Source organism: Salvelinus namaycush, chromosome 35 (genome assembly GCF_016432855.1).
Source record: "Salvelinus namaycush isolate Seneca chromosome 35, SaNama_1.0, whole genome shotgun sequence".
Lineage (NCBI taxonomy): Eukaryota > Metazoa > Chordata > Actinopteri > Salmoniformes > Salmonidae > Salvelinus > Salvelinus namaycush.
The window spans coordinates 17,079,563-17,151,651 of NC_052341.1; the positions used below are offsets into that span (position 1 = coordinate 17,079,563).

At 40.9% G+C, this 72,089-nt stretch overlaps 1 protein-coding gene across 1 annotated transcript; it reads left to right on the forward strand.

The window, feature by feature from the left end:
* Nucleotides 1–1,834: 1,834 nt before the first annotated feature.
* Nucleotides 1,835–28,343, forward strand: rgs17 (regulator of G protein signaling 17). Its single transcript, XM_038974527.1, has 4 exons — nucleotides 1,835–1,941; nucleotides 24,984–25,055; nucleotides 27,600–27,831; nucleotides 28,155–28,343. Exons 1-4 carry the CDS (start codon nucleotides 1,835–1,837, stop codon nucleotides 28,341–28,343), a joined length of 600 nt encoding a protein of 199 aa, XP_038830455.1.
* The last annotated feature ends 43,746 nt before the right edge of the window (nucleotides 28,344–72,089 follow it).

Here is a 72,089-nt window from a genome sequence, read left to right on the forward strand (position 1 = left end):
TTGGAAAAGTCCAGAAAATGATGTCATGGCTTTAGAAGCTTCTGATAGGCTAATTGACATCATTTGAGTCAATCGGAGGTGTACCTGTTGATGTATTTCAAGGCTTACCTTCAAACTCATTGCCTCTTTGCTTGACATCATGGGAAAATGAAAAGAAATCAGCCAAGACCTCAGAAAAAGAATTGTAGACCTCCACAAGTCTGGTTCATCATTGGGAGCAATTTCCAAACACCTGAAGGTACCACGTTCATCTGTGCAAACAATAGTACGCAAGTATAAACACCATGGGACCACGCAGCCGTCATACCGCTCAGGAAGGAGACGCGTTCTGTCTCCTAGAGATGAACGTACTTTGGTGCGAAAAGTGCAAATCAATCCCAGAATAACAGCAAAGGGCCTTGTGAAGGTGCTGGAGGAAACGGTTATTAAAGTTTCCACAGTAAAACGAGTCCTATATCGACATAACCTGAAAGGCCGCTCAGCAAGGAAGAAGCCACTGCTCCAAAACCGCCATAAAAAAGCCAGACTACGGTTTGCAACTGCACATGGGGACATTTTGGAGAAATGTCCTCTGGTCTGATTAAACAAAAATAGAATTGTTTGGCCATAATGACCATTGTTATGTTTGGAGGAAAAAGATGGAGGCTTTCAAGCTGAAGGACACCATCCCAACCGTGAAGCACGGGGTGGCAGCATCATGTTGTGGGGGTGCTTTGCTGCAGGAGGGACTGGTGCACTTCACAAAATAGATGGCATCATGAGGAGGAAAATTATGTGGATATATTGAAGCAACATCTCAAGACATCAGTCAGGAAGTTAAAGCTTGGTCACAAATGGGTCTTCCAAATGGACAATGACCCCAAGCATACTTCCAAAGTTGTCGCAAAATGGCTTAAGGACAACAAAGTCAAGGTATTGGAGTGGCCATCACAAAGCCCTGACCTCAATCCTATAGACAATTTGTGGGCAGAACTGAAAAAGTGTGTGGCACTCACAGCAGACCCATAATGTAGCACAGACTGAGCATCTTCTGCTCATGTGTAAGGACATGTGAGACCTCACACATCTTCCTCCCTCAGTGTTTACTGTATGTGTACGGTCTGTGTGTACAGTCTGTGTGTACGGTGTGTGTGTGTGTGTGTGTGTGTGTGTGTGTGTGTGTGTGTGTGTGTGTGTGTGTGTGTGTGTGTGTGTGTGTGTGTACCAATCTCTTGCTCACACAGCAGAGCAGATTTGTCACGGTGCCAAGCAAGGCCAGCTCCAGGAGGGAATCCTCTGTCTCATTCTTTCACCACCTCTTTCTATCATTCTATCTATTTTTCTCTCTCCATCCTCGTCCTCTATCTTTCTCTCTTTCTCTTTGGGCTTGTGCAGCTGAAAATGTTCTATGTTAGCCTCTGAGTTTGAATATCAATATTGTTGAATTTGATTCATTTTGGGTAACAGACATATACAACAAAATGTACAATGTGGACCCAGAGGATATCACTTGAAAGTATTAATTAAATGTATTGTTTCCAAAGTGGTCCTTGATGGTTGTTGACATGGTTTGACTGTGATTGCCACACACACAATACCTTGTTTTAAAATTTTATTTTGTTGAAGTTATAAAAAGTTGACCGCAAGAATGAGTGGCAAAGATAAAAGGGGCAAATTTAGAAAACAACCAGTAAAAGAAATACCTTTTCACATCTCTATTGATTTCTGTATGAAATTCACCTGGTTCATGTTCTCTCAATGTTGTGATATTCATACATCTATGAGGAAGATGGCATAGTCCTTAACCAATGTGTTTGGATTTTGTCCACAGCCCCGAAGTTTAAGCGGAGTTGATATGAGAAAACGGCAGCAGCCACACATTGAAGGACCTCCCCAGGCGCCTGGCCATCCAAGACCCAACAACTGCTGCATGTGCTGGTGTGGTTGTTGTAAATGCCTCTGGTACGTCAATCCTCGCTTTCTGTTTACTTACCCCATGTCTCCCCATATTCAAAGGGCTATGGCTGTCTAAATGCCCTTTAAAATTATGAGAAATTGTGTTTAGATTTTCCTGAAATATAGACAGAAAAAAGCACCTGGTCGTATTACCTTCAAGACCACATCCCTTTCAATGTTTTTATATTAGTGGGGGAAAGTATTATAGACTGTAGTTATCAGCACTTTAGGCCAAAATAACCAATACTCGTACATTTGTAATTATTGTCGTTATTCACCCAATGTTTAGGCCGATCACATTGTTTAGAGATTAAAGTAATGAATGCTGAAAGACTGTAGGTCTGCAGGTAAAACATGACTCGATGCTTGAAGTCTTTTTCCCCTCATAGTTTTCAGTTCTATGGGTGCATAAACATTGTTTATCAGACCAATTATCTGATGCCTGGGAAAAGGGTGAGTTTAGGAAAAGAGACTCCCATATACAACTATATGATTACTACTTTTCACGTTTCCGTGGAGAAAACGGCAGGGGCGCATTAGCTTTTAATAATCAGCATTTTCACAATTCTGACCATCAAAAAAATCTGCATTTTAACCATTTCACCGGCATTTTATATTGAAAGTCAGTGTTTGTGTTTGTTTGCTTCAATAGAGTCATCAGGGGCGTGCAACTATAGTTTTTCTTCACACTAAATAAATTAATGCAACACATTTGGTAGAAAATAGCATGGTTTTCATCAGATGACTATAAAAGTGCAACACTATTTGGCTAGCAGCCACACATAAGTAAATTAGCTTACAATGAAAAAGTATGGTATTTTTTGCAGTTCAACGTCTAGTTTTGATTTATATTTCGTTGAGTTGTCAACTAACATCAATCCAATGTGAAATCAAGAAAGAAATGCAGCATGTCATTGGGTTTTGGTTAAAAGTTGGTAAATAAAGGCGAAATGCCCTTACATGTTGACCACACCACTCGCGTGCGTCGCAGGCGCATGTTATTCAATCATTTCACCCACACTGATGGTGTGTGTCAACGTGAGTCTGTGTAACCAGGCACTAAAATAGAACTTGGTTCTATGTGTGATGCTTGATGCGCTGCCAGTCCCGTCTCTCCCATCTCCTCATTAGTTTTAAGGAGCATATACTCACGTGGGTGATTGAAAGATGAGGTCCACACTCCAGTCCAGTTGGTAGTGGTAATGCACCTTAAAGTTGGTTGCCAATCGCCATGTAAAGTCCAAAGAAGAAGAAGCCTGAAGGAGGAGAGATTACTAGAAACAAACTTTTATCTGTGGATTAATTTTTGGAGTAGAGGACCTTTCAGGTAAAATAACAACCCAATGTTTATATCCCAGGACAAATTAGCTAGCAACAGCAAGCTAGCTAGCTAAATTGCCATACATTTGTTATGCTTTTCGACCTGTTCCCAAGTTAATATAGTTGGTTCAGAGTTTGTTTTGATATTTCAACCTGCGTGTTCTGATCGCGTCTGGTGTGGGTGGACAAAATCAACATGCGCGGTCTGGTCCGCATGTTACATTGATGACTTTTTGCAAATCCAATCAGTCCACCAGTGCTCTGATGTACTTTCTTCCGTGTAGTTTTTCTCCGGGAGCAAGTTAAAATGCAATATGAACTTGAAGTAAACCATTAGGAAATGTAGCTGGCTACATTATTTCTATGATAAACATGAGAAATCTGATGCCCCACCCCCTGGACAAAAACTGGTTGAATCAATGATGTTTCCACATTTCATTGTGAGGATGTTGAATCTAAACCTCATTGTGAGGATGTTGAATCTAAACTTTTTTTTTCTAAAAAAAAAGAAACGTCCCTTTTTCAGGACCCTGTCTTTCAAAGATAATTCATTAAACTCCAAATAACTTCACAGATCTTCATTGTAATGATTTTAAACACTGTTTCCCATGCTTGTTCAATGAACCATAAACAATTAATGAACATGCACTTGTGGAATGGTCGTTAAGACACTAACAGCTTAGGCAATTAAGGTCACAGTTATGAAAACTTAGGACATTGAAGAGGCCTTTCTACTGACTCTGAAAAACACCAAAAGAAAGATGCCCAGGGTCCCTGCTCATCTGCGTGAACGTGCCTTAGGCATGCTGCAAGGAGGCATGAGGACTGCAGATGTAGCCAGGGCAATAAATTGCAATGTCCGTACTGTGAGACGCCTAAGACGGCGCTACAAGGAGACAGGACGGACAGCTGATCATTCTCGCAGTGGCAGAACACGTGTAACAACACCTGCACAGGATCGGTACATCCGAACATCACACCTGCGGGACAGGTACAGGATGGCAACAACAACTGCCCAAGTTACACCTGGAATGCACAATCCCTCCATCAATGCTCAGACTGTCCGCAATATGCTGAGAGAGGCTGGACTGAGGGCTTGTAGGCCTGTTGTAACGTAGGTCCTCACCAGACATCACCGGCAACAACGTCGCCTATGGGCACAAACCCACCGTCACTGGCCCAGACAGGACTGGCAGAAAGTGCTCTTCACTGACGAGCTGTGGTTTTGGAGGGCTGGAGCTGTTGGATCGGAGGGTGAGGGCTACGGCCATTCCCCCCAGAAATGTCCGGGAACTTACAGGTACCTTGGTGGAAGAGTGGGGTAACATCTCACAGCAAGAACTGGCAAATCTGGTGCAGTCCATGAGGAGGAGATGTACTGCAGTACTTAATGCAGCTGGTGGTCACACCAGATACTGGCTGTTACTTTTGATTTTGACACCCCCCCCCCCCCCCCCCCCTCCCTTTGTTCAGGGACACATTATTCAATTTCTGTTAGTCACATGTCTGTGGAACTTGTTCAGTTTATGTCTCAGTTGTTGAATATTGTTATGTTCATACAAATATTTACACATGTTAAGTTTGCTGAAAATAAACGCAGTTGACAGTGAGGACGTTTCTTTTTTACGTGGAAAGTTTACGTGGAAACAATGTTGATTCAACCAGTTTTTGCCCAGTGAGATTTGTCATGGTTGTCATAGAAAGAATGTACCCTGCTACATTTCCTAATATTTAGTAAGATATTTTTTTTTGCTTACATTTTAACTTGCTACCAGAGAGAAACTATACCAGAGAAAGTAAAAAATAGTTAGGTAGTACTTTAAAGTATTTTTACATAAGTACTTTTGACCACTGACCAAATGTCTTCACACCAGTACATTAGCATACTTTCTATACTGTTACACACGCACATATCACATAGTATTCCATACATAAGTTAAGGCCATGCAACCTGAGTTGAAACCTGAGTGAGGTGCACATGTACAGTACATAAACAGATGCATGCGCCATATATTCATGTGGTGGACACTTGATACGGTCACATGGTATTGTTGTGGTATGTCACGAAATCATGTTACGACCACATATCAATATTCATGATATAAATCAATATTTTGCTATGTGGATGGTCTCTACAGAAGGTGTAAACGGTACAGCCAAATGGTTACTTGCATAGTAGCAATATCAGTAATAGTGTCAAAATAGTATACAGTATGTACAAGAACAATATTAATAACGATATCAGTGATAGACGAGGTAGTTATATGCATACAATCAGGGGTAAAGTGGCTGAGCAGCAGGATAAAAAAATTATAGTAGCAGCAACGTATGGCGTGTGTGTTAGGAGAGAGTCATGTGAATAGAGGCACTGCAGATAGTGCTGATGACTGGTCCGTCCAAACCACGCATGAACAAGGGAATCTATATTCGGAGAGCCCGTTTCTGTCATGCCCTTGACTTTAGTGCAGGGCTTGTGATGTCCATAGCCTCTTCGTCACAAAACTCCCTGATCTTCTCAAAAATATACGTTTGTCTAGCTGTGTCCAGTCCAGGTGGTGCTTTTACAGGCAGACCATCTATGGGAGGAAGGATGTCAGCGTTGCTCAGCAGCTGAAACCTGGTCCCGACAGACCGAACGCTCCTTGGCGACAACACCACCAGGCTCCAGAGCATCGAAGCTGTAAAACAGGGAATAACAAAAAATCTGAAGACATTACAACCCTGAAGAAAACATCAATTCACCTCCCAAGTTTAGATAAGAATAACCTCATACAATGAAAATAGTTTTTTTACCTCAAGTGCTGGTACTGCTTGATCTGTGGCAGCGGCCTGAAGTACGGAGTCAGGTGTTGTTGCCAGCCATAGCTTTCCATCAGCACCGTACCATCCTCCAGTCCAACCAGCTGTGGGATGTTGACCCGTCACAGTTCTGGTCTTCACAACACCAGCAATCTCAGACAAAGTGTTCACTCTGGTCTTTCTTAAGCACTGCTTGATGAGGCCGAACCACCAGTCTTGGGCAAACTTGTTGTGGCCTGTGATCAGGAAGTGAAGGTCCAGATTGTGGTGGAGCTTATGCATGGTCCACCAGGCACAATACCAGAGCACAAACTTGTTCTTGTTTTGGCCACTACAGTTATCACAATTCAGGTCCACACGTGTTTTCCCAACTCTGTAGTTGGTGAAGAAAGGGTGCAAGTAGTTGATGACTGCGCTGCTGCCTTTGCTTGCTTGGGCCAGCTCTCTTTTTGATGACTGTATGACTGGTGGATTAGAGTCAGGCGTGTTCTACTGATTGATGCTGAAAGACAAATTCCAGATACAAATATTTTAGCATTATTATACAATAGATGCAAAGTGGCATTCTGAGATATCACTACACACCGTTCATACAGGGAATGTTAGCTACTGTAGCTAGCCAGCCATCTAACATCAGCTGGCTAGCTAACAGCAAGCTTTAACTAGCAATACAAACCGATTGTCATAGATAGCTAAAGTTAACCAATAGGTTCAATGTTAGCTAGTTAACATTAGGCTAAACTAGCAATGCGAAATGGCATTCTGAGAAAATACACTAACGTTACACGCACAAGTTCATGTTAGCTATCCAGCCACCTAACCTCAGCTGACAGCAAGCTTTAACTTGGGGTCTTTTGTTTAGACATATTACGTTAACGTTAGCTAGCTAGCTAGCATATGATATATAATCCCAATCCATAGAGTAACGTTACTAGCATTACAAACCAATTGTCATAGCAAGCTAAAGTTAACCAAATAACATTAGGTTCATTGTTAGTTAGCAAGCCAGCCACCAAACTCCAGCTGGCTAGCTAACAGCAAGCTTTAGCTTGCAATGAAAACAACTTTCTGATAAAATTAGAAACGTATAATATCTAAATCTGTAGCTAGATTCTTACCTGTATACATGGATGAAAGCTTCACGGCAGACTGCAACCCCTTTTATCAGACATTCTGTGTTGTTTCAGTTTAGTTTGCACAGCCTGTTTGGCCCGTTGTGTTCCACTGATTTCAAAACGGGTTATTTTCAGAGTGAGAGAGTCAGCATTGCATGGCACGATCGTCGTCCAGAAAGTAGTCTGACAACTTTTCCCCACTGACCTTTGTTGATAGCGCCTGATAAATTCAGGGCAGCAATGTTATTGAGAGCAGTAGCAACATATTTGCAGTTCTCCATGGCTAAAGTTATATATTTCGAAAAAACTGCAGTAGACGACTATCTACGCATTACAAGCAGCTCATTTTATAGACACAAGATGCAACACCGCAGACCAATCCAAACTCATCTCTCGGCATGTCCAGCCCACTCATTATCTCAGCGAATCATGGCTAGCGGGAAGGTTGCTGGCTTTCTCTGTGGCTAAACCAACTAGGTATGTAATTGAACAGTTTTATTCGTATTTACAGATGACATACAAGTTTGATATTAAGGCACATGAAAGTTCACATGTTCGAGAAGGTATTTCTTCCAAAAAACGCATTTAGATAAAAAAACATTTTTACGTTCAAAAGGCTCTCCTGTGAAGTTGTGACTTGCGACATACGCCTAGTTTCCTGAATCAGGTCACATATAATAAAATGTCATCTTTTAGAGCTCAGAATATGTCTGTTCTCATAAGTGTTAGCATGGAATGGTACATCCATACAGTTCCATGATCTACAGATGTAGGATGATCATTTGAGCCAGTTTGTATTTATATTTAATGGACATTTTTGCAGTGGTTGATACATTTTTTCTAAGTGGAAATTACAAACTTCAGAAGTTTTTTTAAAACTTCAAATACACTACACGTTTTAAATGTCCTGCACTGCAGGAAGGTTATCCTGCAACAGAGTGATACAATTAAAACCCTACATCTGCATTGTGATAAGTGATGACTGTGGAGGTTTGAGAAACTCTCATGTCCTTGATGTAGAGTAAATATGTCATAAAAATCAAATACGGTATTAACACCACTAACAAACATTCATAATGTAGGGTAAAAACAAACTAAATTGGCCAGGCCTTTATTTAATTTGGAAGCTCCCTTAACATACTTTAGTGGACTTCCATCAGTCCTGGAAGAAAGAATCCTACTTAAGACACATCAGATAATACAGTGTCCCATTAAGTGGAATGGACACCTTCTAAAGTAAACAATCCCAGAGCCCCTTTCCGGTAATCTTATCATTTTAACTTGTTGTTTAACAAATCTAGGACCTTCAAAAAAGTTGAAGGTCCTAGAGGTCCTAATATCCAATACTAATGCATTCACTGCAATCCACTATAAACACCTGTCACTGTTCCACAGAATGGAAACAGATTATCGTTTTAAATGGTATCACCTTCTTGCTGAAATTCACTGGTGTTACCCAAACTATAAAATTGAGTAATAATAATTATAAATTGTCAAAGAACATCTCCCAGTCAACTATTCATACTTCTACTCCAAATTTCCCACATACATCCCTTACAGCCTGATATAGCCCAGCGAGCACGACTCGGTTTCACCCGCAGACAATAACACGGCATTATTAGAGTCTATCCAAAAACCACTAATAACATATTTCCATTCACATTATTAAAGGCATTGTTTTCATTTTAGTCTACCCAAACAATATTACAATAGAGGTTGGTATTTTTAATACCAATCTCTATTGGATATTCTCTTTCTGCTTCACACTATATAAAATCCAAGACGGCGTAGTAGTCAGACGTCTTTGTCTTGTCTCGTCCCATGTATATATCTTTTTATATCTTTTTCTTCGCATTATTTTTAATATTTTGCCTAAACCTCAACTTCAAAATACTCTCCTGCAACCCGCCTCACCCAATGTGGTGTGGATCTGTTTTTTTTCTAAAGTATTTCTATTTACCTCCGAACTGAAATACCTCAGCTAGTTACCTAGTTAGCTTCAGTTATCTTTTCATCTGGATCATCGCAGCTAGCTAACCGCAACCCAGGTTGACTACTCCTGGCTAACGTTTCCGTCCCGGATCTAGCACCAACTAGCCTGGAGCTAGCCCATGCTAGACCCATCTCCTGTCTAGGGCTCCTGGGCTACTCCTGAAGACCACTCCTCGGCTACAATATCCGGACCCCTTCTACTGCCGGTACGGGGCACGGAACCCCGCCGATCCTTCACGACTGGAATACTGACATAATCTGCCCGAGGATCCCAACAGGCCCCTCAGGCGCGACGTCCCCTGAACACCCATTCTGCTAACCGCGGCCTGCTAGCTATCTAGAGCATATTGGAGTGTTAGCTGATCCATTGGCCAGTTTCAATTTTGCCAATTGGACTTGGACCCCTCTGCTACTTGGAACCCTACTAATTCCACGACTGGTCTATCGACTTCACCGCACGAGGAGGCAAAAACAGACTTTCCCCCATCGCGACGTCCATCTAAGGCCCTTATGCTAGCTTGCTAGCCCCGGCCTGCTAACTGCTAGCTTACTAGCCTGCTAACTGTCTGAATTGCCGTGTCCCCAGCCAGCCCAACCACTCACTGGACCCATACGATCACTTGGCTACGCATGCCTCTCCCTAATATCAACATGCCTTGTCCATTACTGTCCTGGTTAGTGATTACTGTCTTATTTCACTGTAGAGCCTCTAGCCCTGCTCAATATGCCTTAACCAACCATGTTGTTCCACCACCCGCATATGCGATGACAACCTGGTTTAAACGTCTCTAGAGACTATATCTGTCTCATCATTACTCAATGCCTAGGTTTACCTCCAAAGTACTCTCTTCCTACCATACCTTTGTCTGTACATTATGCCTTGAATCTATGCTATCGTGCCCAGAAACCTGCTCCCTTTACTCTCTGTTCCGAACGTGCTAGACGGCCAGTTCTTATAGCCTTTAGCCATACCCTTATTCTACTTCTCCTCTGTTCCTCTGGTGATATAGAGGTTAATCCAGGACCTGCAGTGCCTAGCTCCACTCCTACTCCCCAGGTGCTCTCATTTGTTGACTTCTGTAACCGCAAAAGCCTTGGTTTCATGCATGTTAACATTAGAAGCCTACTCCCTAAGTTTGCTTTTTTCACTGCTTTAGCACATTCTGCCATCCCGGATGTCTTAGCCGTGTCTGAATCCTGGCTTAGGAAATACACCAAAACCCCTGAAATTTCCATCCCTAACTATAACAATTTCCGCCAAGATAGAACTGCTAAAGGAGGCGGTGTTGCAATCTACTGCAGAGATAGCCTGCAGAGTTCTATCTTACTATCCAGGTCTGTACCAAAACAATTCGAGCTTCTACTTCTAAAAATTCACCTTTCCAGAAACAAGTCTCTCACCGTTGCCGCTTGCTATAGACCACACTCTGCCCCAAGCTGTGCCCTGGACACCATATGTGAATTGTTTGCCCACTATCTATCTTCTGAGCTCGTGCTGCTAGTTGACCTAAACTAGGACATGCTTAACTCCCTGGCCATCCTACAATCTAAGCTTGATGCCCTCAATCTCACACAAATTATCTATGAACCTACCAGGTACAACCCCAAATCCGTAAACACGGGCACCCTCATAGATATCATCCTAACTAACTCGCCCTCCAAATACACCAGCGATCACTGCCTCATTGTCTGCATCCGTAATGGGTCTGCGGTCAAACGACCACCCCTCATCACTGTCAAACGCTCCCTAAAACACTTCAGCGAACAGGCCTTTCTAATCGACCTGGCCGGGGTATCCTGGAATGACATTGACCTCATCCCGCAGGTAGAGGATGCCTAGTTATTCTTTAAAAGTGCCTTCCTCACCATCTTAAATAAGCATGCTCCGTTCAAAAAATGTAGAAACAGGAATAGATATAGCCCTTGGTTCACTCCAGACCTGTCTGCCCTTGACCAGCACAAAAACATCCTGTGGCGTTCTGCATTAGCATCAAATAGCCTCCGTGATATGCAACTTTTCAGGGAAGTTAGGAACAAATATACACAGGCAGTTAGGAAAGCTAAGGCTAGCTTTTTCAAACAGAAATTTGCATCTTGTAGAACAAACTCAAAAAAGTTCTGGGACACTGTAAAGTCCATGGAGAATAAGAGCACCTCTGCCCACTGCACTGAGGCTAGGAAACACTGTCACCACTGATAAATCCACAATAATTGAGATTTTCAATAAGCATTTTTCTATGGCTGGCCATGCTTTCCACCTGGCTACCCCTACCCCGGTCAACAGCCCTGCGCTCCCCACAGCAACTCGCCCAAACCTCCCCCACTTCTCCTTCACCCAAATCCAGATAGCTGATGTTCTGAAAGAGCTGCAAAATCTGGACCCCTACAAATCAGCCGGGCTAGACAATCTGGATCCTCTCTTTCTAAAATTATCTGCCGAAATTGTTGCAACCCCTATTACTAGCCTGTTCAACCTCTCTTTCGTGTCGTCTGAGATTCCCATAGATTGGAAAGCTGCCGCGGTCATCCCCCTCTTCAAAGGGGGAGACACTCTAGACCCAAACTGCTACAGACCTATATCTATTCTACCCTGCCTTTCTAAGGTCTTTGAAAGCCAAGTTAACAAACAGATTACCGACCATTTCGAATCTTACCGTACCTTCTTCACTATGCAATCTGGTTTCAGAGCTGGTCATGGGTGCACCTCATCCACGCTCAAGGTCCTAAACGATATCATAACCGCCATCGATAAGAGACATTACTGTGCAGCCGTATTCATCAACCTGGCTAAGGCTTTCGACTCTGTCAATCACAACATTCTTATTGGCAGACTCAACAGCCTTGGTTTCTCAAATGATTGCCTCGCTTGGTTCACCAACTACTTCTCTGATAGAGTTCAGTATGTCAAATCGGAGGGCCTGTTGTCCGGACCACTGGCAGTCTCTATGGGGGTGCCACAGGTTTGAATTCTCGGGCCGACTCTCTTCTCTGTATACATCAATGATGTCGCTCTCGCTGCTGGTGATTCTTTGATCCACCTCTACGCAGACGACACCATTCTGTATACTTCTGGCCCTTCGTTGGACACTGTGTTAACTAACCTCCAGATGAGCTTCAATGCCATACAACTCTCCTTCCGTGGCCTCCAACTGCTCTTAAATGCAAGTAAAACTAAATGCATGCTCTTCAACCGATCGCTGCTGGCACCTGCCCGACCGTCCAGCATCACTACTCTGAACGGTTCTGACTTAGAATATGTGGACAACTAGAAATACCTAGGTGTCTGGTTAGACTGTAAACTCTCCTTCCAGACTCACATTAAACATCTCCAATTCAAAATTAAATCTAGAATCGGCTTTCTATTTCAGAACAAAGCATCCTTCACTCATGCTGCCAAACATACCCTTGTAAAACTGACCATCCTACCGATCCTCGACTTCGGCGATGTCATTTACAAAACTGCTTCCAACACTCTACTCAACAAAGTGGATGCAGTCTATCACATTGCCATCCGTTTTGTCACCAAAGCCCCATATACTACCCACCACTGCGACCTGTATGCTCTCGTTGACTGGCCCTCACTTCATACTCGTCGCCAAAGCCACTGGCTCCAGGTCATCTACAAGTCTCTGCTAGGTAAAGCCCCACTTTATCTCAGCTCACTGGTCACCATAGCAGCACCCACCCGTAGCACGCGCTCCAGCAGGTATATCTCACTGGTCACCCCCAAAGCCAATTCTTCTTTTGGCTGGCTCTCCTTCCAGTTCTCTGCTGCCAATGACGGGAACGAACTGCAAAAATCTCTGACGCTGGAGACTCTTACCTCTTTCACTAGCTTTAAGCACCAGCTGTCAGAGCAGCTCATAGATTACTGCACCTGTACATAGATCATCTGTAAATAGCCCATCCAATCTACCTCATCCCCATACTGTATTTATTTATTTATCTTGCTCCTTTGCACCCCAGTATCTCAACTTGCACATTCATCGTCTGCACATCCTACCATCCCAGTGTTTAATTGCTATATTGTAATTACTTTGCTACCATGGCCTATTTATTGCCTTTACCTCTCTTATCCTACCTCATTTGCACATGCTGTATATAGATTTTCCTACTGTATTATTGATTGTATGTTTGTTTATTCCATGTGTATCTCTGTGTTGTTATATGTGTCGAACTGCTTTGCTTTATCTTGGCCAGGTCGCAGTTGCAAATGAGAACTTGTTCTCAACTAGCCTACCTGGTTAAATAAAGGTGATTTTTTTTGATATATAAAATACATCAGCCAGTTCCTAAGGGAAAATATACATTTCAGTTCCCAATACTACAGTTCCCAATACTAGAGCCTCTTTCTGCCCACAACTTGAATCCATTGCAGTTGTAGCCTTGTTTTATCATGATTATGGTCACAGCTCTATCGCAATTGCTGATCAGCTGTTATTAGAATGCATTAGATTTAGGTAACAGTCCGTAGGATTAGGCTACAGGTAATAAAACACACTGGCTGTTGTTGACAAGGATATGTTAAGTTCATATTATTCATATTTAAATCAGTGATTGAAATTACGACATTTTCAGTACCCTATTCTACCAGGCTATTAGGCAACACAAAGTATTTAAACTAAGCAAGCTGCCAAATCATTCAGTTTAGATGCTTAAACAAACACTGGCTGCTGTATCTAGCTAAGAAAAGCATGGCAATAGTTAAATTACAAACACAGATTTTAGTCAGTAACATAGACACAATGCTATTGAAATGACAAGTAAATCCCGCAAATAACCCAATTATAATGGTTTGTAGTCTTAACATCTGCACATAATAATGACACAATTACCAGAAAATAGCCTTAATGTTCGTCCAAGTGTTTCTTTGCAAAGATTTCACATGCGCAAAGGGGATTTAGCAGTTAACGAGAGGAACTGACATTCATTGATTTGGAAACAGATCTGGTGAGTTTAATATAAACAGAGGATCTTTTCCCTTGCAATATAATAAAATTCCTTTATTACATCACATTTTCTCCATAGTGAATATTATTTTGATGGAAGCCTCTTTTTTTTAACGTCGTTACAAGTCTACATTCCGTGTTAATTCACCCTAACTTTATGGGAAAAGGGTTTATTCGGTAAATATAGCAACTCTTCTCTTGCTGCGGGAAAAAAATGAATTTTCAGGCCTTATGGACAGTTATTTTTTTTAATGTATTACCCAGATGGAGAAAATCCCCTAAGCGTTCATAGTTTTATCCATATTTTTATCATAAGTGGATATGCGCCAATCTTTTTCTGAGACTATTTCCCAGACTCTGTAGACAGTCATACAATGCTTTAACCTTATCTCTATCAAATGATCCATAAAGGGACAAATTCAGAATACTTTTTTCACCCCTTACATACGTCTATGTTTTGGTGTGCAAGTTTGTATATTCGTATTATTTCCATTATTACTTCATCAAATCTCCAGTAATCAATTATACACACATATAATTGCAAAAAAAATTCGCCCATATTTTCACAGAATCCCCATATAGCGTTATTAATCTTAGGTACTCACATGAACCATTCCATGTGTTTTCAACGACTCTCCATCGACACAAAGCAGCTCTGCAAACATTCTCCCAGCGGAACGCACAAATGTTGGTTTCCCGGATGCTGCCCGGCTGGTCATGGGAATAATGCTCCACATGTATCCTCAACGGCTCTCTAGCCTCTCAGAAACCTATAGACTTGCCGCTACTTCCTATACATATAAAATAAACATCCCGTGCTCAATAACACGCCGTGATATTCTATGATGGGCAGTGATGGACGGAACCCCAAGATAACCATTCTATTGCAACCTATTATCCAAATTTCAATCAGTTTATTATGCAACTCTTATTATCCAAATTTCAAATTCTTTCATATCCCATTCATACAGTACTGTTCCCAACACACACTAATCAATTAGTTTTTTCTACAATATTTTTTATAACCTGCAGGAATATTTCCTCATTTCTATCTCAGGGTTAGTTTCTGGGGTAACGCAACTCATACATTTACATCTTACAATATTAACACATGGCATTGCAATACATCACGGCTATACCATGTAGGACTCCGAATCATTTCTTACTTCAGGACAGTATGAGCAAGGGATGCACGATATATCGGGGTACATATCGGAATCGGCCGATATTAGCTAAAAATGCCAACATCGGTATCGGCCCGATGTTTAGTTTAACGCCGATCTTAAAAACCGATGTCAAAGCTGCCATGCATACCTATATAATGTAGGTACACAACGTAATAATGCCACGTAGTCATTTGAAAGAGTACAACATTTTCAGCAAGACATCTCAAAGGTGAATTCCATTAAAGCCATGATAATGGAATTCATTGCCCTTGACAATCAACTCTTCTCTGTCATGGGTGATGTTGGCTTACGCCAACTGGTCGAGCACCGGTACACACTACCAAGTGCGCTATATTTCAGATGTTGCCCTACCGGAGTTACACAGTAATAGCGCCACTGCTATTAGCTTCACGACAGACATACTATGGAACGCCGTTTGGGTCTTTGCGTGTCAAAAAAGATACAGTAGCACTGTCAAAGCTGTACAAAAAAGTCTGCAAACACCGGCCATGAACGATATGTATACAATACCGCGTTGGTAATAAAACATAATTTGTTCGGCCGCAACTTCTAGGGTAGCTAGCTTTAGCTTGGTACCTAGCTAGCACCAATACAACCAGACTGAAAACAATGACCAATAGAAACTGCAGTCATTTTCATTATTCTTAGCAATGATTTAGGAATCCTTGTGAGTAAGTATTAGCTAGGTTGCCACTTGTTGTTCGCCTATTGAAATTGAACTTCAGTTCATGAAAATAAATAGCTAGCCAGCTACTTAACCCTGTTGCCCAAAGCTAATGTTATAAGCAGCCAGCTAGCTTCATCTGGCTAGTGAGGCTCGACCGGACCGGGTTATGTGTTGTAAAGCTAGCCACAATAAGGATTAGGCACAATAGTGGAATTCATAGAAATCCGGGTTGAGAATGAAACGACTGAAGAAATGAACAACGAAACAGCACAGCAAGTAAGTGAAAGAAATAGGTTTTGATTATGTTTTACTGGTAGTGGGGACATACGTAGATGCCAACAAAATACTTGTTTGGTGTGTGTGTGTGTGTGTAACCTTTTTAACTAGGCAAGTCAGTTAAGAACAAATTATTATTAACACTGATGGCCTACCCCGGACCACGCTGGGCCAATTGTGAGCCGCCCTATGGGACTCCCAATCACGGATGTGATAGAGCCTGGATTCGAACCAGGGACTGTATTGACGCCTCTTGCACTGAGATGCAGTGCCTTAGACCGCTGCGTCCATGTGTGTGTGTGTTAACTATTTAACTGTACTGGAATGCTTAAATGTTGTTTTTCAGTCGGTTTTTTTGGCAAGGAAAATATCATATCGGTATCGGCCAAAATTGTATATTGGTGCATGTTTGAGCACGACTTCCTATTTATTATGACAATACCATCAGGATCTCATAACCTTAAAACGCAGTCCCATCAGGACTTCCAATCTCTTATTTCAGATTAACACTTATTTCCACACTCAAACAACTCCCATATCATTGTAATGCATTCTCTAAACTTCAATAGCGCTTTTGAGTCCACACAGGTCTCTAGCCCACACAGGGTTTTTGCTTTAAATTCTTAACTAGTCCACATAGGTTCTAGTTTCCATCCGGTCCACTCAGGTTTGGATGTTAACTCCATTTTCATAACAAAAAAAACATTGTTTCCAAGAAATGTCAGTCTCATCCTATTTATCTGTCTCTGTTCGAAATGACATCCATTCCACTAACGCTCCCAGCCAGGCGGGGATCCGATCTGCTCCGTCTAGTGGAGTATGGCTTCCCCGGCTGTGTCTAATGCAACTCCCGTGCACGGTTAACCTGGATTTCCCAGGAACAATCAGCAAAATTATGATTTATCATCCCTTCCTTGCCGCCAAATATTGTGGTGGAAATTCTAACCAAGTGAGAGAGACTTTGTTATTTCTTCAAACAATCAATCTTTATTATTGAGTAAGAATTGCAATAATGAAGCTTGTCAACAACCACCCATCTGGAATCCCAGAGCTGACAAGGTACAAATCTGTCGTTCTGCCCCTGAACAGGCAGTTAACCCACTGTTCCTAGTCCGTCATTGAAAATAAGAATTTGTTCTTAACTGACTTGCCTAGTTAAATAAAGGTAAAATAAAAATCGTTGAGAGCCCAATGAGCAGATTTGGGTTACAGCTCTTTATAGCAAAGTACATCCTCCTGAATGTTCATGACAAACAACAGATGCCTGGAATGGGTCAAAAGGTTAGGATCTGTATGTGAGAAAGGAGTAACCCCCAGTCAGATAGCATTTGCTGTGAAGACTGTTCCAATTGTATAGAAATCAGCGTTTGGCACCTAAGACAAGGTTCCTCCCATCAGTCGTCCACACTAGAGACATCTCCTCCCTTGTACCTAATAATACACAAACACCAACTCATTCTATGGAATGAGGTTCTATCACCAAGCCATCATAATTCAATTGCCAGCGCCAAGCCCCAGAGGCCCAACTCAGTCCCACAGACACAGATGTGAGAGTACTAAGAAATGTTATTCGATGCATAAACAGTATTATAACTTCATCTTGTAAGTTTTCTACCATATTACTCCACAATACTAACCTAATTGACAGAGTGAAAAAAAGGAAGCCTGTATAGAATAAAAATATTCCAAAACACATATCCTTTTTGCAACAAGGCACTAAAGTAATACTGCAAAAAAATGTGTCAAAGCAATTCACCTTTTGTACTGAGTACAAAGTGTTATGTTTGGGGCAAATACAATAGAAAACATTGCTGAGTACCACTCTCCATCTTTTCAAGAATAGTGGTGGCTGCATCATGTTATGGGTATGCTTGTAATCATTAACAAACAAAACAAAAAAACGTATGGAGCTAAGCACAGGCAAAATCCTAAAGGAAAACCTGGTTCAGTCTGCTTTCCACCAGACATTGGGAGATTAATTCACCTTTCAGCAGGACAATAACCTAAAACACAAGGCCAATTTTACACTGGAGTTGGTTACCAAGAAGACAGTGAATGTTCCTGAGTGGCCGAGTTACAGTTTTGACTTAAATCTACTTGAAAATCTATGGCAATGATCAACAACCAATTTGACATAGCTTTTAGAATTTCTAAAAGAATAATGGGCAAATGTTGCACAATCCAGGTGTGGAAAACTCTTAGAGACTTACCCAGAAAGACTCACAGCCGTAATCGCTGCCAAAGGTGAGTCTAACATGTTTTGATTCAGGGGGTTAAATACGTATCTAATCAAGATAAATTTGTGTTTTTTGTGGGGGGTTTTTAACCAATGTTAGAATTTTTCTTCCACTTTGACATTAGAGTATTTTGTGTAAATTGTTGACAATTTTTTAAATCCATTTTAATCCCACTTTGTAACACAACAAAATTAGGTAAAAGTCTAGGGCTGTGAATTCTTTCTGAAGGCACTGTACATGGTATCGGTCTCTAAAACTACCATGTAAGTAAATAGTTTTAGCACCACAGCCAAGTCTGTCTTGGACAGTGAACCCACAATATAGGCCTACAAAACAATGGCTTGAAATAATGAAAACATTGAAGAAAGCATAATTGTAAGACCCGTTTCTAAAATACGGCCTCCACAACCCTTCTCAATTATATAGTGACCTTATCTTCTCTATAAACAGCCAGCCTATTTCCATCTTCACATCACATGCAAAATAGCTGTGAAGAACATGTTTTATATTTAGAGTCATCTCAGGAGGTGTAGAGCCTGTGGCGAGCCAGCTCAATTATGTCAGCACAAAGGATACTTTGATGAAGATACTAAGAGGAAGCTAATATTCACCACTGTGCGACTCCCAGTATATGACATATAATATATGTAGGAAGAGACATGCCATGTATGGGTACAGATGAAGATTAGGAGGGGTTTTCTGAATCCTTAGCGCTCATTCTGGAAGCTAGCGGCATGAAGGGCTCAATTCAATTGGAGTACTTTTTTGTGCGTTAGCAAAAATAAATAAAGGGGGAGCGGGATTCCTGTCGTAAACTCCGTCACAGGTAGATGCTTCCTGCTTTCAGAAAAATATAGGTCCACAAAGTACACAGGCGGTAGTTTGTAAACAAAGATACTACATATAGCCTAATTTTATTAGGTTTGATTGGATACGGTAGCCCCATGGCTTAAGAACACTCCCTCAAGTGCTTTTATAACCCAAAGACAAATAGAGCTTTGAGATAAAGAAGAGGACCTTATCATCTCAAGCTCTTCGAGAGACGCTGCTGTGTCAAGAGGCTGTGCCCCTAGGCAGAAGCACATTATAGCAGCACCTACTAGCACAACACTAGGAATCTGCTGTCAGAGATGCACAAGTAAATCCAATCTGGTTGTGGCGGTGCTCTGTGTCTGTAGCTAGGTTTTCCTTCCAATTGGCGACAGATTTCCATATGTGACTCGTTTTTAAATCAAAATGTGTTTTTTTTTGGGCAGAAATGCCTTCTGGAACGTGTGAACTTTCATGTGCCTTAATAACAAACTTGTATGCCATCAGTAAATACAAATACAATTGTTAAATTATGAGTCTAGTTGGTTTAGCCACAGAAAAAGCCTGCAACCTTCCCGCTAGCCATGATTGGCTGAGATAATGATTGCACTGGACATGCCGAGAGATGAGTTCGGATTGGTCTGCCATGTAGCACGCTTCTGTCTATTTTAGCTGGTCAGTATGTGTAGGTAATCCTGTTTTAATGCTGCTTTAAAAATATATATATTGCGTAGTAGAACTGCATAAGTGCTGATCTCCTCTTTCTGGAGGACTGAGATTTGAAATCAGTGGAATTAGAATATGATAGCTAACGAGATGTAGAAAACTCTTGTCTCTGGATTACATCTTCAAACTAAGGGCAACCATGGCATCTGTGTGACAGAGAGGGAGAAGCGTCAATGCATGTATACGGGTAAAATAGTCTAGCTAGCTACATTTTCAGATATTACACATTTCTAATTTAGTCAGTCATTTTAATTTCATGGCTGGCTCGCTAGCTAACGTTACGTTTATGCTCTGTGTAGTAATATTCTTTGTATCTCAGAGCCATTTGCTTTACTAGTTATAGCCTAATGTTAGCTAGCTAACATTGAATCTGGTTGGTTAGCTACCTGCAAATTCATGCAGGGTAGTAACGTCATGAGTTGGGATTATGGTTCATTGTTTAGCTAGCTAGCTACATGTCTTAACAAAAGACTCCACTATGCAAGTAAGCTTTTCAATAGAATGTTAATGGTGTCACTGTGACAACTGTTGATAGACGTAGCTGGTAAATTTGATCTGGCTATCTACTCTGATTTCAGAGCACTCTCTTCTGAGTTTGCCAGAGTGCAGAATAACTGACGAATTTACGAACGCTCAACACCCGTCAGTAAACGTTGGCAAAAAAGCGTAAATTGTTGCCAGCATCACAGTTGCAGTCGCCAACGCTCTGGATAACAGACTGACCAGCTCTGCTAGGGCGTGTAAAATTGTCAGTGAGCTGTTCTCTCATTTGTGTTTGGATGTAGCTAGCAAGCTAGCCAACGTTAGCCAGTTAGCTTGGGTGCTTGACTGCTGCTGTTAGGACAGAACGCTCAGATCAACCTTAAAGAGATGGGTGGGGCTAAAGCTTATGAGGGTGTGAACGATGCTGAATGGGTGTAGACAAAGAAGAGCTCTGCAGTAGGTGTACCAAAACATTCAAAGGCCATTTTCTCAAAAGTGAGGTTCCAAGTTTATCATATTTCGAAGCAGAATTACTTTCCCATTGTTCCTCAACTGTAGTGTATGATATACCATTTTCTAGCTCGGAGTCTCTACTTTTTTCCAAAAATTACAATTTCAAATTTTGCTACATAAGACCGAATCGAGCCGGTCGGTCATATATTCTAAAGTCTGCATAGAGAAAATATGTGAATTTTCCCACTAGAAGTGTTTTTTTCCCAGCTTTACTTTTTAGCAGATAGAATGCTGTGTGTGATGACGTAGTGCACATAAAATCACATTTGTTTTAGTTTTCAAGTACTGAATAATAAAACAGAAGTTTGTGTTTCCATTGCAATTTCAACTCTACGGATGGTTTTGTCACAAAAACTGTTGCCATAAATAGCATACTTGCCCAATTTGGTTTTGCCTCATGCTCTATTGACAACAGTTCGCTGATGAATTGGACAGTGTAGATTATAAAATGAGATATGCATAAAATGTTTTAATTGGCAGCCATGCACCGATCAAGCACCGATCATCATGTGACCATCATCATCCAAATGAAAGTTACAAGCTTGGCACACCTGTATTTGGGGAGTTTCTCCCATCCTTCTCTGCAGATCCTCTCAAGCTCTGTCAGGTTGGATGGGGAGCGTCGCTGCACAGCTATTTTCAGGTCTCTCCAGAGATGTTCGATCGAGTTCAAGTCCGGGCTCTGGCTCAAGGACATTTGAAGACTTCTCCCGAAGCCACTCCTGAGTTGTCTTGGCTGTATGCTTAGGATCGTTGTCCTGAAGTTGAACCTTCGCCACAGTCTGAGGTCCTGAGTGCTCTAGTGCAGGTTTTCATCAAGGATCTCTCTGTACTTATCTCTCTGTACTTTGCGCCATTCATCTTTCCCTTGATCCTGACTAGTCTCCCAGTCCCTGCTGCTGAAAAACATCCCCACAGCATGATGCTGCCACCACATGCTTCACCGTTGGGATGGTGCCAGGTTTCCTCCAGACGTGATGCTTGGCATTCAGGCCAAAGAGTTCAATCTTGGTTTCTTCAGACCAGAGATTCTTGTTTCTCATGGTTTGAGAGTCCTTTAGATGCCTTTTGGGGAAACCCCAAGTGGGCTGTCATGTACCTTTTACTGAGGAGTGGCTTCCATCTGGCCACTCTATCATAAAGGCCTGATTGTTGGAGTGCTGCAGAGATGGTTGTATTTCTGGAAGGTTCTCCCATGTCTACAGAAAAACTGTGGACCTCTGTCAGAGTGACCATCGTGTTCTTAGTCAACTCCCTGACCAAGGCACTTCTCCACCGATTGCTCAGTTTGCCCGGGTGGCCAGCTCTAGGAAGAGTCTTGGTGGTTCCAAACTTCTTCCATTTAAGAATGATGGAGGACACTGTTCTCGGGGACCTTCAATGCTGCAGACATTTTTTGGTACCCTTCCCCAGATCTGTGCCATGACACAATCCTGTCTGTGAGCTCTACGGACAATTCCTTCGACCTCATGGCTTGGTTTTTTTCTCTGACATGCACTGTCAACTGTGGGACCTTATATAGACAAAGGGAAGGGGTCTGAATACTTTCCGAATGCATTGTACATCCCCCAACAGCTTTGTTGGGGGAAAGCTAAATCCTAGTTGGTATGAAACCAACTGAGTGTTGTGATGGCTAAATGAGGCTAAACACTGAATGTTTAGATTTTTAGGCTACATTAGTATTGACTGTCGATGATGATTGACAACCATTATCGATGGTGATGACATTGTGATGTGACAAATGGTGGTTTAGCCTATTTGAACTTAACTGGCGCTGCGCAGTAAAGAACACACAAATGACATTCAGAGTGATTTGCCTATTCCTTTTTGCTTTAGCCTATTTCAATATATATACAGAACGCAAGAGAGGAATGTAGGCTAGACAGAGTGGAGAATTCCACCAAAGCAGTCCAGTCAGAAAATATTGTTTCTCTCTCTCTCTCTCGGATGCATGGGCCTTATAGCCTAAACCTATTCATTTTTTCTATATTAATAGTTCACTCAAATTACAAAATGACATATTGGTTTCATTACCCTGTAAGCAGTCTATGGACAAGGTAGAGCTGGGCGATTATAAACAAAAATCCATATAACGATAACAAATGATGATAAAAACATTTTGGGGGGGAGGTGCTAGAGCTGGGCGTTATGAACAAAAAGTAATATTGCAATAAATTTTACTTTTTTTTCTCGTTAAAACAATTAGAACGCTACATATTTTGTTTTTTGAACAGTTACTTTACATTAGCTGCAGGGCTCTAGACACATTTTCCCAGTGCCAAGTAAGACAATTAAAATGGTAGCCTATGATTCAAAAAGTAAGCTGTTTCATCTAACATATCCAGGAAATGCATTATTGATATTTTAATAGGATCCAGAATGATCAGATTTATATTTTGATCCTCAGAGAATTTTCTCACAGCTTTGTGCATATTGGCCTAAAGGCTATATTATTGTTATTAGGAAGTGGGAACTCAAAACACTTAGCTAGATTGCTAACTCTGATATTGTTGCTATAATGCCATGTTGGCTAATTGATTAATCAATCAGTAAATCTAGGCTAATGTCCTAAAAGAAAATCCCGTGCTAGGCCTAGACTACTTGATGTAGACCTATTCACTGCAAATGGCGCGCTCCGGCTCAAATCCTCAGGCGCATCAAAACCATACTACACAGATTACTCTGGTTGTAAATTGGTGCCATGAACTCAATATTAAGAGGTAAGAAATATATTATATACTCACAGAAAGCTGTGAATCTCCTTTCTATCTAGAACAACAGTAGTTGCTTTGAAAACTGTATTTTTCCCCAGTAGCATTTTGAGCAATAGTCATATGCTTGTGCTTCTCAGAATGCATCTCTCCCTCCTCTGTGCGAACAGTGGGGAGAGGGAGTAAGAGTCAGCAGCTGACAGTGAAACAGGGACAGGCAAATACTTTCGTAGCAGGAATAAACATAATGCATATATTACTGTTGACCAAAGAATTGTTTTAGAAAAATCTACAGGTACGTTATGTAGCAAAATCACCTAGAATTACTGACAAGCAAAATGCTTCGATAAGAGGAAGGCAATGTCGGTGTCTAGTTTTTGGTTTATCGTCCCAGCTCTAGGACAAGGTATGACAGCAACCCATGCTTTGGTTTAGTTTCCGTGGCACTGTTTGCACATGCTAACGTTTTAGCATTTGCGGCACAAATCACATTCAAGTCATGGGACCGATATTAGCATTTTTCGCACATCGCGTTCAAATCATCTATATTGGACTTTGTTGAGCTTCACAATCAATTTGAGATACTTTGATTGTATATGTAGGTGATTGTATATGTAGGTGTTTAGTGTGAAAGTAATGATCGTATGACACAGGCTGAACCAATAGGCCTAAACTAGGCTACATCCAAGCGCAATTCAGTCAAATCTGCATAGCAGTATTTACACAGTGGCATATAAACGTGCCGTTTCTCCAATACATCCCTACTTGAAATTTCACACAGAATTAACACATTCCGTTTGCATGGCAGTTGAAATTTCTTGATAACCTCTTTCCAATACATTTGTAATGTATTTAGGAACAAAACATGCACCTCAAACTAGCTTTTCAGGTGTTTGTGAAAGGACACAATGTTGGAATGTTGTATTGTTAATGTGTTACAATTCAATTTGTGTTACAATATAATTTGTTATTGTGTAATTATTGTGTATACAACACGTGTTTAACATGTACATTTCCGGTATAGCGATTTTGTAAAGGTTTTGTGTACTGTAAATAGCAGGGAGTCTCACTCCACTCACAGGTTGTTTCCACTTTTAGTTTTCACTGGTTTTCAGAAGAATACCTGTTCTCAGGCAGTAGTTCAACAAAGATACTACATGAACATCCAACCTTGAGACTGCCATATGAATAAGTATGTTTGAATATGGAATATGTTTGAAAACAATAGTAATGTTTGATCTCCCTCTGCTTCTCCTTTTCCAGGAATGAGGACCGCATGGAGCGTTCCGAACGGGCATGCACTAAAATGGATAGTATTGAAGCCACAGAGGAGCAGTAAGTTGCCAGCTATGCCTTTTTCCATAGGTTGTCTCTGAGAAAATACCAAACTGTTTTGATATCATGTCACATTTTGGTAATTTAGCAGATGCTCTTACCCAGAGCAACTTACAGTAGATAAGATAACCACATATGACAGTCATAGTAAAACGTTCCTCAACAAAGCAGCTATTAGCGAAATCAGTCTTAGTAAGAAAAGTCAAGTGCAAGTGTTAGTGCAAGAAAGGGAAGTACAACAGCGAGGTGTTATTTTTGTTTTCATGTTGTCAGATAAGCTGATGGCCTTTGGTCACGTCTGTTCATCCCTGTCTTTTGAAGGCATTATACAGTACATAAACATTATACAGTACATAGACATTATACAGTACATAGACATTATACAGTACATAGACATTATACAGTACATAGACATTATACATTAGGACTGTCTACCTCAAGAAAGGATGCCAGAAAATATGCCAGAAAATGTAATTATTGCATGCAAGAAATTAGCCAGAATGCATGCCAGAATTTTGCAGTCTTAATTGTTTTGCCTGTTTTGTTTTACTGCTTTGTCCCATTCATTTTCTCTCCTTACATTGCTGCTGTGTCAATATCTATTCCTGTGTGTTGCTCACTCATTTGCTGTATTAGCCAATTAGAGCATGAGTTTTATTTTCTCTCCACCTCTCTCACAATTTCAGTTATTTGACTGAAACATATCTTAACTGAGGACACACAAGGACATAATTTTCATCCAACCCAAAGGAGCAGGTCCATTATAGAGTATAGGGCTCAGCTCTACGGTATATTGTGTGCTTATTATTTGCATGATATGTAATATTGTCAGATTTCAGCATTCAGCTGCATTTACACGATGTAGCCTGTCTGGCTGCCCAAACAATTGTGAGCCCAATACTGTTCTCACATGGCTGTGGCCATGACACCGGGTTCAACCTGAGGCTCTACCTTGGAACACTCATTCTTCATGTTGTTGTTGTAATAAGTGAGATGGATTTTTCTCCTTATCACCCAGTCCTAATTGTAATAATGGTAACACTTTAGCATGTGACATGCTTAGCATGTTTTGTCGATTGAGACATGAAAATAGCAGGAAGGCCCGCACACTGAATGCTCCTAATTACCACCTTTTAATGACAACATTTCAATCAGTCCCTGTAGCCATGACTCTTAGGCCTCAGACACACCAATAGCGTTTACTGGCCGAGATTACTTAGCACCTGTGAACGAATCAAGTGGAAAATGTTGGCAGTCAGACGTTTACAGTGGGTGGTTCCTAAACACAGCGCGCTGAATGATCGGCAGATGAACGCTAGATCCACATTCGGTGCGATGTGTGCAAACCTTTAGGTCAAAAAGGCTCTTAGGGAGATGCTCTGGTTCAAAGTGTTGTCATTGAATGTGGTGATTAGGATCATACCAAAGTGTTCCACTAGTATATGCACAAGTCAGCCAAATGGAATGGTTGGTTGGTTACAGTGGCTAACCAAGGTATGGATTGCAGTCTCTTCATGTCTGCTTAGACTGCTTCGGGGTAAGCAGTCTACATTATAATGTGGGTCAACTATCGCTTTAAAAATAAGGCTTGGATAAAATAGTTTTCCATAAGGGCCACACCCCTGATCTATGTTTCCCAAGTGCTAGCTGTTTGAAAATGTTCATGCTATAACAATTACTTTCTCCAAATCACTCTACCTGGCTATAAATCTTCAAGTGGTTGAGGCTGACTACTTGCACAAATGTGTCATCATATAACAGTATATAGGCAAGATCTTTGTCGTTGAGTCTCCCTACCATATCTGCCTATAGCAGCTTGTGCACAATACTGAAATGACATCTCTCTAAAATGACAAAACAGGATATTTGAGGTATGGGGCATTTCAATATAACCTATTCTCGTTTTTATGACTTATAATCAACACTGTCCTTGACATAGTATCTATATGAATGCCTACAAAAATGCATAGCCTCATTTCATTTATTTTCAAAGACACAAGTAGGTAAATCAGATTTCAAATAAGTAATTACACTGACAAAATTGTGAAGAAGTTAAATAATAAAATAAGTATGGGGAATAATAGTAGTGTTCTGACAAGCACATTAATTACCTGCGTACCCTTTTCCCTTTCTTATTGTGCCATCTTCAACCAAATGTGTGCCTGTCAAGTTACCAGGTTGTTACCACCTAGTAATTACTAGGCTAGTTAGCGCCCCAGCGCCTATCAAATGTGTCCTACGATTTAAAAAAACTAAACAAACATATCTCCGGTAATATGAATCATAAATGGAACCGTGAGGCTTAGGGAACGCTGGCATACAGTGTGCAGGCCTTTGTTCTTTTCATGTTTATCATTAGCCCAGGACCTACGTTTTTCAAGGATGTGTGTATGACATATGACCGCTACTATTTCTATTGCTAATTGAAACAGCCTGTGGAAACCATGTTATTGCATCTCTAGAGAAAAAATAATGAATCTGTTTGTCTTGTGTATTGTGAGAGTCCAGACTGCTAACACTGGGTTCCTGGTATCCTGTGTTTAGGCAACCCACTCTAGACGAGGTGGTTGCCTGGGCCCGTAGCTTCGAGCTGGTGATGCGCTCCTCAGAAGGCAGGGAGATTTTCCGAGAATTTCTGCGCTCTGAGTACAGCGAAGAGAACCTGTTGTTCTGGCTGGCCTGTGAGGAGCTGAAGAAAGAGACGGACCCGACTGCGATCGATGAGAAAGCCAGGATCATCTACGAGGACTATGTCTCCATTCTATCGCCGAAAGAGGTAGGAGGCATCACGTTGGAAGCAGGAGTTTGACTGGCACCTAGTATCACTCGGCTGATATTTACTTTGCTTTCAGGACTATTCCATTGGTTCCATTGTGGAAAATTAAAGCACGTACAGCTGAAGTATTTGACAGTGTTTGGAATACATGTATTTGACCCAGGTCTGATTCCAAGACATATTGAAACCCCAATCTCAAAGTGGTTGAAGAGGAGGAGGTGGGAAGTGACCTTATCTCCATTGATAACATGACCTCCCTCCATTTCCACTGTGGCTCTGTGTGATAGCAATGTCACTGTTCTCTCCCGCTCCTCTGCCTCCAGGTGAGCCTGGATTCGCGGGTGAGGGAAGGCATCAACCTGAGCCTGACGGAGCCCAGCAACGTGATGTACGAGGAGGCCCAGCTGCAGATCTACACCCTGATGCACAGAGACTCCTACCCCCGTTTCCTCAACTCCTCCGTTTACAGAGACCTTCTGGACAGCAAGAGAAGCTCCTGCCTAGACACCTAAAGTAACCCCCACCCCCCCAAAAAACAAGAAGACAATAAGGTGCCAGAACTGGGTTTGATATTTTCCTTTTTTGAAAAAGAATCAAGAAAATAATGAATAGTTTAAGCAATTTCAAGTGTCTGCTCGCAGGCAGCCCTGAGGTTTAGTTCCTGGTTTAACTGCAGATAAGAGCTCCTCGGGCTACTGTGACAAAGCGAAACAAAAGGAAGGACAGACCCATTGTTTCTGTACTTTTGAGAGTTCTCCTCCTTTCGCTCCCTCTTTCTCTATCTTGCTCTGTATTTTTCTCTCTCAAATTCTGTCCCATGCCTCAGCCATTTTTACAGTCCAAAAACAATGTATTTTTTACGATGGCTGTAGAGCTTGACCGTGGTGAGCAGGCAAATCAGACTTGGCATGTAACAAGGTAATGGAATTTGCTCTACAGTAGCTTGGTATTTTAGCAGTGGACTGCAAAGGTTCTTGAATATGAGATGTATTTTCTTCTGTTCTAGGGATATACCCTGTCAAGCTCTTGATGTGTTATGTGAAGGGAATATTGATATTTGCCAATTAGCTTGCAGTTGTTGATTTTGAGAAGGTTGAAAGTTTTACAGCAGTGTTAATATCCAAGCACTTGCCTTCTTTACAACTCTAAAACTGTGAGAAGGGCTAGAATTGTGGTTGGGCAGCTAAATGTCTTATGAACATTACTTTCCACGGGAAATCACAATGCCTTTATGTGAAAAAGGCAGCACAAGAGCTGCTTGTTATGGCAACAACCACAGTTTAGTAAACACAGAGTCCTTTCTATCCTTCCCACACCATCCCACCCTGAGAGAAGCACAGGTTATGTCAGAGGTTGGAATCATTGTTGGAGAAAATAAGAAGTCAAACATTCAATTCAATCGTTTCATACAATAAATCATGAACACTTTACAGCTCTCGAGAATGAAAGAGAACCATTTACTTTTTAGTTTTTCTACTGCCTATAATATAAATAGTAGTAATCACGATGCCTTGGTTTGGAAGGTCAATTATAAGATAGTGGTATGTCTAATGCATCACCATGAGGTCTAAGAGTGGTATGCATTGCTGACACATGGAATTATGAAGTAGTCCTTTATGGCTTCTGGTTTTAAAGCTGTAGCTAGTCCGTGACTGAAGGGGGTCAGTACCAGCTAAGTAACAGCCCAGTCGGGGGCAGAAGAGGCCAGGTGGAATCAGACGTATTTATATATTGGTTGTTTGGAGGTTTGCAGTCCTGTTCACCAGATGTGCGTCTGTCTTTAAGACTGGTTAGTGAGGCTCTAGTAAGGTTCTTGGATCTCCGGTGAGCCCCATGCCTTTAACAGTCTCTCTGCTTTACAGAGTTGGGCAGGGGAGGTGAATAGATATTTTGGAGACGGGTCGTTGTTTTTTTTCCTAAAATTGCCAGCACGCATTATTGTGTGTACCTGCCGTCCAGATACATACTCATCAAAACATTTTAAAGAGTTAACGTCCCATGAACATATAGGCCTAAAATATATGTTCAATGATTTTTTGTTGTTGTTGCAAGTGTGACATTTAAACATGGAGAAATTATTGCAGGCCTTCGTCACCTGTTGATGTGTAGAGGTCAGTGCATGAGTAAAGTATATTGTGAGAAGGAGAGTTGTGTGTATTATCACCACTGGTGGGTAATGATATTCAAGTGTCATTGAAGCAGTGCCACTCTTCTGTTTGAACATACTACCTGAAGTTCATGTGCCAAGGCCAGTGATTATTTAATTAAATTAAGGGTTTTAATAAAGCCCATATACTGTAGGTTATTGAAGTGCAATTGGATCAGATGTAGTCTTTCCGTTTGTATTCATTCACAAAAAATTAACATATAGCATAGCCTAATGATATCAGCCATTTTGAACATCCAACAATATTCTAACGTTCCTTATATTTCGTTCACATTCAGCCACTTTGATAGATAGTTTCAGTCGCAATAGTGTTTGCATACTCTTTTTTAAATGAAGCGTGATACAGTAAAAGCGATACAGTATGCATGCACCACAGTGGTTAGGTAGAGGATACCTTTTTATGTAGCTCTATTAATGACAACTCGCATTGAAATAATAAAAAAATTAATGACTTGCTCATTTTAGATATTATTTCAGCTGTAACTTCTGAATGTTTGACCAACCAGACAGTGAAATTATGGTTCAATCAAACCAAGTTTACATTCATGCGGTGAGCAATCCTCCTGGAAACGCAAGAGAAGCCAATTGCAAAAAAATGTAGGTAGGAAAATGGTTCTGAATGATTTACAATTAGCATTTTACACTGGGTGAAGAGTTGTATTGCAGGTTTGTACGACGTGTTCTCTGGTATCTCGGAGTAATTGATTATTTTCACTCCATGGAAAGAAATGGTTGTTCATTTTACTGACATTTCAACAAGGATTTAGCAATTAATGACATGAGGTGGTATCATAGGCATAGTGTCATGTTCAAATGTTGACTTTCAATTCAGAATGAATGGCTTTGAAAGGTGGCAGAGGTTTGTTGGCAGAATAAGATTTTTATCTAAAGTGTCAGAATTGATGTGATTAGAGAAGCATTGGCCTTATCTACTGTGTTTCTCCTTTAACTTTCATTAGGGATTTCACTACCTCTCATATTGGTTAATTTATTTCACATCTAGTTGTCAATGTACACTTTGTTTTTAGATCTACTTGAAGCCTAACACTGTAAACAAAATGTGCACAGAAAATATATGTATTAAGCGTTAAAGGACGATTAGCCTAGTTAACTTTTTTTGTTTGTTTAATTGTGTTCAACTGGAAAAAGATTTTTAGATATATAAATAATTCAGGAAATACACTGTTTAAAGGGCTAATCTCATTTTGCCTATGCAAATATGTTACTGTTGAAATATGGGAAAGGATAGGTTAAGTTTGATGGAACATGGTTTACATTGCCCTTTGCTGATATTCATATCTTATTCAGCAAAAATGTACCCTTAGGTTTGTTTCTATATAAATATATAACAAGTAATATACAGAGAAAATAGTATATGCCTTCGTGATGGAAAAAAACAACACTTGATAAATACAAATAAATATGTGTGTTGTCTGACCTGTGGCTGTGTTATGACATCTTGGTGAGATGACAGTTCACTGCAAAATACACCTGTTGACTGATCGACTAGTCCGAGACTCCTTCATCCATAGAGGCTTTATTATCCATTCACAGTGTTTTCTTTCAGGCCAATGACCATCTCTTTATCCAAGGAGCTATTCAATGTCATTATTGCTGTACGTAACCCATATTGTCATTTGCAATCCTACCATTTCGAATTTCAAAACATTTCTACTGTACAATCAAGGGACAGTCTCGTTTCTTGTTGTTTCCAAGGGTGCTTCGTAGTCACATTCACAAAGGTTGAAGGGCTATTTTAGTCACTTAAACAAAGATGTTAAATCCACAAGAACAGAAACATCTACCTCTTGGTTGCTTTCCCAATCCTCCAAACCTGTAGGCTACTTCGGTACTTGGCCTTTTTTGTCAGACCACCGGAATGTAATTAGACTGAAATAGCTGTACAAGAGCCAGGATGTCGTGGTAAAATTCTGTAGATATAAGGGTGCAAGTTTTTCTTCGACTGCACACAACACATTAAAACCCATGAATAACACAATAACTCATTAATAACAATACATTGAGCTAATAACTAATACTACTACTGACTGGCTGAATTAACATTTTAAATAAGTACGTTCGCTAATAACAAGACAACTGAAATGTGATGTCAATGTTCCCTTTTAAGATTTAATGTGGTACTACATTATTATGTCCAAGCGGGGTATAATGGTCACTAGACCCATAAGTATTTTTCTGTATATCTAATCATGCCCCTTGAGCTGTCTGTGTCTTCCTGACTGGTGGCTCTTTTTAAAATAAAATAAATATGCTTCTCTGCTAAAATCTGGGTAAAAGATTGAAAGGAATGAGAATCTTAATCAGTACATTTAGTTATTGCTTGCTTTTCTAAAGTCTACCAACCTTGCCAGCAGGCATGCCAGCTAAGATAGATAGACAAGCTAGCTACTATTGATAGCCTGAAATGGCTTCTTGGTAGCTAGTTATGAGGTTGGGAGATATGTTTCCAATCTGGGCAAGCTAAAGACAACTTCATAAAATTGCAAGGTGGCTAGTAGTATTACAGAGAAAATAATATATATATATATATATATATACTACCGTTCAAAAGTTTGGGGTCACTTAGAAATGTTCTTGATTTTGAAAGAAAAGCTCCTTTTTTTGTCCATTAAAATAACATCAAATTGATCAGAAATATTGTGTAGACATTGTTAATGTTGAAAATGACTATTGTAGCTGGAAACGGCAGATTTTTTTTATTTTTATGGAATATCTAGATAGGAGTACAGAGGCCCATTAGCAGCAACATCACTCCTGTGTTCCAATGGCATGTTGTGTTAGCTAATCCAAGTTGATCATTTGAAACGGCTAATTGATCATTAGAAAACCCTTTTGCAATTATGTTACCACAGCTGAAAATTGTTGTTCTGATTAAAGAAGCAATAAAACTGGTCTTCTTTAGACTAGGTGAGTATCTGGAGCGTCAGCATTTGTGGGTCCGATTACAGGCTCAAATTGGCCAGAAACAAAGAACTTCCTCCCGAAACTCGTGTATTCTTGTTCTGAGAAATGAAGGCTATTCCATGCAAGAATTTGCCTAGAAACTTAAGATCTCGTACAACGCTGGGTACTACTCCCTTCACGGAACAGCGCAAACTGTCTCTAACCAGAATAGAAAGAGTAGTGAGTAACCAGAATAGAAAGAGTAGAGGCCCCGGTGCACAACTGAGCAAGAGGACAAGTACATTAGAGTGTCTAGTTTGAGTCCTCAACTGTCTCACAAGTGTCTCACAAGTCCTCAACTGGCAGCTTCATTAAATAGTACCCGCAAAACACCAGTCTCAACGTCAACAGTGAAGAGGCAACTCCGGGATGTTGGCCTTCTAGGCAGAGTTGCAAAGAAAAAGCCTTATCTCAGACTGGCCAATAAAAGTAAAAAATTAAGATGGGCAAAAGAACACAGACACTGGACAGAGGAACTCTGTCTAGAAGGCCAGCATCCCGGAGTGTGCTTTTCTTTCAAAAACAAGGACATTTGTAAGTGACCCCAAACTTTTGAATGGTAGTGTATATATATTTTTTACACAAGACAAATCTGAGGGGCCACGTGCCCCTTTGCCCCCTATGGGCATGCCGCCTCTGGTCCGATGTAAAAAAAAATGTTGTCCACTGGGTTAGCTTTATGTTCAGATACTGAGAGAGCTTGGGTACTTGCTTTCAAAGGGTCATGCCTATAAACACCTGTCTTATTCGTTTGTTCAGTTGTTGTTGTTTTTTCTCTAAGCGCTAAACATGTTTTAATTATTCTCTTTCCTCTAACTCCATTAGAAACCATTTGTAATGTCCACGAAGGGACATTAGTGGTGACTCACTGTCACCCTGCCACACAAACATTGATTGAAATAATGCTATAATAATACATATTATGAGTGAACTTGTCTTGCTGGGTTTTGTCTAATAGTATACATTACATATATTTTTTGTAATATAAATTGTAGAATGATTTTGGGAATTGGCAATACCAGATCGTTTTCTGTCACAGGTACCTTATATATGCGTCCATATTTGAGAATGGGGAAGTATAGCTGTGCAAACAAAGATACTGGCTTTTCATGAAATTACATACAATTGACTTACTTCACCTTTGGGTTTCTAGAGAGACTGTCACCTACCATGCCTTCAGAAATGCTGCCTCCAATGCATTGTCCACAACAATTAAAAACAATTAAGAATTCTTATCTAAAACTGTCACAAGACCAAAACATTACAGTGTAATCAAGTTGACAATATGATATTGAAAGAATGTGGGGAACAGCATTAGATTCCACCTGTTTTGTCTGTTGACCAAACGGATTTTGTCCTCTATTAAGTGTCATCCATACCTTACTCCCATCTCATCTCTCAACTGATTTCCAATGTCCAGTCATCTACAAAGATACAGTACATTGATGAGGCTTTTCAGGAATTACCAAAGAAAGAAGCCACAAAATATTATTAGTCAATATTACCACCACAGGTGTCCGTCAGTGATTCAGGCCATGATCTCAAGAGCACTAACTGCTAGACTAGTTCCTCGGATATTGTACTATTCTGATTATTCACTGTCTGCTTAAAACTGAGCACCGTTTGTTTAACATGATCCTGTAGGCATAAATCTTGTTCCCGGTTACAAATGGCTATATACAGTCCTTTGGCTCCCATGAAAACTATTCTTTTGCGGCAGGGAATGTGTAACCAGTCCTGAAGCTCTGTCTAAATGTTAATAATCCCTACTTCTGATATGGTTTTGGAACTTTACTTTCATATCATAAAAAAATAAAATAAAAATATTTTTTATTTTTTTTACAAATACCAAAGATACACTTACACTTTTTAACACAGTTGCAGCTGACAGTATATTTCAGTTAAACACTTCTGGCTTTCTTCTTCCGTTATAAAAAGGTTTTCGGAATGCTGGGTAGCTAATTAGAACAGGTCATCGCCTCATGTAAACAATCCATAGAATTTGTGTAACATGGGAACATAGCAGTGTGGGATTCATGTTAAAAATGTGTATAGTAAATTTACCTTATTTTTTTACATTTAGACAGAGCGTTGGAACTGGTTACCTATTCACCACAAGCTAAATAATAGTTTGGATTGGTTCCCAATGGCTGAATAATAACACTTTGTGACTGGGAGAAAGCCTCAATCATGAGATTAGATGCATGGGCTGTTGGGAGGCAGCATGTCTGTAAACTGTAAGTGGCAGGTTTTCTCCATAATTTAATGTTCTCCATAATGTTTTTTCCCTTTTGTCCTTGCTCTTCAACATAATGCATACGTCCCTTACCTCACTTTATGGAACTGGCTGTGACCAGACGCAGAAACCCGCATAGATATAGAACGTTGGTGTAATGTTTATGTAAACCGGTCTCACTCCGGATAGCGATAGCAAAAGAGTAGGAAGGAGAATCCTGAAACACACATTTTACCTCGATCAGAGGCATTCATGACAATTGTGTCTTGCTTTGGGATGATAGGGATCACTTTGTACAGGTATTTCTCAAATTTCTTTTCAACGTACACAACTGGTGAGGCAATCAGAGCATGTTTATTGATTTAGAATGCCAGAACCTTCTTTTCGCAATGCCTTTGTAGATACCATCAATGATCTGGAATTAAAATAACAATTTTAAAGGTCACTCAAGTAATTGAAAGTTCTATTTTATATTCAGCATGCTTTTGCTAAATAAAATAATTATTCAGTTATTTACCATAAACAATACTGTATGAGTATGTATTAAAGTATTGCATTATGCAGACAGTAACGTTAGAACTCTTTTGAGAGATTATTTTACTTCTAGTATGTTTCACTAATATTGACAATATAAATATCTAAGTCTTTTTTTAGTATATTCTCGTCAATTGCCTGAATGACTTTAATCCTATTCATATGAATGAGATTAGATTATTGTAGTGTTGCGAACCAGCTAGCTGGCCTACTGATATTGCTACACTCGCTAAGTCTAGGGGTCCTAGGCCTAGCTAAATGGTCTGTAACCTGATTTAATGTGTTTGTTAACCTGAGAAGTCAGAGTATGTGGACCATGTTGTATGCACTTGCCCCAGGAGACAGCACATTTTTTTCGGGGTCCAGGGATGGCTCTGTTTTGACTCTCTGGTCAGCCAGCCCAAGCAGATGATTGTGTGTTTATGTTGATGAAAATAAGTACATGCAAAAAGGCATGTCCAAAACTAAAGACATGACACAAAACACTGTCTGGCCGAGAATCTCATGTCCACCTCTCTCTGTCGATTCCTGATTGCCCCCACCTGTTTGCTTATCAAGGCTTGGCACAACATATGGCCCGATTGCTGCTGCCACCTGTGGATGGGGAGTGGAAATGGTAGTGTGCTGTTTATCTATGTGCTAACAAAAAACTACACCCCATATCATAACAGTAGGTCACTTCAGATGATTTGACAGTATGCAGTTGCATTCAACCTCAATAACTTTTATCTAAAGGCCATTTAACACGTGTTTGGGAACGCTCAATTGAACTCTCAAGGGCATCAAGAGGGATTGTTGTACGCCAACCTTTGATGATTGTGAACGCTATAGCTATCTCTTGAGAGTGTTGCCAGGGCAAGTCAATAATGACATTTACAAGTCACATTTGCTGTTCATTTCCATGTAACAATTTATTGAGCAGGCTGTTATGTGACTTTTTATTTTGTCTTGTTGAGCTGTTAAAAGATCTTGCTATGGAAATGTAATGAAAGCAAACATTTGAGATATGTAATGTAAATATTTAGGTGCTTCATATATTCAAGAAAGACAGTGACATTCAAGCTAGAAAGTGGCATATGAAAGTGACTCCAGTAATTTAGTGGACACCCTTTACTGACCCCTAAGTTTCTAACAAACACAGAATAGCCTGTCATAAACCCACCCTCTTCACTTCACTGTCGTAGGCCCATGTGAAAAATAATGAAAACGTATAGAACTTTTCCTCCTCAAAATTCATTTTCACACAACCTTGACATTAGTCAACTCATTTGTCATTTGAGATAAAACATTCAAGTTATGCATTAAACATACAAGAACGTTTATATAATTAACAATTACTGAACAATTATTGGGGCTTTGTTTGAATCTTTGTCAAGCAGGTCATCATTTTGTAATATTTCAGAGAATCTGTGCTCCCACCCTAAACAGAATTGGAAAAATAGATTTTTTTAAAGACTGTGGTGTATATATCCGGTAATGATGAAATTGTAACGTTTTTGTTGAATAATGCCATTCACATTTGCTGTTTTATTGTTTTGTATTGTTTTATTTATTTTAACTGGTCTATATTTCATTTGTTTTCTAACTCAAAAGACAGTGTTTATTAATGTTTAACTTATTTTTTAACATATCGAACATCTTTGTTAGAAATTGTCAAATTGTGGTAAGCATATGATGTAAAGTTCAGTTTTTTTCTTTGTTTACAAAACAACACCTTGCAAAAGAAAAAAATGCCAATCTTGTAACTGCCCCTGAATATCTGTGTCATTTAAATAGTGCTGCTAGAGAAATAAATACATTCTAAATGTAACATCTTACAATAAACACTTTTTAGACTTTTTCCCCATATGTGATGTTCTTTTGAACTAAGTTTTCCTCCCATTATGTATCACTTACTAGGACTGAGCACTAATATACTGTACATTGTATACTGTATGTGTTACATCCTAGTTTAATAATTAACAAAACTGAGTAAAGGTAACAAGTACTATACAGTAGGCATATTCTACAATTACTAAAAATGTGTACAGTATGTCGTCTGCATTCCAGCCCGCTCTTCCCCTGGAAATGACACAGAGAAGGCATCCCCCTCTACAAAGGCCCCATACCTCCCAAAATGCAGTGACTCTTCTGCATGCTCACATGTGGCCAACAAGTTCATTTTCATGGATTTGAGAGATACTTTTGTATATATAGTGTATATGGACATCCCTTTAAATGAATGGATTCAGATATTTCAGCCACACCCGTTGCTGACCAGTGTATTAAATTGAGCACACATCCATGCAACTTCCATAGACAAACATTGACAGTAGAATGGTCTTACTGAAGAGCTCAGTGACTTTCAATGTGGCACCGTCATAGGATGCCACCTTTCCAACAAGTCAGTTCGTTAAATTTCTGCCCTGAAAGAGCTGTCCCGATCAACTGTAAGTGCTGTTATTGTGAAATGGAAACGTCTAGGAGCAACAGCGACTTAGCCGTGAAGTGGTAGGCCACAAAAGCTCACAGAACGGGACCGGAGAGTGCTAAAGCGCGTAAAAATCGTCTGTCCTCGGTTGCAACACTCACTATCGAGTTTCAAACTGCCTCTGGAAGCGACATCAGCACAATAACTTTGTCGGGAGCTTCATGAAATGGGTTTCAATGGCTGAGCAGCCACGCACAAGCCTAAGATCACCATTTATTTTTATTGGTCGCATACACATTTAAGAGATGTTTTTGCAGGTGTAGCGAAATGCTTGTTATCCTACCTCCAACAGTGCAGTAGTATCTAACAATTCACAACAATACACACATCTAAAAGTAAAAGAATGGAATTAAGAAACATATAAACATTACGACCAGCAATGTCGCAGTGGCATTGACTAGAATACAGTTGAATACAGTATGTAAACATTACGGTGACTAGTGTTCCATTATTAAAGTGACCAGTGATTCCATGTCTATGTACATACGGCAGCCGGGTTGAGTAACTGGGGGGTAGCCGGCTAGTGACAGTGGCTAAGTTCAGGGCAGGGTACTGGGTGGAGGCCGGCTAGTGATAGCTATTTAACAGTTTGATGGCCTGTTTTTCAGTCTCTTGGTCCCAGCTTTAATGCAGCTGTACTGTACTTTTTGGCCTTCCTGTGATATCAGGTGCTGTAGGTGTCCTGGAGGGGAGGCAGTGTTCCCCCAGTGATGCGTTGGGCAGACCGCACCACCTTCTGGAGAGCCCTGCGGTTGCGGGCAGAGCAGTTGTAGTACCAGGCGATGATACAGCACAGCATGCTCTCAATTATGCATCTGTAAAAGTTTGTGAGGGTCTTAGGGGCCAATACGAATTTCTTCAGCTTCCTGAGGTTTAAGAGGCGTTGTTCCGCCTTCTTCACCACACTGTGTGGACGATTTCAGATTGTCAGTGATGTGTACACTGAGGAACTTGAAGCTTTTCACCTTCTCCACTGCGGTCCTGTCGACGTGGATGGGGGCGTGCTCCCTCTGCCGTCTCCTGAAGTCCATGATCAGCTCCTTTGTTTTGTTGAGGGAAAGGTTATCTTCCTGGCACCATTCCGCCAAGCGTCGGCTGGAGTGGTGTAAGCTTGCCGCCATTGGACTCTAGAGCAGTGGAAACGCGTTCTCTGGAGTGATAAATCACGCTTCACCATCTGGCAGTCCGATGGACAAATCTGGGTTTGGCGGATGCAAGGAGAACGCTACCTACCTGAATGCATACTGTCAACTGTAAAGTTTGGTGGAGGAGGAATAATGGTCTGGGGCTGTTTTTCATGGTTCGGGCTAGGCCACTTAGTTCCAGTGAAGGGAAATCTTAACGCTACAGCATACTTTGTGGCAACAGTTTAGGGAAGGCCCTTTCCTGGTCCAGCATGACAATGCCCCTGTGCACAAAGCGAGGTCCAGAAACCTCACGTTTGTGGCTGAATGGAAGCAATTCCCCGCCTCAATGTTCCAACATCTAGTGGAAAGCCTTCCCAGAAGAGAAGAGGCTGTTATAGCAGCAAAAGGGGGACCAACTCCACATTAATGCCCATGACTTTGGAATGAGATTTTGGATGAGCAGGTGTCCACATACTTTTGGTCATGTAGTGTATATGACATATTTAAAAAATGCTATTTAACTGTGGACTGGAGTAGTCCAATGGTCTAAGTCACTGCCTCTGTGTACACTGCAAGCATGGGTTGAAATCCGACCCACTGCTCTAGCACTATCTCTCCTCCTATCATGTTGTCTCTGTTCAATAATCACAAAAACTACGAAAGGAGTGGTGCGGAGCCAGCCCTTGCCACCAAGCGACCGCTTAGGGCTCAGCGGCTGCTAGGGGGCCCCTGACCCAAATTTTGTTTGATTTGTTATAAAATTTTTAGGAACTCATTTGGGGTCTCAACTTCCTGTTGAGAGTAAGAACAGTAGAATACACAAATTTAAAATTGCACACAGAATAAGTTAAAAGGATCATTTAGTTGCTAATGGAAGCCTGTAGTACCCCGGTCGGCCTTCAACTTGAGTTACTCAATGAGAGGGGGCAGCATTGAGCGAGCAATGTCGGAGTGGCATAGACGAAAATACAGTAGAATAGAATACAGTATATACATATGAGATGGGTTAAGCAAAAATATGTAAACATTATTAAAGTGACTAGTGTTCTATTATTAAAGTGGCCAGTGATTTCAAGTCTGTATATAGAGCAGCAGCCTCTAAGGTGCAGGATTATGTAACTGGGTGGAAGCCGCTTTGTGATGGCTATTTAACAGTCTGATGGCCTTGAGATAGAAGCTGTTTTTCAGTCTCTCTGTTTCTCCATTGGAGCACTGTGATTAGTTGCCCAAAATTCTGGTGTGGGGCTTAGTGAAATGTCAATTCAAGAACGATCCAACTAGCTAAAATACGAGTGTTGTCTGCATCAGATTTTCTTACACCCTTGTCCTTCCCTTGATGGCATCCCAATCTCTTCTGCCCAATGAAGGTGAACGTTAGAGCAGTAGGTATTGCTTCTTTTCAACCTTGGTGGTTTGTGGACAGACACTCTTATCCAGAACGACTTACTTAGTGAGTGCATACATTTTCATACTGGTCCCCCATGGGAATTGAACCCATAACCCTGGTGTTGCAAGCACCATGCTCTACCAACTGAGCTACAAGGGACAACCTTGGTAGGATGTGGGCAGAGCACATTACTCCTCTCCCTTCCTCTCTCCTGCCCCTTTTTCCCTCCCTCCTCGCTCTCTCCATCTCTCTCCCTCCATTTTCCTCTCTCTCTCCCTCCATTCTTTCCTCATCTCTCCCTCCCTCTTCCTCTCTCCCTCCCATTTCTCTCTATCCCTCCCTCTTTCCCCCCTCCCTTTTCTTGTGCTCCCTCCCTCTATCTCTCTCACAAGTTAGAGCAGTAGACATCCCTTCTTTTCAACCTTGGTAGGCTGTGGGCGGTGCACGTTCCTCCTTCTCTCCCTCTCCCTTCCTCTTTTCCTCCTCCCTGTAATTGCTGTCAACTGAGTAAATTATGTGGTTAGTTACTGGTGTCCGCTTCAAGTAGTTTTAGCCTACTTGGATTTACTATTTTTCACTCTCCTTCAGCCCGGTGTAGCATTTGCCTCCCTTTCGGCTTCCACCGGCCTGTACTGGAAACTACATTACTGAGGATAATAGACGATATTGACACTCCTATTTGCCATATCTTCAATTTAAGCCTACTAGAAAGTGTGTGCCCTCAGGCCTGGAGCGAAGCAAAAGTCATTCCCCACCTAAGATTAGTAAAGCCCCCTTTACTGGCTCAAATAGCCAACCAATCAGCCTGTTACCAACCCTTAGTAAACTTCTGGAAAAGTTGTATTTGACCCGATGCAATGCTATTTCACAGTAAACAAATTGACAACAGACTTTCAGCATGCTTATAGGGAAGGACACTCAACAAGCACAGCACTTACACAAATGACTGATGATTGGCTGAGAGAAATCTATGATTAAAAGATTGGGGGGGCTGTTTTATTAGACTTAAGTGCAGCTTTTGACATTATCGATCATAGTCTGCTGCTGGAAAAATGTATGTGTTCTGGCTTTACACACCCTACTGTATTGTGGATAAAGAGTTACCTATATAACAGAACACAGAGGGTGTTCTTTAATGGAAGCCTATCAAACATAATCCATGAAGAATAAGAAATTCCCCAGGGTAGCTGTCTAGGCCCCTTACTTGTTTCAATCTTTACTTTGAGTAAAGCCAGTGTGTCTATGTATGCGAATGACTCAACACTATACATGTCAGCTACTACAGTGACTGAAATGACTGCAACACAACCTCTACGGACCCCCCATCCCGGATCCGGGATCATCCTCATCAAAAAAGCTGACTAGCATAGCCTAGCCTAGCGCCACAGGGATATCATATAATATAATTTCATGAAATCACAAGCCCAATACAGCAAATGAAAGATAAACATCTTGTGAATCCAGCCATCATTTCCGATTTTTAAAATGTTTTACAGCGAAAACACAATATATATTTATATTAGCTCACCACAATAGCCAAACACACAACGCCATGTTTTCACCATGTTTTCACCGCCAACATAGCTTTCACAAAACCCACAAATAGAGATAAATTTATCACGAACCTTTGAACAACTTCATCAGATGACAGTCTTATAACATCATGTTATACAATACATTTATGTTTTGTTCGAAAATGTGCATATTTATAGGTATAAATCGTAGTTTTACATTGCAGCCACCGTCACAAATAGCACCAAAACAGCCAGAATAATTACAGAGAGCAACGTGAAATAAATAAATACTCATCATAAAACATTTATGAAAAATACATGTTGTACAGCAAATGAAAGATAAACATCTTGTGAATCCAGCCAATATTTCCGATTTTTTAAAGTGTTTTACAGCGAAAACACAATATATATTTATATTAGCTCACCACAATAGCCAAACACACAACGCCATGTTTTCACCATGTTTTCACCGCCAACATAGCTTTCACAAAACCCACAAATAGAGATAAATTTATCACGAACCTTTGAACAACTTCATCAGATGACAGTCTTATAACATCATGTTATACAATACATTTATGTTTTGTTCGAAAATGTGCATATTTATAGGTATAAATCGTAGTTTTACATTGCAGCCACCGTCACAAATAGCACCAAAACAGCCAGAATAATTACAGAGAGCAACGTGAAATAAATAAATACTCATCATAAAACATTTATGAAAAATACATGTTGTACAGCAAATGAAAGATAAACATCTTGTGAATCCAGCCAATATTTCCGATTTTTTAAAGTGTTTTACAGCGAAAACACAATATATATTTATATTAGCTCACCACAATAGCCAAACACACAACGCCATGTTTTCACCATGTTTTCACCGCCAACATAGCTTTCACAAAACCCACAAATAGAGATAAATTTATCACGAACCTTTGAACAACTTCATCAGATGACAGTCTTATAACATCATGTTATACAATACATTTATGTTTTGTTCGAAAATGTGCATATTTATAGGTATAAATCGTAGTTTTACATTGCAGCCACCGTCACAAATAGCACCAAAACAGCCAGAATAATTACAGAGAGCAACGTGAAATAAATAAATACTCATCATAAAACATTTATGAAAAATACATGTTGTACAGCAAATGAAAGATAAACATCTTGTGAATCCAGCCAATATTTCCGATTTTTTAAAGTGTTTTACAGCGAAAACACAATATATATTTATATTAGCTCACCACAATAGCCAAACACACAACGCCATTTATTCACCGCCAACATAGCTTTCACAAAACCCACAAATAGAGATAAAATGAATCACTAACCTTTGAACAACTTCATCAGATGACAGTCTTATAACATCATGTTATACAATACATTTATGTTTTGTTCGAAAATGTGCATATTTAGAGCTACAAATCGTGGTTTTACATTGTGAATACGTAGCCATAATGCACCAAATTGTCCGGAGAAATTTTGGACAGTCACGTAATCTAACCAAAAAACTCATCATAAACTTTACTAAAAAATACATGTTGTACAGCAAATGAAAGATACACTGGTTCTTAATGCAACCGCTGTGTTAGATTTAAAAAAAATAACTTTAGTACAATGTAGCATGCAATATTGTGAGACAGCGCCCACCAATTCTCCGCCTTGTTGGAGCCAACATAAACCACAAAAATACGAAATAACATCATAAATATTCTCTTACCTTTGATGATCTTCCATCAGAATGTAGTGCAAGGAGTCCTAGTTCCAGAATAAATCGTTGTTTTGTTTTAGAATGTCCATTTCTTCTGTCGAATTAGCAACTTTGGCTAGCATTGTGGAGCGCACATGTCCAAGAACTCTTGGCGCATGGAAAGAAAAATTCCAAAATTCACAATAAACGTCGAATAAACTGGTCAAACTCGGTTGAAAATGCATCTTTATGATGGTTTTCTCATATGTATCCAATAAAGTCCGAGCCGGAGCATTTCGTCGTGTATACCTAACGCATTTCAGAAGACAATGTGAGGTTCCCTGGTGCGCAGTTGAATACTGCCAATAGGGCGGACCTGTCACTCCAAAAGCTCTCATTCGGTCTCACATCAAGCTAGACACCCCATTCAACATTCTACTGCCTGTTGACATCTAGTGGAAGGCGTATGAAGTGCATACAGATCCATAAATATAAGGCAATTGAATAGGCAGATATAATTCAAACAGTTTTAGAAACTTCAGAGTGTTTTCTATCCAATAGTAATAATAATATGCATATTGTATGATCTAGAACAGAGTATGAGGCCGTTTAATTTGGGCACGATTTTTTCCCAAAGTGAAAACAGCGCCCCCTATTAAGAAGAAGTTTTGCAGTTAGTTTCAGAATGGGTAGCAAAGAATAAATTAGTCCTAAATATTTCAAAAAGCTTTGTATTTGAGACAAATCATTCAATAAACGTCAACTAAATCTTATAATGAATAATGTGGAAATTCAGCAAGTTGAGGTGACTAAACTGCTTGGAGTAACCCTTGCAAACTGTCATGGTCAAAACATGTTGATACAACAGTAGCAAAGATGGGGAGAAGTCTGTCCATAATAAAGCGCTGTTCTGCCTTCTTAACAGCACTATCAACAAGCCAGGTCCTACAGGCCCTAGTTTTGTCGCACCTGGACTACTGTTCAGTCGTGTGGTCAGATGCCACAAAGAGGGACTTTGCAGGAAAATTGCAGTTGCATCAGAACAGGGCAGCATGGCTGGTCCTTAGATGTACACAGAGAGCTAACATTAATAATATGCATTGACTTCATCACTATTTGTGAGATATTGACATGTTGATTGCACCGAGCTGTCTGTTTGAACTACTGACACACAGCTCAGACACCCATGCATACCCCACAAGACATGCCACCAGAGGTCTCTTCACAGTCTCCAAGTCCAGAATAGACTATGGGAGGCGCACAGTACAACATAGAGCCATGACTACATGGAACTCTATTCCACAACAAGTAACTCATGCAAGCAGTAAAATCTGATTTTAAAAAACATAAAAATAGACCTTATGGAACAGAGGGGACTGTGAAGCATCACAAACATAGGCACAGACACATGCATACAAACACACAATAATATACGCACTATACACACACGTACACATGGATTTTGTGTTGTAGATTTGTGGTAGTAGAGTAGGGGCCTGAGCACACACACTTAATATTTTGTGAAATCTGTTGTGAATGTATTGTAATGTTTTTCAAATTGTATAATTGCATTCATTTTGCTGGACACAAGGAAGAGTAATGGGGATCCATAATAAATACAGATATAAAATACACCCCCTCCAAAGTGCTTCTCTCCTGGCTATCATACTGGTAAAATGGCCTCCGTTGCGTTGCTGTTTTGATGGGCCCCAGCATTTAATCACATGCTGTTGTTATGCTGGTGAGTTTTGTGCCTTGGTTGTGTTTATTGTGGGTCCTAGTGCTGGCTGGTTTCTAGTCTGTGGTTGGGTTCTGGCTTGCTGCCTATAACTGTGGTGATCCTACAAACTGTGTGATTCAATCTAACTAACTATCACACTGTGTGGATTGATTGACTTTTAGCTGATTCCTCGCAAACCTATTTTATTTGTGTGGATTTTAACAACAACAAAAAATCATAATTGCGTCCACCACTTTCCGCCATACGAGGAGACTTACTTTTCCAGATAGGCGGTTACACCTTCAGAGACTTAAGGTGAGCATTTCATCCAATGTCAAATCAAATCAAATGTTATTTGTAACATACGCCGAATACAACAGGTGTAGACCTTACAGTGAAATGCTTACGTACAAGCTCTAACCAACAATGCAGTTGAAAAAAATTTACAAGTAAAAAATACCTATTAAAAAAAAAAGAATAAGAAATAAAAGTTACAAATAATTAAAGAGCAGCAGTAAAATAACAATAGCGAGGCTATATACCGGGGGTACCGGTACAGAGTCAATGTGCGGGGGCACCGGTTAGTCAAGGTAATTGAGGTAATATGTCCATGTAGGTAGAGTTATTAAAGTGACTATGCATAGAAAATAACAGAGTAGCAGCAGTGGGGGGGGGGGGGGGGGGGGGGGCACCAAGTCTAGGTCCAAGAGGGTTCTAAACAGCTCTACCCCCAGCTGTAGAACCTTTTGAGGATACCAAATCTTTTCAGTCTCCTGAGAGGGAATAGGTTTTGTTGCGCCCTCTTCACGACTGTCTTGGTGTGCTTGTACCATTAGTTAGTTTGTTGGTGATGTGCTCTCAACCTGCTCCACTACAGCCCCGTCGATGAGAATGGGGGCGTGCTCTGCCCTCCTTTTCCTGTAGTCCGCAATCATCTCCTTTGTCTTGATCATGTTGAGGGAGAGGTTGTTGTCCTGGCACCACACGGCCAGGTTTCTGACCTCCTCCCTATAGGCTGTATCGTCGGTGTTGTGTCATCTGCAAACTTAATGATGGTGTTGGAGTCGTGCCTGGCCGTGCAGTCATGAGTGAACAGGGAGTACAGGAGGGGACTGAGCACGCACCCCTGAGGGGCCCCCGTGTTGAGGATCAGCGTGGCGGATGTGTTGTTACCTACCCTTACCACCTGGGGGCAGCCCGTCAGAAAGTCCAGGATCCAGTTGCAGAGGGAGGTGTTTAGTCCCAGGGTCCCAGGTGGTAAGGGTAGGTAGGAGCTGCACCTATTTTGTACAGTTCCAGGATAATATTTACCGGCCAAATGTACAATTTGGAAACAGTCAACTTATGGCGGACTGAACACAAGTTGGCGGACTGAACACAGCTATGTAGACCACCTCAAGATAAAACGTAATATTCAATATCGGTAAGTTAGACTAAATACAGTTGAAGTCGGAAGTTTACATACACTTAGGTTGGAGTCATTAAAACTAATTTTTCAACCACTCCACAAATTTCTTGTTAACAAACTACAGCTTTGGCAAGTCGGGTTAGGACATTTACTTTGTGCATGACACAAGTAATTTTTCCAACAATTGTTTACAGACAGAATATTTCACTTATAATTCACTGTATCACAATTCCAGTGGGTTAGAAGTTTACATACACTAAGTTGACTGTGCCTTTAAACAGCTTGGAAAATTCCAGAAGATGTCATGGCTTTAGAAGCTTCTGATAGGCTAATTGACATCATTTGAGTCAATTGGAGGTGTACCTGTGGATGTATTTCAAGGCCTCCCTTCAAACTCAGTGCCTCTTTGCTTGACATCATGGGAAAATCTAAAGAAATCATCCAAGACCTCAGAAAAATAATTGTAGACCTTAACAAGTCTAGTTCATCCTTGGGAGCAATTTCCAAATGCCTGAAGGTACCATGTTCATCTGTACAACAATAGTACGCAAGTATAAACACCATGGGACCACACAGCCGTCATACCGCTCAGGAAGGAGACGCGTTCTGTCTCCTAGAGATGAACGTACTTTGGTGCAAAAAGTGCAAATCAATCCCAGAACAACAGCAAAGGACCTTGTAAAGATGCTGGAGGAAACAGGTACAAAAGTATCTACATCCACAGTAAAACGAGTCCTATATCGACATAACCTGAAAGGCTGCTCAGCAAGGAAGAAGCCACTGCTCCTAAACTGCCATAAAAAAAGCCAGACTACGGTTTGCAACTGCACATGGGGACAAAGATCGTACTTTTTGGAGAAATGTCCTCCGGTCTGATGAAACAAAAATAGAACTGTTTGGCAATAATGACCATCGTTATGTTTGGAGGAAAAGGGGGGAGGCTTGCAAGCCAAAGAACACCATCCCAACCGTGAAGCACGGGGGTGGCAGCATCATGTTGTGGGGGTGTTTTGCTGCAGGAGGGACTGGTGCACTTCACAAAATAGATGGCATCATGAGGAAGGAAAATTATGTGGATATATTGAAGCAACATCTCAAGACATCAGTCAGGAAGTTAAAGTGTGGTCGCAAATGGGTCTTCCAAATGGACAATGACCCCAATCATTCTTCCAAAGTTGTGGCAAAATGGCTTAAGGACAACAAAGTCCAGGTATTGGAGTGGCCATCACAAAGCTCTGACCTCAATCCCATAGAACATTTGTGGGCAGAACTGAAAAAGCGTGTGCGAGCAAGGAGGCCTGCAAACCTGACTCAGTTACACCAGCTCTGTCAGGAGGAATGGGCCAAAATTCACCCAACTTATTGTGGGGAGCTTGTGGAAGGCTACCCGAAACATTTGACCCAAGTTAAACAATTTATAGGCAATGCTACCAAATATCAAATCAAATCAAATGTTATTTGTCACATACACATGGTTAGCAGATGTTAATGCGAGTGTAGCAAAATGCTTGTCCTTCTAGTTCCGACAATGCATTAATAACCAACGAGTAATCTAACCTAACAATTCCACAACTACTACCTTATACACACAAGTGTAAAGGGATAAATAATATGTACATAAAGATATATGAATGAGTGATGGTACAGAACGGCATTGGCAAGATGCAGTAGATGGTATCGAGTACAGTATATACATATGAGATGAGTAATGTAGGGTATGTAAACATAAAAGTGCATAGTTTAAAGTGGCTAGTGATACATGTATTACATAAAGATGGCAAGATGCAGTGGATGATATAGAGTACAGTATATACATATACATTATATTAAGTGGCATTGTTTAAAGTGGCTAGTGATACATTTTTGATCAATTTCCATCAATTTCCATTATTAAAGTGAGCTGGAGTTGAGTCAGTATGTTGGCAGCAGCCACTCGATGTTAGTGGTGGCTGTTTAAAAGTCTGATGGCCTTGAGATAGAAGCTGTTTTTCAGTCTCTCGGTCCCTGCTTTGATGCACCTGTACTGACCTCGCCTTCTGGATGATAGCGGGGTGAACAGGCAGTGGCTCGGGTGGTTGTTGTCCTTGATGATCTTTAGGCCTTCCTGTGACATCGGATGGTGTAGGTGTCCTGGAGGGCAGGTAGTTTGCCCCCAGTGATGCGTTGTGCAGACCTCACTACCCTCTGGAGAGCCTTACGGTTGTGGGCGGAGCAGTTGCCGTACCAGGCGGTGATACAGCCCGACAGGATGCTCTCGATTGTGCATCTGTAGAAGTTTGTGAGTGCTTTTGGTGACAAGCCGAATTTCTTCAGCCTCCTGAGGAGCTGCTGCGCCTTCTTCACAATGCTGTCTGTGTGGGTGGACCAATTCAGTTTGTCCGTGATGTGTACGCCCGAGGAACTTAAAACTTACTACCCTCTCCACTACTGTCCCGTCGATGTGGATGGGGGGTGCTCCCTCTGCTGTTTCCTGAAGTCCACAATCATCTCCTTTGTTTTGTTGACGTTGAGTGTGAGGTTATTTTCCTGACACCACACTCCGAGGGCTCTCACCTCCTCCCTGTAGGCCGTCTCGTCGTTATTGGTAATCAAGCCTACCACTGTAGTGTCGTCCGCAAACTTGATGATTGAGTTGGAGGCGTGCATGGCCACGCAGTCGTGGGTGAACAGGGAGTACAGGAGAGGGCTCAGAACGCACCCTTGTGGGGCCCCAGTGTTGAGGATCAGCGGGGTGGAGATGTTGTTACCTACCCTCACCACCTGGGGGCGGCCCGTCAGGAAGTCCAGTACCCAGTTGCACAGGGCGGGGTCGAGACCCAGGGTCTCGAGCTTGATGATGAGTTTGGAGGGTACTATGGTGTTAAATGCTGAGCTGTAGTCGAGGAACAGCATTCTCACATAGGTATTCCTCTTGTCCAGATGGGTTAGGGCAGTGTGCAGTGTGGTTGCAATTGCGTTGTCTGTGGACCTATTGGGGCGGTAAGCAAATTGGAGTGGGTCTAGAGTGTCAGGTAGGGTGGAGGTGATATGGTCCTTGACTAGTCTCTCAAAGCACTTCATGATGACAGAAGTGAGTGCTACGGGGCGGTAGTCGTTTAGCTCAGTTAGCTTTCTTGGGAACAGGCCCTCTTGAAGCATGTGGGAACAGCAGACTGGGATAAGGATTGATTGAATATGTCCGTAAACACACCAGCCAGCTGGTCTGCGCATGCTCTGAGGACGCGGCTGGGGATGCCGTCTGGGCCTGCAGCCTTGCGAGGGTTAACATGTTTAAATGTTTTACTCACGTCAGCTGCAGTGAAGGAGAGTCCTCAGGTTTTGGTAGCGGGCCATGTCAGTGGCACTGTATTGTCCTCAAAGCGAGCAAAGAAGTTATTTAGTCTGTCTGGGAGCAAGACATCCTGGTCCGCGACGGGGCTGGTTTTCTTTTTGTAATCCGTGATTGACTGTAGACCCTGCCACATACCTCTTGTGTCTGAGCCGTTGAATTGCAACTCTACTTTGTCTCTATACTGACGCTTAGCTTGTTTGATTGCCTTGCGGAGGGAATAGCTACACTGTTTGTATTCGGTCATGTTTCCGGTCACCTTGCCCTGGTTAAAAACGCTTTCAGTTTCGCGCGAATGCTGCCATCAATCCACGGTTTCTGGTGTGGGAATGTTTTAATAGTTGTTGTGGGTACGACATCGCCGATGCACTTTCTAATGAACTCGCTCACCGAATCAGCGTATTCGTCAATGTTGTTGTTGGACGCAATGCGGAACATATCCCAATCCACGTGATCGAAGCAGTCTTGAAGCGTGGAATCAGATTGGTCGGACCAGCGTTGAACAAACCTGAGCGCGGGAGCTTCTTGTTTTAGTTTCTGTCTGTAGGCTGGAAGCAACAAAATGGAGTCGTGGTCAGCTTTTCTGAAAGGAGGGCGGGGGAGGGCCTTATATGCGTCGCGGAAGTTAGAATAACAATGATCCAGGGTTTTACCAGCCCTAGTTGCGCAATCGATATGCTGATAGAATTTAGGGAGTCTTGTTTTCAGATTAGCCTTGTTAAAATCCCCAGCTACAATGAATGCAGCCTCAGGATATGTGGTTTCCAGTTTACATAGAGTCAAATAAAGTTCGTTCAGGGCCATCAATGTGTCTGCTTGGGGGGGAATATATACGGCTGTGATTGTAATCAAAGAGAATTCCCTTGGTAGATAATGCATTTGATTGTGAGGAATTCTAAGTCAGGTGAACAGAAGGACTTGAGTTGATGTATGTTGTTATGATCACACCACGTCTCGTTCATCATAAGGCATACCCCCCCCCGCCCCTCTTCTTACCAGAAAGATGCTTGTTTCTGTCGGCGCGATGCGTGAAGAAACCAGCTGGCTGCACCGACTCCGTCTCTCGAGTGAGCCAAGTTTCCGTGAAGCAAAGAACGTTACAGTCTCTGATGTCTCTCTGGAAGGCAACCCTTGCTCGGATTTCATCAACCTTGTTGTCAAGAGACTGGACATTGGCGAGTAGTATGCTAGGGAGTGGTGCGCGATGTGCCCGTCTCCGGAGCCTGACCAGAAGACCGCTTCGTTTGCCCCTTTTACGGCGACGTTGTTTAGGTTCGCCGGCTGGGATCAGATCCATTGTCCTGGGTGGAAGGCAAAACACAGGATCCGCTTCGGGAAAGTCATATGCCTGGTCGTAATGATGGTGAGTTGACGTTGCTCTTATATTCAGTAGTTCCTCCCGACTGTATGTAATAAAACCTAAGATTACCTGGGGTACCAATGTAAGAAATAACACGTAAAAAAACAAAATACTGCATAGTTTCCTAGGAACGCGAAGCGAGGCGGCCATCTGTCGGCGCCGGAAGTAATTGAGTGTATGTAAACTTCTGACCCACTGGGAATGTGATGAAAGAAATAAAAGCTGAAATAAATCATTCTCTCTACTATTATTCTTACATTTCACATTCTTAAAATGAAGTGATGATCCTAACCGACCTAAGACTGGGAATTTTACTAGGATTAAATGTCAGAAATTGTGAAAAACTGAGTTTAAATGTATATGGCTAAGGTGTATGTCAACTTCCGAATTCAACTGTATTAGCACTTCACAATCTGGTGGGTAATAACCTTCAATCTGGATAACAACACAAAACAAATCATAAGACTAGAGAAATGTATTGACATATATTACGAAAACAAGCAACACCCAAAGATGATGGAGAGTAAGACAACGGAACCATTTTTCAAAATAAAAACGTGACTCTTCTACAGACACAAACTATTTAATATTTTCACCACCGGGAATGGAAAGGTCGAAACTGATCTGTTAAAATTAATAAATTACAAACTGGGCATACTTGAACTAGTCAGTAAGGATATAAAAGAGCTGAAGGCAAGCCTCGAGATGAGTGACGAAAAAGCTGCGACATTGGAGAAAGACACAAACAAGCTGAAAGGGACAGTCAATAAGATTGAAACCGAAGTTAATGAACTTAAAAAGGAGAACATCGTTCTGAGGGAAGCCTTACTTGACATACAGACTAGATCCATGAAAGAGAATCTGGTACTTCCAGGTATCCAAGAGAAAGAAGGAAAAGTTCCCGAATCTGTAGTTAGAGAGTTCCTTACAGCGCTTCAGATCCCACGCGAAGCTATCGACAAAATCCAACTCGAACGTGTACACCGCTTCAGACAAAGAGGGTATGAACGCCCAATCATTGCCAAATTTGCTCTCTTTAAAGATCAAATAATGGTTAAAAGCCTGGGTAAAACACTTGCTGGCACGAAAGTAGGCATGAATGACCAGTTCCCGAAGGAAATTGCAGAACGGCGCAAAGTTCTGTATCCAATTTTCAAGGAAAATAGATTGAAAGGTAAACGCGTAGCTCTCGTAGTCGATAAACTGTATATTGATAACCAATTGCTCAAAGACTACTCCATGGCTATTCTAAAAATTACAAAGTTCTCATAGAGGAGGCAAATAATGAAACACACAATTCTAGCCCTGTTATGGATTGTAATAATACAAAAAAACATATATAGCTTTTATATCTAACTTCAAATATAACTAATTGGAACACAAAAGCACTAATTCAACATGGTGGAGATAAAACCACAGCAGACAGAGAAGGCACTGTATGTGGGTATGTGTGGATGGATGGTGTGGAGTGTGTTTTTTGGTGTTTGGGAAAGTGTGGCGTTAAGTGAGTGAGAAAGGAAATGGTTGCATATACCAGAACCAATGTATGTCTGTGAGCAGGGGTTGTGAGAGCTTTACATTTTGTGCAGATGAGGGATATAGAGTGGGGCAAAAAAGTATTTAGTCAGCCACCAATTGTGCAAGTTCTCCCACTTAAAAACTTCTTGTCAATAGGGGGGCGCTGTTTTCACTTTGGAAAAAATCGTGCCCAATTTAAACGGCCTCGTATTCTGTTCTAGATCATACAATATGCATATTATTATTACTATTGGATAGAAAACACTCTGAAGTTTCTAAAACTGTTTGAATTATATCTGTGAGTAAAACAGAACTCATTTGGCAGCAAACTTCCATACAGGAAGTGAAAAATCTGAAAACGAGGCTCTGTTTCAGGGCCTGCCTATTCAACTGGCTTTTATTTATCGATATGTATGCACTTCATACGCCTTCCACTAGATGTCAACAGGCAGTGGAAGGTGGAATGGGGTGTCTAGCTTAATCTGAGGCCGAACAAGAGCTTTTGGAGTGACAGGTCCGGTATTTTCTTTGTCTTCGACGGCGCGCGAGGGACCTCGACATTGTCTTCTGAAAAGCGTTCGGTATACACGGCGAATATCTCCGGCTCTGATTTTATTTGATACATATGATAATAACATCATAAAGTAGGTTTTTTCAACCGAGTTTTATCAGTTTATTCAACGTTTATTGGGACTTTTGGAGTTTTCCGTTCTTTGCGCCAAGAGAGGATGGGAATGTTAGCAACCTTGGCTAGCATTGTGGCGCGAATTCGACAGAAGAAATGGACATTCTAAAACCAAACAACAATTTATTCTGGAAATAGGACTCCTTGTACAACATTCTGATGGAAGCTCAGCAAAAGTAAGAAAACATTTATGATGTTATTTCGTATTTCTGTGTAAAATGTTGACTCCTATTCTCCGCCGTGTTGGTGAGCGTTGTCTCACAATAACCCAAGCTGTATGTTGTGGTAAAGTTATTTTTAAAAATCTAACACAGCGGTTGCATTAAGAACCAGTGTATCTTTCATTTGCCATACAACAAGTATTTTTATGTAAAGTTTATGATGAGTTCTTTGGTCAGATTAGGTGAGTGTCCAAAATATCCAAAATATCTCCGGACATTCTGGGAAAATGTTGCTACGTATTCACAATGTATAACCACGATTTGCAGCTCTAAATATGCACATTTTCGAACAAAACATAAATGTATTGTATAACATGATGTTATAAGACTGTCATCTGATGAAGTTGTCCAAAGGTTAGTGATTAATTTTATATCTTTTGCTGGTTTTTGCGAAAGCTACCTTTGCGGTGAATAAATGCGTTTGTGTGTTTGGCTATTGTGGTAAGCTAATATAATTCTATATTGTGTTTTCGCTGTAAAACACTTAAAAAATCGGAAATATTGGCTGGATTCACAAGATGTTTTTCTTTCATTTGCTGTACACCATGTATTTTTCATAAATGTTTTATGATGAGTATTTATGTAATCCTGCAGTGCCAGATGTGTCCCCCTGCTTAAGCCAGTACATGTCCAGGCCCGTCTGAAGTTTGCTAGAGAGCATTTGGATGATCCAGAAGAAGATTGGGAGAATGTCATATGGTCAGATGAAACCAAAATAGAACTTTTTGGTAAAAACTCAACTCGTCGTGTTTGGAGGACAAAGAATGCTGAGTTGCATCCAAAGAACACCATACCTACTGTGAAGCATGGGGGTGGAAACATCATGCTTTGGGGCTGTTTTTCTGCAAAGGGACCAGGACGACTGATCCGTGTAAAGGAAAGAATGAATGGTGCCATGTATTGTGAGATTTTGAGTGAAAACCTCCTTCCATCAGCAAGGGCATTGAAGATGAAACGTGGCTGGGTCTTTCAGCATGACAATGATCCCAAAGACACCGCCGGGCAACGAAGGAGTGGCTTCGTAAGAAGCATTTCAAGGTCCTGGAGTGGCCTAGCCAGTCTCCAGATCTCATCCCCATAGAAAATCTTTGGAGGGAGTTGAAAGTCCGTGTTGCCCAGCAACAGCCCCAAAACATCACTGCTCTAGAGGAGATCTGCATGGAGGAATGGGCCAAAATACCAGCAACAGTGTGTGAAAACCTTGTGAAGACTTACAGAAAACGTTTGACCTCTGTCATTGCCAACAAAGGGTATATAACAAAGTATTGAGATAAACTTTTGTTATTGACCAAATACTTATTTTCCACCATAATTTGCAAATAAATTCATTACAAATCCTACAATGTGATTTTCAGGATTTTTTTTTCTCATTTTGTCTGTCATAGTTGAAGTGTACCTATGATGAAAATTACAGGCCTCTCCCATCTTTTTAAGTGAGAGAACTTGCACAATTGGTGGCTGACTAAATACTTTTTTGCCCGACTGTACATTTTATAATGAATTATACATTTTATTTATTTATTGTCCTATCATGGTGGAACAGCATCTTAATAAAATAAATTATACATCTAATTTATTTATTGTCCTATCATGGGGAACTACATTTTTAAAATAAATTATACATATCATTTATTAATTTATGGTCCTATATTGATGGAACGATCCACAACCCTATATCCTAGACACCCAACTGAACGACCCAGATACTAAGGAGAAGTCCCTATCTGTTTCATGGTTCTGCTGTAAGCGGCCTGTATGCAGCCAAATGCGAGAAACCTTCTAGAGCAGCACCGCCCCCTCAAGATTCTGAGCCTGCCTGGGAGGGTTGGTCCTGCAAAGCCAGAGCCCCCTGATGGGAGAGCATAATATACAAGGAAATTCTCAAAGCTGCTAATGAGAACCATGACAACCTTGTACCTAGCCGGTGGGGATTCCAGTGGGGTGCCCCCACCCAGGCAGTGGCAGTGCTGGCAACACTAGCTGCAGTAACACATGGGGAGGGGGTCACACTCGGACATTCAGAGAGGGGCAAATTATTGTGGCCATGGTGGAACAAAATCAAAGGTCTGACTGCACGGAGATGCTTGGAAATATGGTCACTACGGGGGACCATGTGGGGTGTTTCAGGGTAAGGGGGTATATCTGACCTCCATCACCTAGGACGTGACAATTGTTAATCAAATCTCCCCATTTCTGCCCATTTTCTTTGCTCAGTTTTGCAGGCCTTCTCATACAGCTGCAACTGTATGCAACTGTATGTATGTATGTATGTATGTATGTATGTATGTATGTATCACACAATTTTTGCCAGGGAGTAAAAGACATTAGGGACAATATAGGATGAATCACAATAAATTGTTTCCTAAAATATTAATTGCTTGCCATAATGTAAATCACAACATTTTTTGAGTTGGGCTCTGGGATGGTGCAACTGAATCCGAGTCTATGGTTGTTGTGGGGGAAAGGGGTTGAGTGTGTATGAGTGTGTGTGTGTGTATGTATCCCACAATTGTTGCGAGGGAGTAAAAGACGTTAGGGACAAAATAGGATGAATCACAATAAATTGTTTGCTAAAATATTAATTGCTTGCCATAATGTAATTTTGGTCATGGTGAGACTGGTGAGAGGTAAAAATCATTTGCATAAACTGCCTACATTACTACAAATATTAATAGCTAATTATGGTAAATATGATAAACAGGATTAAAAAATATATATTTTTATTGGCTATATATAATACACATCAAGGTGAGGGTGATGGAAATGCATTTGGTAGTTGATCTGCTTCTGTTCTGTGGGTGGCACTGTGTGCTCTTTTCGAAGGATGGGTTCCGGTCTCTCCGGGGCCATGGGATCTGGGGAGTCGAGAGTAGTCTGCCGGGCATTGGGATGACAATCAAATTTGGGATGAGGAGGTGTTTTAGCGGGTGGAATAGTGGGGACCCTTTTGGAGGTTTACTTAGTAGCAAAGCAGATATTGTATCATGGTACAGCTCAATCAACATGTTACTTTTTAATGGTATGTTTACAAACATATGTTATCATTAATAGATTTGAAACTTTATGGTCTCATTATGGTAATTGGTGAAATAAGTATAGCCAGTTATAATTGTAATGGCTTAGCAGATAATAAGAAAAGACAATCAGTATTTACCTGGCTAAAAGAGAAGGAATATAATATCTATTGTTTACAGGAAAAGGACTGGTGGAGTGAAATATATTTCTCCGATTAGTAAAGAAATTCAAAAGGGGTGATGATATTAATTAACAGTAATTTATATCCAAACGTCCAAATTGTCCAAACAGATCATCAAGGTAGGTGGATTATTTTAAATATGTTATTGAACAATAAACAGATATGGCTTATTAACCTATACGGTCCAAATAATAATGATCCGAGCTTCTTTGAAAATATACAGTGGCAAGAAAAAGTATGTGAACTCTTTGGAATTACCTTGATTTCTGCATAAATTGGTCATCAAATTTGATCTGATCTTCATCAAACGAGTTTAATGACTCCAACATAAGTGTATGTAAACTTCCGACTTCAACTGTATGTGTATATATTTATGTATGTACAGTTGAAGTCGGAAGTTTACATACACTTCGGTTGGAGTCATTAAAACTCGTTTTTCAACCAGTCTGCAAATTTCTTGTTAACAAACTATCATTTTGGCAAGTCGGCTTTGTGCATGACACAAGTCATTTTTCTAACAGTTGTTTACAGACAGATTATTTCACTTATAATTGACTGCATCACAATTCCAGAGGGTAAGAAGTTTACATACACTAAGTTGACTTTGCCTTTATTAAAGATAAACTTCTCCTTAATAACCTCTTGACGATAGGGGTCAGATTTTTAAAAAAAAATTAAATAACGTTCCCAAGGTAAACGGACTATTTCTCAGGTCCAGATCGTAGAATATGCATATAATTTACAGATTAGGATAGAAAACACTCCAAAGTTTCCAAAACTGTCAAAATATTGTCTGTGAGTATAAAAAAACTGATTCTGCAGGCGAAAACCTGAGAAAATCTAACCCGGAAGTGTTTATTTTTATTTTTTATCTGTTTCCTGGCCCGTCTTTCTTCCATTTAAAGGGGTATCAACCAGATTCCTTTTGCAATGGCTTCCTCAGGCTGTGACCAGGCTTTAGACATAGTTTCAGGCTTTTATTTTGAAAAGTGAGCGAGATTTTTCAAAACTAGTCAGGTGTCCTCTGATTAGTTCCTGCGCGCGAGAGGGTAGCTCTCCATTTTCTTTTTCTCTCTTATTGAATAGGTTACGGTCCGGTTGAAATATTATCGATTATGTTTGTTGAAAACAACCTGAGGATTGATCATAAAAAACATTTGACATGCTTCTACGACCATTACGGATACTTTTTGGAATTTTCGTCGAACGGAACGAGGCTTTGGTTTTCTGAACATAACGCGCAACCCAAATGGCGTTTTTTTGTTATAAAAGTAATATTTATCGAACAAAAAGAACATTTGTTGTGTAACTGGGAGTCTCGTGAGTGCAAACATCCGAAGATAGGTAAGCGATTAATTTTATTGCTTTTCTGACTTTCGTGACCAAGCTAACCAAGCTAATGTAAGGCTAACTGTTCTAGCATTGATTGATACACTCACAAAAGCTTAGATTGCTTTCGCTGCAAAGCATATTTTCAAAATCTGACACGATAGGTGGATTAACAACAAGCTAAACTGTGTTTTGGTATATTTCACTTGTGATTGCATGATTATAAATATTTTTAGGAATATTTTGCGCCCTGCAATTCAGTGGTTGTTTAGGAAAATGATCCCGTAAAAGGGATCCGTAGCGCAGAGAAGTTAATGCAACCGCTGTGTCAGATTTCAAAAAAGCTTTACGGCGAAAGCACACCATGCGATAATCTGAGTACAGCGCTCAGCCACCAAAACAAACCATACAGATACCCGCCAAGTTGTGGAGTCAACAAAAGTCAGAAATAGCGTTATAAATATTCACTTACCTTTGATGATCTTCATCAAAATGCACTCCCAGGAATCCCAGTTCCACAATAAATGTTTGTTTTGTTCAAAAAAGTACGATCTTTGTCATCATGTGCAGCAAACCGTAGTCTGGCTTTTTTATGTCGGTTTTGGAGCAGTGGCTTCTTCCTTGCTGAGCGGCCTTTCAGGTTATGTCGATATAGGACTTGTTTCACTGTGGATATAGATACTTTGTACCGGTTTCCTCCAGCATCTTCACAAGTCCTTTGCTGTTGTTCTGGGATTGATTTGCACTTTTCGCACCAAAGTACATTCATCTCTAGGAGACAGAACGTGTCTCCTTCCTGAGCGGTATGACGGCTTCGTGGTCCCATGGTGTTTATACTTGCATACTATTGTTTGCACAGATGAGCGTGGTACCTTCAGGCGTTTGGAAATTGCTCCCAAGGATGAACCAGACTTGTGGAGGTCTACAATTATATTTTCTGAGGTATTGGATGATTTCTTTAGATTTTCCCATGATGTCAAGCAAAGAGGCACTGAGTTTGAAGGTAGGCCTTGAAATGCATCCACAGGTACACCTCCGATTGACTCAAATTATGTCAATTAGCCTATCAGAAGCTTCTAAAGCCATGACATCATTTTCTGGAATTTTCCAAGCTTCTTTGGGATAAGGGGCAGTATTTTCACGTCCGGATGAAAAGCGTGCCCAGAGTAAACTGCCTGCTACTCAGTCCCAGTTGCTAATATATGCATATTATTATTCGTATTGGATAGAAAACACTCTGACATTTCTAAAACTGTTTGAATTATGTCTGTGAGTATAACAGAACTCATATGGCAGGCAAAAACCTGAGAAGTTCCACTTCCTGTTTGAATTTTTTCTGAGGTGGCAGATTTTCAACCAAGCTCTCAATGAAATTACAGCGAGATAATGATGAGTTTTGACTTCCTACGGCGTCCACTAGATGTCAACAGTCAATAGAACTTTGTCTGATGAGTCTAATGTGAAGGGGGGCCGAAGGAGACAGGAATGAGTAATCACTGCCACGAGCTGAGCATGCTTTCACCATGCGCTTTCACATGAGGAGGACCTCCGTTCCACCGCTCTTCTGAAGCCAATCTAATTCTCCGGTTGGAACGTTATTCAAGATGTATGTTAACAACATTCTAAAGATTGATTCAGTACATTGTTTGACATGTTTCTACTGACTGTTACGGAACTTTTGGACATTTCGTCACGTTATAGTGGAGGTGCTTTGTGACTTTGGAATTGTTTACCAAAGGCGCTAACCAAAGTAGCTAATTGGACATAAATAACGGACATTATTGAACAAATCAAACATTTATTGTGGACCTGGGATTCCTAGGACTGCATTCTGATGAAGTTCATCAAAGGTAAGGAAACATGTATCATGTATTTTCTGGTTTCTGTTGACCCCAACATGGCGGCTAATTTGGCTATTGTTCTGAGCTCCGTCTCAGATTATTGCATGATTTGCTTTTTCCGTAATGTTATTTTGAAATCTGACACAGCGGTTGCATTAAGGAGAGGTATATCTATAATTCCATGTGTATAACTTGTATTATCATCTACATTTATGATGAGTATTTCTGTTGAAACGATGTGGCTATGCAAAATCACTTGATGTTTTTGGAACTAGTGAATGTAACGCGCCAATGTAAACTCAGATTTTTTTGTTATAAATATGAACTTTATCAAACAAAACATGCATGTATTGTGTAACATGAAGTCCAGTGTCATCTGATGAAGATAATCAAAGGTTAGTGATTAATTTTATCTCTATTTCTGCTTTTTCTGACTGCTATCTTTCGCTGTAAAAATGGCTGTGCTTATTGTGGTTTTGTGGTGACCTAACATAATCGTTTGTAGTGCTTTCGCTGAAAGGCATATTTGAAATCAGACACTTTGGTGGGATTAACAACAAGATTAACTTTAAAATGATATAAAACACATGTATGTTTGAGGAATTTTAATTATGAGATTTCTGTTGTTTGAATTTGGCGCCCTGCACGTTCACAGGCTGTTGTCATATCGATCCCGGTAACGGGATGCAGCCATAAGAGGTTTTAACAAACAATGCAGTTAAGAAAAAATAAGTGTTAAATAAAAAATAAAAGTACAAATAATTAAAGAGCATCAGTAAAATAACAATAGTGAGGCTATATACAGGAGGTACTTTACTGCTAAGTTGTTAAAGCCCATGGCTCTTAGTTTGATTAACAGAATCTCATGATCCACTGTATCAAACGACTTTTGGAGATATAACATATCCATACCACAAGATTTCCCTCCATCTACTTCCTTTCTGATGTGGTCAGTTACATTTAGTAGGCAAGTGTCAGTGGAATGGGATTTCCTAAATCCAGATTGGTCCCCCATCTACCGTCCACAGCCACTCACATTCGTCCAGCCATCATTATTGGTAGCTCCATGGTAAGGAACATCTCGGTTCCTGGAGAACTAAACCATGCACTACCTGGGGGCTATGGTGAAGGATATCACAGGATTTCTTCTGTCAGTCCTACATCAGCTGCAGCTGCCGTAGTGCATGTGGGATCAAATGATATCAAAAGGGTAAATCAGAGCTAATGAAAAAGGTTTATATTGAGCTGATAAACACTCTGAAAGGCTCTGAGAAGCAGCCGATTATCTCTAGTCCAGTGCCGTTGCTGGGACACTTTTTGCAAAACAAAAGATGATGGACTCCACCCAAACCATCTAGGAGCCTGGACCCTCTCTTCACATTTCAAGGTCGCATTAAGATTTTGACTCGGAGACAGACCTACAGTAGCCCCGCTCAGGTAATACCTCCCATCCTTTGTAAGTGTTATCATCGTACTGATCGTCTATACATCGTCTATACTGCCAGGGGTGTTGTCAGTTGTTATCTTGTACCCATTCATTTGAACAGTTACAGGTGTCTACCGTTCTCCCTCGGCTAACCTTTGTGCACTCGAGGAGTTAACTAGTTTGTTGTCTTCTTTTACTACATCAGAAGTTATTATCCTGGGTGACCTAAATTATGATTGGGAAATGCAGGCTTCAGACAATCTAAAAGACGTGTAATGATCTACACCTAATCCAGCTTGTGACTAAGCCTACACGGCCCAACCCTAAAGATCCTATAAAGTCAACTCTGATTGTTCTTATTTTAACGAATACACCAGAGAAATGTGTTTATTCTGGTATCTTCGCACAAGACATTAGTGACCATTTCACTGTAAGCATTTCACCTGTTGTATTCGGCGCATGTGACAAATAAAATTTGATTTGATTTGACCATTGCCTAGTTGTTTGTGTTAGAGATTTGAGAATAAAAAAATCTAGGCCTTGTGTCATCACAAAGAGAAACTTTAAAAACTTAAGTGAACAGGCTTTTTCCCCCATGATCTTTATTTTAGTGACCTTGATTGTATTTCAGCTATCTCTGAAACTTTTTGCAGATGTCTTCAATACTATTGTGGACAATCTTACTCCGTTAAAAAAAATAAGGCTTAAAAGATGTTAACATTGAGAGAAAATACATCCATTTTCGAGATGAGAAGCGATCGTCTGAAAACATTGCTTAACCCCCCTGGGTTACGTCCCAAATGGCACCCTATTCCCTACCTTTGACCAGGACCTGTATCCACAAAGCGTGTCAGAGTAGGAGTGCTGATCAAGTCCCAACCTGTCCATATAATCTTATTCATTATGATCTACAAGGCAAAACTGATCCTTGATCAGCACTCCTACTCTGAGAGATTTTTGGATACGGGCCCAGGGCTCTGGTCAAAAGTAGTGCACAATATAGGAAATAAACAAGGAAATCTAGTCAGACATGACACATGCTCCACCGTGACTCAAACATAATCCTAAATAATACTTTATCGTATCGCATTTCTGTGAACTTCTCATTCAACTCTAATATTTTGTCTGCACTAATACTTTGTCGCCTTTTTAACATCGCTGAGACAACTTAATTGCACGTAGCCACAACTGTCACAACATTTCACAGAGCTCTGAATCTTAAACATGCAGGTTAAATCTCTCTCTCATACAAGGCCAAATTTGGCTGTAGTTTAGATGGAGAAACATGGTTAAAGATGGCTCATGAATAAACAGACGTTCAGAAGCATCATGAGATGTGGGCTGCCAATGTGAAGAGCCAGCTGACAGATGTTAGGAGAATAGTGGAGCAAATGAGCGAGGTTAGAGAGAGAGAGAAATAACATTGTTGGACACCATAACAAGCAGATCAGAGCTTAGATGATAATGCAAACTGACGAATTAAGGATCTCAGTCACTTTGTTTGGGAAATATCAAAGGCACTTTCATATTCTATGCAATTGGGTAGATCACTTGGCTTACTTACAACAAGCTGATTTAGTAGCAGTTTTCCTTATACAAAATATATAGTTAAACAAAACAGCAGAACCCACATTTGTGTAAATGCTTGATCATTTTCTGTAATTACAGAAAGTAAGACTATGATACGGTTGTTAAATCACATAGATCTCCCTTGTATACTTTTTAAAATTTGAACTCCTAAGGGATTTTCAAGCAAACATTCCTTGATTAAACATAAATTCTGAATTTAGGTCATATTGTCCTGATAAACAAAACAACTCGAGTTGTGTTCTGTCTCAATAGCTGCCCTGCTACGAATTGAAAGCGGAAAAACCCTGCATTTGATTGCTTATTCGTCATTACGCAGTATACACATTTGGTTACTTTTACACCAGGGATACCTTTGTGTATAAGCCTGTTGTAAAAGAGCAATGAACCAATAGGAATGAGAACAAGAACAGCTGTGGAGTTGCATGCCAGTACCTGTGAATCATGATAATTAGATTACCTGCAGAGGTAGATGATTAAAGGTCCGGAATGATCAGAAGTCATTCATAAAAGAGATGATGCTTTGGTCAAGGCCAGGATTGCAGGCTTTTAAGCATCTGATGAATCATTGTGTTACACAAATCAGAAAGGCTAAATCCGATTACTATGTAACCGCTCTTTCGGATTGTAATGGGAACCCGGCTAAATTCTGGAAAACTGTCAAATCCCTGAAGAGTTATACTTCCTCCTCTCTGCCACAACAAATTAATTCAGACACTGGCCTCATTACGGCAAAAAATGCCACCATTGATCCATTTAATCACCATTTTATTTCAGCGGGCTATCTCTTTGAAAGAACTTCTGAGCCTATTCACAATGAAATTGGGCTTGATGCTGTTAGGGGAAGGTTGCTAAATGATCAGATAAATGATAGTCAAAGCTTTTCTTTTAGGCTATTTACACAAAAATAAGTCCTGGATGCTTTGCTAGCAATAGACAACAAGAAATCCACAAGGGCCGACCAATTAGATCCTGGTCTGCTTAAGTGTTTCATTGTTGCCTCATTAACCCACATTTTTTATTTAACATTGTTATCAGAAAATATTCCAAAAGTATGGAAATCAGCTTATGCTGCCACTCTATAAGGACGGGGATAGTAGGGATCTGAATAATTATCGGCCTATTTCAAGGACTCCTTGTTTAGCTACGATTAGCTTTGCTCTTTTTCATCTGAGAAATGTATTTTGATTGTTAACCAATCAGGGTTTATGACTGGGCATAGCACTATTACATCAACCACTTTAGATGTTAATGATCTTGTCAATGCTTTAGATACTAAAATGAAATGTGCTGCTTTGTTTGTGGACCTGTCAAAAGCTTTTGATACTTTTGATCATACTAATTTTTTGAAAAGTTGTCCTCGATAGGCCTGAGCTCCAACGCCGGTTTCATGACTATCTTAGTCTGAATTTCTTGAAGTACATAATGGTGTACCTGAGCTCCAACGCCGGTTTCATGACTATCTTAGTCTGAATTTCTTGAAGTACATAATGGTGTACCTGAGCTCCAACGCCGGTTTCATGACTATCTTAGTCTGAATTTCTTGAAGTACATAATGGTGTACCACAGGGGTCGATTTTGGGACCTGTTCTCTTCACTATTTATATAAACACCAATGGCCAATCCGGTAAATTGTTTTAACTTAATCTATATGCGGATGATACTTTTATGCATGCTATTGCTCCTACTGTTGATCTGGCTGTGTCAAAACTACAACCAGATTTTATAGCTATGCAGGAATCCCTTGCTGATTTAAAACTTGTTGCAAAACAAAATCCATATTGTTTTTAAACTCTCGTAAGAATGTTTCAGATTAACAACACTCATTAGATGGTTCTCCAATCGAATGTGTTCACGCATATCAATACCTTTATACTTTTATATTTTATACATTTGACATTTAAAAAAACATACGCTGAGCCTACAAAACCTTAAGGACATCTGCTCTTTCCATGACATAGACTGAAAAGGTGAATCCAGGTGAAAGCTATGATCTCTTATTGATGTCACTTGTTAAATCAACTTCAATCAGTGTAAATGAAGGAGAGGAGACAGGTTAAAGAACGATTTTTAAGCCTTGAGACAATTGGAGACATGGATTGTGTGTGTGCAATTCAGAGGGTGAATGGGCATGACAAAATATTTAAGTGCCTTTGAATGGGGTATGGTATTAGGTTGAAGGCTCACCAGTTTGTGTCAAGAACCGCAACACTGCTGGGTTTTCCACACAACAGTTTCCCGTGTGTATCAAGAATGGTCCACCACCCAAAGGACATCCAGCCAACTTGACACAACTGTGGGAAGCATTGGAGTCAACATGTGCCAGCATTCCTGTGGAACGCTTTAGAGACAAAGCCCCAATGAATAGCCCTTATGCACATTCCATGATCGAACGTTCTAAACACACTTCCTATCATTGTGGCAATTTCTGGTCAGTCTAGTTGTTATCAACGATATAACGTTACTACCACTATGTCGCAGTTTTTTACTAGGTGTCTTCAGGACTTGCCTCAAATTAATATTAATGATGTACATCGAATTGTTAAATCAGCCTCCGAGACTCCAGCTAGCAAGAATGAAAAGGGGTTCAAGGTGTATATAGAAAGCTACATAGACAACTATGAAGGTGAGTACCAAGACTGACTTGGTACTCACCTTCATAGTTGTCTATGTAGCTTTCTATATACACCTTGAACCCCTTTTCATTCTTGCTAGCTGGAGTCTCGGAGGCTGATTTAACAATTCAATGTACATCATTAATATTAATTTGAGGCAAGTCCTGAAGACACCTAGTAAAAAACTGCGACAGATGTAACGTTAGCTGGACAGATATAACGTTAGCTAGCTACAATCATTAGCTAGCTAATTTAACTATTAACTGTAGCTAGCTAGTTACTTCGTAAAATGATGTAACGTTGACAGAATCTACCTGAGAATGTGTGTATTTTCATTAGCTTGGTTAAGTTATGCTTGCTAGCTATATTTGCTAGCTAAAAATAATTGTTATTCATGTCTTCTACACAGTATCTAACAAAGATACATTGACAGGGGAGATCACCGTGAGGGCTGCCTGTCACAGATCCATGAGGAAGAGTGAAAAGCCGCACAGCACAGCATGAGAGTAGGGAAAGGTTATAGATATCTACTAGGGACCTTGTTTAACATCTCTTGTGAGACACTGTCATCACTGTCAAAATGTGTTGGAGACAGTGTCAACGTTTAATCTTATCAGTAGATAGATATTAATGATGGGTCCCAATCCAAATTTAGAATTGCCCACTTAACAGGTTATTTGGTAAAGATCTGTTGATGCAGTGTTTGGTAATTGTGTTACTGAGACACAATCTATTCATGTATAGTTAAATGAGCCCCTCGTTAATAAGACTGGACACTACTATGTTTATTGTTATTTATGGGCCGCATCATTCTTGTTTCTCACTTCAGTCACTTCACTTATCTTCACAGAAGGTGTCAAAGCACTCCGTACCAGTGATAGTGGTCCAAAGCCACTGCTCCTGTGTTGCAGGAAGTGCTCTGTGCAATCATCTGGTGGCCCTTCTTTACCAGACAGCGCACTACTCTCAACTAAACATTCCTGCTGCACCACCAGTTCCCAGCTGCACAGACACAGAACAGCGTTGGCACAAGCCAAGAACACTTGTGAGTCTATCAATATCCATAAAAAAATGCACCTGAAAAGTATTCAGCCTATGTAACAGTAAATCCTTGTTAATTAGGGTGTGAAACCAGGCCCGGTTGATGGGATAGAGTTCCGTAAACCTACTAACTCGTGTGCTGATGGAATAAGGTAAGTTGGAGGTTCCTAGAATGGAAACATTTTAGAAAACATTTTCTTGTGATTGTATCCAGATGATAATGACAAATGTTTGGGACAAAGACTGGGGGTAAATATATAATCTATAAATCTGTATATTTTTATTCATTTTATTTGAACTTTCGGGCTTATGCTGTTTCTGGAAAAGTTACATGAGTCTTTGTCATAGTAATCTCTCCAACCTGATGTTAAGGTTTTAAAATGTTTTGCATAAGTTCTCTCTACAAAGCACTCAATGGATACATGCCTGACATAGACATTCTCCCCGTATCAGAAACGTATGCCAACTTTTCTCCACTTACTGCCCCTCTTGTGACAACAATGGAAATGTCAGCTGACGTACCCCTGGTTGAGTCCGCCTTTGGGCCAGTGCAAGCCGGCAGTGTTCTGTCCTATCAGCTTCCACAGCCAAAGACCCGTGAAATTGTGAAGATTGCCGATGCCACTTCTCCACCAATACTTCCATTAGATGGCTACAAGCTTCAGGCTTCCCAGTGTGCTTACGTCCTTAGCCATCAGGAGCAGTTCCACCTCAAGGCATTAGAGACAACCTACGAGATGTCACACAAAGTCGAGGTTGCTACAAGGGAGCAGAGCAGCAGCCCGGAATGGCATAAGCTCAGGAAAATGAGAATAACATCCTCTCGTTTCCGAGAGGTTTTCCATGTCCGGGGAGAGACCTCAGCTGACCACCTAGCTGAGCGGATGTTCAAGGGATCTGGTATGCAGACCATGGCGAAGAGGGGGCTAGCCATGGAGCCAGTGACTGTACAGGAGTACTGCACACTGAAGAATGTTAACTTCTTTCCGTGTGGCTTCGTAGTGCACCCAGATGCTCCGTAGTTAGGATCCTCTCCAGATGGCATCATATTTGATCCCAGTGTAAGACCACACTTTGGACTCTTAGAGGTCAAGTGCCCAAATGTACCAAGTTATGTTGACTGCCCTTACCTGAAGATACAGAATGGAGAGCTGAAGTTGAAGAGATTTCATGCTTACTACTGGCAGGTGCAATGTCAAATCCTTCTCACAGGTTGTAGCTGGTGTGACTTTGTCATCTGTGCACAGGAGGACATCCTAGTTGAAAGGACGTATAAAGATCTACAGGTTTCAAAAACTATAAGAGAGAAGGTTGACCACTTTTATTTTTACCACTACTTGCAGAAGTGTCTCTCTCGCACCTGAATGGATCCCCTGCATGGGTGCCAAGTTTAGCGGTTTTATGAAAAATAAGTATTTCATCAAATGTTCAACAGTTCAGTTAATCAATTACACATCTCTAACATTGTATTCAATCTTGCATTCTGGCTATTCTGTGTTTACTTGATTTCTTTCCCCCACCCCTGTTACTCATTGCCTAATTAAAGCCAATACAAGCTCCACACAAACTGATATTCGGCCTTGTCTCAGGATGGTAAGTTGGTGGTTGAAGATATCCCTCTAGTGGTGTGGGGGCTGTGCTTTGGCAAAGTGGGTGGGGTTATATCCTTCCTGTTTGGCCCCGTCCGGGGGTATCATCGGATGGGGCCACAGTGTCTCCTGACCCCTCCTGTCTCAGCCTCCAGTATTTATGCTGCAGTAGTTTGTGTCGGGGGGCTAGGGTCAGTTTGTTATATCTGGAGTACTTCTCCTGTCTTATCCGGTGTCCTGTGTGAATTTAAGTATGCTCTCTCTAATTCTCTCTTTCTTTCTCTCTCTCGGAGGACCTGAGCCCTAGGACCATGCCTCTGGACTACGTGGCATGATGACTCCTTGCTGTCCCCAGTCCACCTGGCCGTGCTGCTGCTCCAGTTTTAACTGTTCTGCCTGCGGCTATGGAACACTGACCTGTTCTCCAGACGTGCTACCTGTCCCAGACTTGCTGTTTTCAACTCTCTAGAGACAGCAGGAGCGGTAGAGATACTCTTAATGATCGGCTATGAAAAGCCAACTGACATTTACTCCTGAGGTGCTGACTTGCTGCACCCTCGACAACTACTGTGATTATTATTATTTGACCATGCTGGTCATTTATGAACATTTGAACATCTTGGCCATGTTCTGTTATAATCTCCACCTGGCACAGCCAGAAGAGGACTGGCCACCCCTCATAGCCTGGTCCCTCTCTAGGTTTCTTCCTAGGTTTTGGCCTTTCTAGGGAGTTTTTCCTAGCCATCGTGCTTCTACACCTGCATTGCTTGCTGTTTGGGGTTTCTGTACAGCACTTTGAGATATCAGCTGATGTAAGATGGGCTATATAAATACATTTTATTTGATATTCACTACAACACACATTATTGATATACGTCGTAGATAAACAAATTATTATTTTGCTGCTAGCAAATAAACACATGTACATTTACACTGGCTTGGCCCATGCTCTGGACCGGATCAGAGACAGCACAGTCCATAGGCAGAGCACCTTGTTCTTCATCCCCTCCGTCGGAGCAGGAGGTTTCAGTCTTCTTTCCCAAACACCAGGTCTCTTTTGAATGTGCCAGTTCCACGCGAAGAAAAGTAGTAACAACACCTCTTAGGTATTGTCGCCCCCCAATTCTTCCCTCAACAAAGTCACTTTCGACGAAATGTGTACTACACACCTTTGTGTGTTTGGTGACGAGGTACTGCCATGCCACCAACCACCTTTTTCTCAGCTCTACATCGACCGTGAAACGATGGAAGCTCACAATACCATTACATTTGGAAGAAACTGAACACAGAGGCACTGAATAATGTTCATTAGCACCTCCTTCGCGGGGCTGTAATTTAAACGTAGTCATTGCGAACTATTTCAGTCAGAAATGCATCGACGATAGCTAGTAAGCTAATGATAAAAACAAGAGCAGAACTCACTCGAAGTCATCAACCCGATCGGAAGTAAATTAGAATGTTGGAGGCGGTATAATGCATAGAGCCTATTGAGGCAGAGCCCCACCTGTTCTGAGACCCACGCTTGCATGTTATTTTGGCATTAATACGTGTCACACATCAGTTTGCAAATATAATTGAGTTAATAAAGCCGCATACAATCATGGTCTCTTTTTGTTTTCTTGAGTAAGGCAGCTCCAAAATGCAGGTGTTTCAGCCTAACTCAGTGCTTTCTGTGGTGGTGGGGCGGGCCAGCAGAAAATGGGAGCATTGCGCCGTGATTGGCTCAGTATTCTGTCACTCATGGGGACCTTGCGCAATTGCCTAGCTTCAGTCCTTTAGTAATGGTAGACATCCAAAATTTCAGCCCTTTGGGTCCTACCATAGAGTTATATTACAGGTGCCCTTCCAAGTAGGCTCAAGGTCATTGGCCACAAATGACGTCAAATCAAGTTATATGTACAGTAGCTTTGATTGGACTGATCATGTCAACATCTTACTTTCACAATTTAAACTAGCAGTCATCATTGTGAATCAAGTCTACTCGCAAATCCTTTTTAATCCTTGTCATACGATTAGAAATATTGAAGAGAAAATATAGATAAAATGTATCGGTGCTCATCGGCCATTGGACGTAAACGTTACACAACTTGGAAATCGCAAATTCAACAATGAGTTTGGATGGAATCGGTGACAGTGGCTAACCGCAAGCATTGCAACTGGGAAGTCAGACTGGGAAAATACATTTTGAACGGTCATCCAACTCAGAATTGTAATTCTTTTTCTTTGATGACAAAATTTGCCACTGAAGGACCGTCGCGCACAACAAGGTAAATCCAAAAATGTCTTATATGCTGCTGCACAAATGATGTAATATGCCAGGCAGATATGGTCAGCCATATCAGCTATGTTTTTTAAAAAGGCAGTAAACAAGGCTGAATGAATTGCTCCGCTGATAGCCAGGTGTAGTGGTGGTAAGGATTCACTCCATTGTGCTGGAAAGAAAGAAACGTCTGTGGGCACTGCTTGTTGCCATTATAGTGCAATTAATGTATTGTTTAGAGTTTTCTCCGCCAAGATTTACATGCTAAAATCGCCACTGGTTATGATTTATTTTTACTTTTTAAATGTATTTAACCACTATTTAACTAGGCAAGTAAGTCAGTTAAGAACATATTCTTATTTACAATGACGGCCTACACCTGTCACGACTTCTGCCGAAGTCGTTGCCTCTCCTTGTTCGGGCGGTGTTCGGCGGTCGACGTCACCGGTCTTCTAGCCATCATCGATCCATTTTTCATTTTCCATTGGTTTTGTCTTGTCTTCCCACACACCTGTTTTCAATCCCATCCATTATCCTCTTGTGTATTTAACCCTCTGTTTTCCCTCATGTCTTTGTCAGAGATTGTTTCTTGTTAGTATTGTTTTTATGTGTATAGGTGCGCGACGGGTCTTCGTACCCATATTTGTTTTGTTCGTTTCTTATTTAGTGTTATGGAGCATGTATTTGGACTTTCATTAAAAGACTCCATTTTACACTACGTTTGACTCTCCTGAGCCTGACTTCCCTGCCACCTATACAAACGACTCTGACAGAATCTCTGACCCAATATGAAGTCAGCAGGAGAGGACACTACGCTCATGGAGGTGGAGGAACGCGTCCGGGAACAAACGGAGGAGATTGAATGTTTGAGCGCAGTCATGGATCGCATTGTCCAGAAAATGGACCGCTGGGAGAGACAGGGAGTTTCTCCAGCGCCTCCACTCCCACAACCAGGGTATTCCTTGAACACTTTTCCCCTCCTGAACCGAACAAAATCCATTTACCCCTACCCATTGGATACAACGGAGATACTGCCGGCTGC

Coding starts and splice junctions, on each gene's coding strand:
- rgs17 (XM_038974527.1), top strand. CDS start 1,835: ATGAGAAAACGGCAGCAGCCACACATTGAAGGACCTCCCCAGGCGCCT. Junction 25,056..27,599: donor ATTGAAGCCACAGAGGAGCA/GTAAGTTGCCAG, acceptor TCCTGTGTTTAG/GCAACCCACTCTAGACGAGG. Junction 27,832..28,154: donor CCATTCTATCGCCGAAAGAG/GTAGGAGGCATC, acceptor CTCTGCCTCCAG/GTGAGCCTGGATTCGCGGGT.